Source organism: Triticum urartu, chromosome 1A (assembly GCF_056163025.1).
Source record: "Triticum urartu cultivar PI428250 chromosome 1A, HENAU_Tu73, whole genome shotgun sequence".
NCBI classification, from domain to species: domain Eukaryota; kingdom Viridiplantae; phylum Streptophyta; class Magnoliopsida; order Poales; family Poaceae; genus Triticum; species Triticum urartu.
Genome location: NC_141873.1, coordinates 530300197 through 530372285, shown reverse-complemented (window position 1 = coordinate 530372285; position 72089 = coordinate 530300197). Strand labels below are relative to the sequence as shown.

Genomic DNA, 72089 nt, shown 5'->3' with positions numbered 1-72089 from the left:
TGCCATTAGTTTTCAAATTTGAAAACACTTTTTTAGTTTTTTTGTTTTCTTTGTTGCTTTATTTATTTTATTTTGTGATTAACTTTACTATAAAAATAGTTTTTTCCTGTTTTTTTGATTTGTTTTTTGCATTATTTATTTTCTTTTGTTTTTTGCTTTAATTTTTAATTCTGTTTGCTTTTAGGTTAGCAAAATTATAAACTTTCTGTTAGTGCCATTAGTTTTAGAAAAATTATAAACTTTGTGTTAGTGCCATTAGTTTTCAAATTTGAATAGTTAAAATTTGAATTCTTTGAAAATTGTTTGAATCACAAGTTTGTGATTAACTTACTAAAAATGAGAATAGATACGCTTATAGAGAAAATTCAACCTAAATTCCTAGTAAATTTCTATGAATTTCAGAGAAATTCACTATGAATTTAGGTTAAACTTTTCTCTATTAGGGCATCTATTTTCACTTCGAGAGGAGCTCAACAAGGCAGAGAGGGAAGGGCTTATAAACCGGTGTGAGCCCCCTTCGGTTGGCGAGGCGGGACTAAACTCTGCCCGCAACGAGGACCAACCCTTTAGTCCCGGTTTGTGGCACAAACCGGGACTAATGGTCATGGGCCAGGGGCGAGGAGCAAAATTAGAAACTTTCTGTTAGTGCCATTAGTTTTAGAAAGTTGAAAGTTGAAAGTTGGCATGGGCCAGGGACTAATGGTCATGGTATTACGAGGGTCGAACCATAAGACATGAAAGCATTTCAAATGAACTCTGAAAAAATTGAAAGTTGGGATGGTATCATATATAATTTCACCCACATAGCATGTGCATGTATAAAACGGACAATGGTAGCATGTTCGTGTGTTACAAAGTTGGCATGGTATCATCATAATAGTTGCGGGAGAAAGTCTTCACTTTTTCTTCGCTTGTGTCATTTGCTTATTGTGCCGTAACCATGGATAATCTTCATTGTTTATCAGGATGCTTGGGTCAGCCTTGACATTGAAGGGAGGAATTTCATGAAACTTTTCATAATCTTCAGACATGTCTGTCTTGCCGTCCACTCCCAGGATGTCCCTTTTTCCTGAAAGAACTATGTGGCGCTTTGGCTCATCGTATGATGTATTCGCTTCCTTATCTTTTCTTTTTCTCGGTTTGGTAGACATGTCCTTCACATAGATAACCTGTGCCACATCATTGGCTAGGACGAACGGTTCGTCAGTGTACCCAAGATTTTTCAGATCCAGTGTTGTCATTCCGTACTGTGGGTCTACCTGTACCCCGCCGCCTAACAGATTAACCCATTTGCACTTAAACAAAGGGACCTTAAAATCAGGTCCGTAGTCAAGTTCCCATATGTCCACTATGTAACCATAATATGTGTCCTTTCCGCTCTCGGTTGCTGCATCAAAGCGGACACCGTTGTTTTGGTTGGTGCTCTTTTGATCTTGGGCGATCGTGTAAAATGTATTCCCATTTATCTCGTATCCTTTGTAAGTCAATACAGTCAAAGATGGTCCCCTGGACAACAAGTACAACTCATCACAAACAGTGTTGTCACCTCTGAGACATGTTTCCAACCAACTGCTGAAAGTCCTGATGTGTTCACATGTAATCCAGTCGTCGCACTACTCGGGGTGGTTGGAGCGCAGACTGTTCTTGTGTTCATCGACATACGGGGTCACCAAGGTAGAGTTCTGTAGAACTGTGTAGTTTGCTTGAGACCAAGAATATCCGTCCCTGCATATTATTGAGTCTCTTCCAAGAGTGCCTTTTCCAGTCAGTCTCCCCTCATACCGCGATTTAGGGAGACCTATCTTCTTAAGGCCAGGAATGAAGTCAACACAAAACCCGATAACATCCTCTGTTTGATGGCCCATGGAGATGCTTCCTTCTGGCCTAGCGCGGTTACGGACATATTTCTTTAGGACTCCCATGAACCTCTCAAAGGGGAACATATTGTGTAGAAATACGGGCCCCAGGATGACAATCTCGTCGACTAGATGAACTAGGACGTGCGTCATGATATTGAAGAAGGATGGTGGGAACACCAGCTCGAAACTGACAAGACATTGCACCACATCACTCCTTAGCCTTGGTACGATTTCTGGATCGATCACCTTCTGAGAGATTGCATTGAGGAATGCACATAGCTCCACAATGGCTAATCGGACGTTTTCCGGTAGAAGCCCCCTCAATGCAACCGGAAGCAGTTGCGTCATAATCACGTGGCAGTCATGAGACTTTAGGTTCTGAAACTTTTTCTCTGGCATATTTATTATCCCTTTATATTCGACGAGAAGCCAGTCGTGACCTTCATACTGAGCAGGCATTCAAAGAAGATTTCTTTCTCTTCTTTGGTAAGAGCGTAGCTGGCAGGACCTTTATACTGCTTCGGAGGCATGCCGTCTTTTTCGTGCAAACGTTGCAGGTCCTCCCGTGCCTCAGGTGTATCTTTTGTCTTCCCATACACGCCCAAGAAGCCTAGCAGGTTCACGCAAAGGTTCTTCGTCATGTGCATCACGTCGATTGAGGAGCGGACCTCTAGGTCTTTCCAGTAGGGTAGGTCCCAAAATATAGATTTCTTCTTCCACATGGGTGCGTGTCCCTCAGCGTCATTCGGAATAGCTAGTCCACCGGGACCCTTTCCAAAGATTACGTAGTGTAAATCATTGTCCATAGCAAGCACGTGATCACCGGTGCGCATGGCGGGCTTCTTCTGGTGATCTGCCTCACCTTTGAAATGCTTGCCTTTCTTTCGACATTGATGGTTGGTTGGAAGAAATCGACGATGGCCCAGGTACACATTCTTCCTGCATTTGTCCAGGTATATACTTTCAGTGTCATCTAAACAGTGCATGCATGCGTGGTATCCTTTGTTTGTCTGTCCTGAAAGGTTACTGAGAGCGGGCCAATCGTTGATGGTCACGAACAGCAATGCCTTAAGGTTAAATTCCTCCTATCTGTGCTCATCCCACGTACGTACACCGTTTCCATTCCACAGCTGTAAAAGTTCTTCAACTAATGGCCTTAGGTACACATCAATTTCGTTGCCGGGTTGCTTAGGGCCTTGGATGAGAACTGGCATCATAATGAACTTCCGCTTCATGCACATCCAAGGAGGAAGGTTATACATACATAGAGTCACGGGCCAGGTGCTGTGATTGCTGCTCTGCTCCCCGAAAGGATTAATGCCATCCGCGCTTAAAGCAAACCATACATTCCTTGGGTCCTTTGCAAACTCATCCCAGTGCTTTCTCTCGATTTTTCTCCACTGCGACCCGTCAGCGGGTGCTCTCAACTTCCCATCTTTCTTTCGGTTCTCACCATGCCATCGCATCAACTTGGCATGCTCTTCAACTGTGGTATTATAGGAGCATACCACATCACCTTTGCAGGTACCCTCTTCCTGAGGGGCTCGCCATCAACATCACCAGGGTCATCTCGTCTGATCTTATACAGCAATGCACCGCATACCGGGCATGCGTTCAGATCCTTGTATGCACCGCGGTAGAGGATGCAGTCATTAGGGCATGCATGTATCTTCTCCACCTCCAATCCTAGAGGGCATACGACCTTCTTTGCTGCATATGTACTGTCGGGCAATTCGTTATCCTTTGGAAGCTTCTTCTTCAATATTTTCAGTAGCTTCTCAAATCCTTTGTTAGCCACAGCATTCTCTGCCTTCCACTGCAGCAATTCCAGTACGGTACCGAGCTTTGTGTTGCCATCTTCGCAATTGGGGTACAAGCGTTTTTTGTGATCCTCTAACATGCGATCGAACTTTAGCTTCTCCTTTTGACTTTCACATTGTGTCCTTGCATCGACAATGACCCGGTGGAGATCATCATCATCGGGCACATCGTCTGGTTCCTCTTGATCTTCAGCAGCTTCACCCATTGCAGCATCATTGGGCACATCGTCTGGTTCCTCTTGATCTTCACTAGCTCCCCCCGTTGCAGCATCACCGTATTCAGGGGGCACATAGTTGTCATCGTACTCTTCTTCTTCGCCGTCTTCCATCATAACCCCTATTTCTCCATGCCTCGTCCAAACATTATAGTGTGGCATGAAACCCTTGTAAAGCAGGTGGGAGTGAAGGATTTTCCGGTTAGAGTAAGACCTCGTATTCCCACATTGAGTGCATGGACAACACATAAAACCATTCTGCTTGTTTGCCTCAGCCGCATTGAGAAACTCATGCATGCCCTTAATGTACTCGCGGGTGTGTCTGTCACCGTACATCCATTGCTGGTTCATCTGCGTGCATTATATATAATTAAGTGTCCAAATTAATAGAAGTTCATCATCACATTAAAACCAAAGTGCATACATAGTTCTCATCTAACAAAATATAGCTCTCCAGAGCATCTAATTAATTAAACCATACATTGAAACTATGTAAAACATTTCAATGCGAAAACAAATGCGATCATAATCGCAACCAAGGTAACAATTGATCCAACGGCATAATGATACCAAGCCTCGGTATGAATGGCATATTTTCTAATCTTTCTAATCTTCAAGCGCATTGCATCCATCTTGATCTTGTGATCATCGACGACATCCGCAACATGCAACTCCAATATCATCTTCTCCTCCTCAATTTTTTTTATTTTTTCCTTCAACAAATTGTTTTCTTCTTCAACTAAATTTAACCTCTAGACAATAGGGTCGGTTGGCATTTCCAATTCACATACATCCTACACAAATAAAATCTATGTCACGTTGGTCGGTATAATTTTCATAAACAATAAATGAACCAATAGTTATAAAGATAATATATATACCACATCCGAATCATAGACAGGACAAGGGCCGACAGGGGTGGATACCAAAACCATCGCACTATATAAGATGCAATAATAAAAGTAAGAAAATAATACAAGTATCTATGTAAACATACAAGTAAGAATATTTTTCCTTTCAGAAAGAAGATAAGAACAAGAGGCTCACCACGGTGGTGCCGGCGATGAGCTCGGCGCGGGTGATCGACGGCGGTGAAGACGGGGACGGGGCGTGACGGACCGCTAAACCTAGACAAATATTATGGAAAATGGAGCTTGGAGGTCGAGCTTGGAGAGGAGAAAGCTTAAGTAGTGTGGCTCGGGCATTCCATCGAACACCCTGTGTGCATAGGAGGTGAGCTAGAGCACCACCAAGCCCTCTCCCCCTCGGCCAGAGAAAAACAGAGCACTGGGGTGCTCTGCTCGCGAGCGAGGGGTATATATAGGCACCTCATTGGTCCCGGTTGGTGACATGAGCCGGGACTAAAGTGGAGCCTTTGGTCCCGGTTCAAGCCACCAACCGGGACCAATGGTGGTGGGCCAGGAGCGAGGCCCATTGGTCCCGGTTCATCCCACCAACCGGGACCAAAAGGTCCAGATGAACCGGGACCAATGGCCCACGTGGCCCGGCCGGCCCCCTGGGCTCACGAACCAGGACCAATGCCCATATTGGTCCCGGTTCTGGACTGAATCGGGACTAATGGGCTGACCCGGCCTGGACCAAAGCCCTGTTTTCTACTAGTGAAGGGCAACCACGTGGCACGAGCAAGCTCCGGGGGCGCGTACGACATTAACACCAACCGGTATTAAAAGGTTGGGGGTTTATGATTTCTTTTTCATTTAATTTTGTGTTTTCCATTTAATTCTTTTTTGTTTGCTGGTATTTTACGATACAGCATATTGTACATGTTATGCATATATATAAATAGAATTTCGAATAGAACCGATTATATATATATATATCATCGAATGTCTCACAACCACCATTAATTCACACATACACACATGTATATATATACAATTAGCTATCTATACATAATTTCTCCTAATTGGTGCCTTCGGAGCCAGTGGCATTAGCCTAATTGGTGCCTTCGGAGCATGATGACAATTGGAAGTGGTTCATGTGGGCAGTAGCGGGTAATAGTATTCTCCGTTCGTATCTATGACCTGGTCGAGCAAAAATCCCGTTATTTCCTCTTGAATTGCTTGTATGCGCTCCGTTGGTAGGATCTTGTCCCGCACCTCTCTGAACTGTTAAGAAGGAGATCAATATGCATGTGCATTAGTTGTGTGACTAGATATCGATAATGGTGTAAAATTTGTGAATAGTGTTCTGACAAACGTACCCAGTTCTGTCTTTGAGATCTGCTCCTTTTGGATGCCATCAAACGAATGTTCTCGCAAACGTAGTATCCACATAGATTATTCCCCGACGCCTGCTTCAGAGCCTTTACGAGAATGGAATTTGATCAGATAATAATTAATCAAGCATGATAATTAAAGAGATGGCAGCTAGCTAGCTAGTAATACTTAATTACTTACCTTGGGTCGATACCATTTCAGGTTTCGTTTCCATTGGTCTGGAGTGACGCTGATGAACTTTGCCCAAGCCCTGGCCGCCGACAAAGAAAATGAATAAATGGGTTATTAAATAGTTGTTATCAGGAAATGACGAACTAATTAAATAGGCCGAGATATAGTTAATAATGATTGAAATTACCTGTTTACTATCCCCTTCACGATGGTGTAGTCACTTTGTTTCTTAAGTAGTGAGTCCAGTACTTCAACTATTCCTTCATCAACTTTAATGATTAACAAGATCCAGTGAAAACTGCATGCTGATACGTCTCCGTCGTATCTACTTTTCCAAACACTTTTGCCCTTGTTTTGGACTCTATCTTGTATGATTTGAATGGAACTAACCCGGACTGACGCTGTTTTCAGCAGAATTACCATGATGTTGTTTTATGTGCAGAAAAAAATATTCTCAGAATGACCTGAAACTCCACGGGAGGTCTTAGAAAAAAAAATCCTCGCCAAATATGAAGACCAGGGGGGCCACACCCTTCTCACGAGGGTGGGGGGCGCTCCCCCCCCCAGGGCGCGCCCCCCCTGAAGGAAATATGCCCTAGAGGCAATAATAAAGTTATTATTTATTTCCTTATTTCATGATAAAGGTTTATTATTCATGCTAGAATTGTATTAACCGGAAACATAATACATGTGTGAATACATAGACAAACAGAGTGTCACTAGTATGCCTCTACTTGACTAGCTCGTTAATCAAAGATGGTTATGTTTTTTAACCATAGACAAAGAGTTGTTATTTGATTAACAGGATCACATCATTAGGAGAATGATGTGATTGACTTGACCCATTCCGTTAGCTTAGCACTCGATCGTTTAGTATGTTGCTATTGCTTTCTTCATGACTTATACATGTTCCTATGACTATGAGATTATGCAACTCCCGTTTACCGGAGGAACACTTTGTGTGCTACCAAACGTCACAACGTAACTAGGTGATTATAAAGGAGCTCTACAGGTGTCTCCAAAGGTACATGTTGGGTTGGCGTATTTCGAGATTAGGATTTGTCACTCCGATTGTCGGAGAGGTATCTCTGGGCCCTCTCGGTAATGCACATCACCTATGCCTTGCAAGCATTGCAACTAATGAGTTAGTTGCGAGATGATGTATTACGGAACAAGTAAAGAGACTTGCCGGTAACGAGATTGAACTAGGTATTGAGATACTGACGATCGAATCTCGGGCAAGTAACATACCGATGACAAAGGGAACAACGTATGTTGTTATGCGGTCTGACCGATAAAGATCTTCATAGAATATGTAGGAGCCAATATGAGCATCCAGGTTCCGCTATTGGTTATTGACCGGAGACGTGTCTCGGTCATGTCTACATTGTTCTCGAACCCGTAGGGTCCGCATGCTTAAGGTTTCGATGACAGTTATATTATGAGTTTATGAGTTTTGATGTACCGAAGGAGTTCGGAGTCCCGGATGAGATCGGGGACATGACGAGGAGTCTCGAAATTGTCGAGGCGTAAAGATTGATATATTGGACGACTATATTCGGACATCGGAAAGGTTCTGAGTGATTCGGGTATTTTCGGAGGTACCGGGGAGTTACGGGAATACGAGGAAGAAGCAATGGGCCTTAATGGGCCTTAGTGGGAAGGATCAGGAGGTGGCGCGCGCCCCTCCCAAGCCCAGTCCGAATTGGACAAGGGATTTGGGGCGCGGCCCCTCTCTCCCTTCCTTCCCCTCTTTCCCCCTTTCCCCCCTTCTCCTAGTTGGACTAGGAAAGGTGGAAACCTACTCCAACTAGGAGTAGGAATCCTACTCCTCCTTGGCGCGCCCACAAGGGCCGGCCGGCCTCCCCCTTGCTCCTTTATATACGGGGGCAGGGGCACCCCATAGACACAAGTTGATCCACGTGATCATATTCTTAGCCGTGTGCGGTGCCCCCTTCCACCATAATCCTCGATAATATTGTAGCGGTGCTTAGGCGAAGCCCTGCGACGGTAGAACATCAAGATCGTCACCACGCCGTCGTGCTGACGGAACTCTTCCCCGACACTTTGCTGGATCGGAGTCCGGGGATCGTCATCGAGCTGAACGTGTGCTAAAACTCGGAGGTGCCGTAGTTTCGGTGCTTGATCGGTCGGGCCGTGAAGACGTACGACTACATCAACCGCATTGTGCTAACGCTTCCGCTGTCGGTCTACAAGGGTACGTAGATCACACTCTCCCCTCTCGTTGCTATGCATCACCATGATCTTGTGTGTGGGTAGGAAATTTTTTTAAATTACTACGTTCCCCAACAGTGACATCCGAGCCTAGGTTTTATGTGTTGATGTTATATGCACGAGTAGAACACAAGTGAGTTGTGGGCGATATAAGTCATACTGCTTACCAGCATGTCATACTTTGGTTCGGCGGTATTGTTGGATGAAGCAGCCCGGACCGACATTACGCGTACGCTTACGCGAGACCGGTTCTCCCGACGTGCTTTGCACAAAGGTGGCTAGCGGGTGACAGTTTCTCCAACTTTAGTTGAACCGAGTGTGGCTACGCCCGGTCCTTGCGAAGGTTAAAACAGCACCAACTTGACAAACTATCGTTGTGGTTTTGATGCGTAGGTAAGATTGGTTCTTGCTTAAACCCGTAGCAGCCACGTAAAACTTGCAACAACAAAGTAGAGGACGTCTAACTTGTTTTTGCAGGGTATGTTGTGATGTGATATGGTCAAGACATGATGCTAAATTTTATTGTATGAGATGATCATGTTTTGTAACCGAGTTATCGGCAACTGGCAGGAGCCATATGGTTGTCGCTTTATTGTATGCAATGCAATCGCGTTGTAATGCTTTACTTTATCACTAAGCGGTAGCGATAGTCGTGGAAGCATAAGATTGGCGAGACGACAACGATGCTACGATGGTGATCAAGGTGTCGGGCCGGTGACGATGGTGATCACGACGGTGCTTCGAAGATGGAGATCACAAGCACAAGATGATGATGGCCATATCATATCACTTATATTGATTGCATGTGATGTTTATCTTTTATGCATCTTATCTTGCTTTGATTGACGGTAGCATTATAAGATGATCTCTCACTAATTATCAAGAAGTGTTCTCCCTGAGTATGCACCGTTGCGAAAGTTCTTCATGCTGAGACACCACGTGATGATCGGGTGTGATAGGCTCTACGTTCAAATACAACGGGTGCAAAACAGTTGCACACGCGGAATACTCAGGTTATACTTGATGAGCCAAGCATATACAGATATGGCCTCGGAACACAGAGACCGAAAGGTCGAGCATGAATCATATAGTAGATATGATCAACATAGTGATGTTCACCAATGAAACTACTCCATCTCACGTGATGATCGGACATGGTTTAGTTGATTTGGATCACGTGATCACTTAGAGGATTAGAGGGATGTCTATCTAAGTGGGAGTTCTTAAGTAATATGATTAATTGAACTTAAATTTATCATGAACTTAGTCCTGGTAGTATTTTGCAAATCATGTTGTAGATCAATAGCTCGCATTGTTGCTTCCCTGTGTTTATTTTGATATGTTCCTAGAGAAAATTGTGTTGAAAGATGTTAGTAGCAATGATGCGGATTGGATCCGTGATCTGAGGTTTATCCTCATTGCTGCACAGAAGAATTATGTCCTTGATGCACCGCTAGGTGACAGACCTATTGCAGGAGTAGATGCAGACGTTATGAACGTTTGGCTAGCTCAATATGATGACTACTTAATAGTTTAGTGCACCATGCTTAACGGCTTAGAATCGGGACTTCAAAAGACGTTTTGAACGTCATGGACCATATGAGATGTTCTAGGAGTTGAAGTTAATATTTCAAGCAAATACCCGAGTTGAGAGATATGAAGTCTCCAACAAGTTCTATAGCCAAAAGATGGAGGAGAATCGCTCAACTAGTGAGCATGTGCTCAGATTGTCTGGGTACTACAATCGCTTGAATCAAGTGGGAGTTAATCTTCCAGATAAGATAGTGATTGACAGAATTCTCTAGTCACCATCACCAAGTTAGTAGAACTTCGTGATGAACTATAGTATGCAAGGGATGACGAAAACGACTCCCGAGCTTTTCATGATGATGAAATCGATGAAGGTAGAAATCAAGAAAGAGCATCAAGTGTTGATGGTAGACAAGACCACTAGTTTTAATAAAAGGGCAAAGGGAAGAAGGGGAACTTCAAGAAGAACGGCAAGCAAGTTGCTGCTCCAGTGAAGAAGCCCAAGTCTGGTCCTAAGCCTGAGACTAAGTGCTTCTACTGCAAAGGGACTGGTCACTGGAAGCGGAACTGCCCCAAGTATTTGGCGGATAAGAAGGATGGCAAAGTGAACAAAGGTATATTTGATATACAGATTATTAATGTGTATTTTACTAGTGTTCGTAGCAACCCGTCGGTATTTGATACTGGTTCAGTTGCTAAGAGTAGTAACTCGAAACGGGAGTTGCAGAATGAACAGAAACTAGTTAAGGGTGAAGTGACGATGTGTGTTGGAAGTAGTTCCAAGATTGATATGATCATCATCGCACACTCCCTATACTTTCGGGATTAGTGTTGAACCTAAATAAGTGTTATTTGGTGTTTGCGTTGAGCATGAATATGATTTGATCATGTTTATTGCAATACGGTTATTCATTTAAGATAGAGAATAATTGTTGTTCTGTTTACATGAATAAAACCTTATATGGTTACACACCCAATGAAAATGGTTCATTGGATCTCGATCGTAGTGATACACATATTCATAATATTGAAGACAAAAGATGCAAAGTTAATAATGATAGTGCAACTTATTTGTGACACTTCCGTTTAGGTCATATTGGTGTAAAGCGCATGAAGAAACTCCATGCTGATGGGATTTTGGAATCACTTGATTATGAATCACTTGATGCTTGCGAACCATGCCTTATGGGCAAGATGACTAAGACTCCGTTCTCCGGAACAATGGAGCGAGCAACTGACTTATTGGAAATAATACATACTGATGTATGTGATCCGATGAGTGTTGAGACTCGCGGCAGGTATCATTATTTTCTGACCTTCACAGATGATTTGAGTAGATATGGGTATATCTACTTGATGAAACACAAGTCTGAAACATTTGAAAAGTTCAAAGAATTTCAGAGTGGAGTGGAGAATCATCGTAACAAAAATAAAAAGTTTCTACGATATGATCGCAGAAGTAATATATTTGAGTTACGAGTTTGGCCTTCAGTTAAAAACAATGTGAAATAGTTTCACTACTCACGCCACCTGGAACACCACAGCATAATGATGTGTCCGAATGTCATAACCGTACTTTATTAGATATGGTGCGAACTATAATGTCTCTTACCAATCTACCACTATCGTTTTGAGATTATGCATTAGAGGCAGCTGCATTCACGTTAAATAGGGCACCATCTAAATCCGTTGAGATGACACCGTATGAACTATGGTTTGACAAGAAACCTAAGCTGTCGTTCCTTAAAGTTTGAGGTTGCGATGCTTATGTGAAAAAAACTTCAACCTGATAAGCTCGAACCCAAATCGGAGAAATGTGTCTTCATAGGATATCTAAAGGAAACTATTGGATACACCTTCTATCACAGATCCGAAGGCAAGACTTTTGTTGCTAAATTTGGAAACTTTCTAGAGAAGGAGTTTCTCTCGAAAGAAGTGAGTGGGAGGAAAGTAGAACTTGACGAGGTAACTGTACCTTCTCCCTTATTGGAAAGTTGTTCATCACAGAAATCTGTTCTTGTGACTACTACACCAATTAGTGAGGAAGCTAATGATGATGATCATGTAACTTCAGATCAAGTTACTGCCGAATCTCATAGGTAAACCAGAGTGAGATCCGCACCAGAGTGGTACGGTAATCCTGTTCTGGAAGTCATGTTACTAGACCATGACGAACTTGCGAACTATGAGGAATCGATGATGAGCCCAGATTTCGCGAAATGGTTTGAGGCCATGAAATCTGAGATATGATCCATGTATGAGAACATGTATGAGAACAAAGTATGGACTTTGATGGATTTGCCCAATGATCGGCAAGCCATAGAAAATAAATGGATCTTCAAGAGGAAGACGGACGCTGATAGTAGTATTACTATCTACAAAGCTAGACTTGTCGAAAAAGGTTTTGACAAAGTTCAAGGTGTTGACTACGATGAAATTTTCTCACTCGTAGCGATGCTTAAGTCTGTCCAAATCATGTTAGCAATTGCCGCATTTTTATGAAATCTGGAAAATGGATAAACAAAACTACATTCCTTGATGGATTTAAAGAATAGATGTATATGATGCAATCAGAAGGTTTTGTCAATCCTAAAGGTGCTAACAAAATATGCAAGCTCCAGCGATCCATCTATGGACTGGTGCAAGCATCTCGGAGTTGTAATATACGTTTTGATAAGTTGATCAAAGCATATAGTTTTATACAGACTTGCGGTGAAGCCTGTATTTACAAGAAAGTGAGTGGGAGCACTACAGCATTTCTGATAAGTATATGTGAATGACATATTGTTGATCGGAAATAATGTAGAATTATTCTGCAAAGCATAAAGGAGTGTTTTGAAAGAAGTTTTTCAAAGAAAGACCTCGGTGAAGCTGCTTACATATTGAGCATCAAGATCAATAGAGATAGATCAAGACGCTTGATAAGTTTTTTCAATGAGTACATACCTTGACAAGATTTTGAAGTAGTTCAAAATGGAACAGTCAAAGAAAGAATTCTTGCCTGTGTTACAAGGTGTGAAGTTAAGACTCAAAGCCCGACCATGGCAGAAAATAGAATGATAATGAAAATCATTCCCTATGCCTTGGCCATAGGTTCTATAAAGTATGCCATGATGTGTACCAGACCTATTGTATACCTTACACTAATTTTGGCAAGGGAGTACAATAGTGATCTAGGAGTAGATCACTGGACAACGGTCAAAATTATCCTTGGTGGAATAAGGATATGTTTCTCGATTATGGAGGTGACAAAAGGTTCGTCGTAAAAGGGTTACGTCGATACAAGTTTTGGCACTGATCCGGATGACTCTTAATCTTCATCTGGATACATATTGAAAGTGGGAGCAATTAGCTAAAGTAGCTCCGTGCAGAGCATTGTAGACATAGAAAATTGCAAAATACTTACGGATCTGAATATGGCAGACCCGTTGACTAAACTTCTCTCACAGGCAAAACATGATCACACCTTAGTACTCTTTGGATGTTAATCACATAGCAATGTGAACTAGATTACTGACTCTAGTAAACCCTTTGGGAGTTGGTCACATATCGATGTGAACTATGGGTGTTAACCACATAAAGATGTGAACTATTGATGTTAGATCACATGGCGATGTGAACTAGATTATTGACTCTAGTGCAAGTGGGAGACTGAAGGAAATATGCCCTAGAGGCAATAATAAAGTTATTATTTATTTCCTTATTTCATGATAAAGGTTTATTATTCATGCTAGAATTGTATTAACTGGAAACATAATACATGTGTGAATACATAGACAAACAGAGTGTCACTAGTATGCCTCTACTTGACTAGCTCGTTAATCAAAGATGGTTATGTTTCCTAACCATAGACAAAGAGTTGTTATTTGATTAACGGGATCACATCATTAGGAGAATGATGTGATTGACTTGACCCATTCTGTTAGCTTAGCACTCGATCGTTTACTATGTTGCTATTGCTTTCTTCATGACTTATACATGTTCCTATGACTATGAGATTATGCAACTCCCGTTTACCGGAGGAACACTTTGTGTGCTACCAAACGTCACAACGTAACTGGGTGATTATAAAGGAGCTCTACAGGTGTCTCCAAAGGTACATGTTGGGTTGGCGTATTTCGAGATTAGGATTTGTCACTCCGATTGTCGGAGAGGTATCTCTGGGCCCTCTCGGTAATGCACATCACCTATGCCTTGCAAGCATTGCAACTAATGAGTTAGTTGCGAGACGATGTATTACGGAACGAGTAAAGAGACTTGCCGGTAACGAGATTGAACTAGGTATTGAGATACCGACGATCGAATCTCGGGCAAGTAACATACCGATGACAAAGGGAACAACGTATGTTGTTATGCGGTCTGACCGATAAAGATCTTCGTAGAATATGTAGGAGCCAATATGAGCATCCAGGTTCCGCTATTGGTTATTGACCGGAGACGTGTCTCGGTCATGTCTACATTGTTCTCGAACCCGTAGGGTCCGCACGCTTAAGGTTTCGATGACAGTTATATTATGAGTTTATGAGTTTTGATGTACCGAAGGAGTTCGGAGTCCCGGATGAGATCAGGGACATGACGAGGAGTCTCGAAATGATCGAGACGTAAAGATCGATATATTGGACGACTATATTCGGACATCGGAAAGGTTCCGAGTGATTTGGGTATTTTCGGAGGTACCGGGGAGTTACGGGAATACGAGGAAGAAGCAATGGGCCTTAATGGGCCTTAGTGGGAAGGACCAGGAGGTGGCGCGCGCCCCTCCCAAGCCCAGTCCGAATTGGACAAGGGATTTGGGGTGCGGCCCATCTCTCCCTTCCTTCCCCTCTTCCCCCCTTTCCCCCCTTCTCCTAGTTGGACTAGGAAAGGTGGAAACCTACTCCAACTAGGAGTAGGAATCCTACTCCTCCTTGGCGCGCCCACAAGGGCCGGCCGGCCTCCCCCTTTCTCCTTTATATACGGGGGCAGGGGGCACCCCATAGACACAAGTTGATCCACGTGATCATATTCTTAGCCGTGTGCGGTGCCCCCTTCCACCATAATCCTCGATAATATTGTAGCTGTGCTTAGGCGAAGCCCTGCGACGGTAGAACATCAAGATCGTCACCACGCCGTCGTGCTGACGGAACTCTTCCCCGACACTTTGCTGGTTCGGAGTCCGGGGATCGTCATCGAGCTGAACGAGTGCTAAAACTTGGAGGTGCCATAGTTTCGGTGCTTGATCGGTCGGGCCGTGAAGACGTACGACTACATCAACCGCGTTGTGCTAACGCTTCCGCTGTCGGTCTACAAGGGTACGTAGATCACACTCTACCCTCTTGTTGCTATGCATCACCATGATCTTGTGTGTGCGTAGGAAATTTTTTGAAATTACTACGTTCCCCAACACCCCCTACCTCATGGGCCCCCTGGAGACCCTCCAACGCCAACTCCAACTCTATATATTTGCTTTCGAAGAGAAAAAAATCAGAAAGAAGAAATCATTGCGTTTTACGATACGGAGCCGCCGCCAAGCCCTAAAACCTCTCGGGAGGGCTGATCTTGAGTCCGTTTGGGGATCCGGAGAGGGGGATTCGTCGCCGTCGTCATCATCAACCATCCTCCATCACCAATTTCATGATGCTCACCGCCGTGCGTGAGTAATTCCATCGTAGGCTTGCTGGACGGTGATGGGTTGGATGAGATTTACCATGTAATCGAGTTAGTTTTGTTAGGATTTGATCCCTAGTATCCACTATGTTCTGAGATTGATGTTGCTATGACTTTTCTATGCTTAATGCTTGTCACTAGGGCCCGAGTGCCATGATTTCAGATCTGAACCTATTATGTTTTCATGAATATATGTGAGTTCTTGATCCTATCTCGCAAGTCTATAGTCACCTACTATGTGTTATGATCCGGCAACCCCGAAGTGACAATAATCGGGACCACTCTCGATGATGACCATAGTTTGAGGAGTTCATGTATTCACTATGTGCTAATGCTTTGTTCCGGTTCTCTATTAAAAGGAGGCCTTAATAGCCCTTAGTTTCCAATAGGACCCCGCTGCCACGGGAGGGTAGGACAAAAGATGTCATGCAAGTTCTTTTTCATAAGCACGTATGACTATATACGGAATACATGCCTACATTACATTGACGAATTGGAGCTAGTTCTGTGTCACCCTATGTTATGACTGTTACATGGTGAACCGCATCCGGCATAATTATCCATCACTGATCCGGTGCCTACGAGTTTTCCATATACTGGTTTACGTTTATTTAATTTTTCGTTGCTACTGTTACAATCACTACAAAATACCAAAAACATTACTTTTTCTGTCTTTACTTTTGTTACCGCTACCACCACTATCATATTATTTTGCTACTAAACACTTTGTTGCAGATACTATGTTTCCAGGTGTGGTTGAATTGACAACTCAGCTGCTAATACTTGAGAATATTCTTTGGCTCCCCTTGTGTCAAATCAATAACTTTGGGTTGAATACTCTACCCTCGAAAGCTGTTGTGATCCCCTATACTTGTGGGTTATCACATGCACACACGTTTTCATGTCTTAATTAAGCGGGCATATATATGTAAGTAAAAACATGTAGCTAGCTAGTAAGCAAAAACAGAATTTGTAGTACAAGGAAGTGTGACTCACAGGAAGTTGTAAGGAAGTAGTATATCTTCATTGTATTTGAGGCACTTAAAGAACTCTAGCATGCTTTCCTCTACACTTGCTCGATAATATGTATCTAATTTCCATGTGTATCCATTAATGGTATTTGGGCCAATGAACCCAATGCCATAGCGTGCACCTTTTTTCATTTCATACATCTTCATCCTGCATAATACCACAGAAAAGAATATAGTGAGGATAATTACAGGTAATGATTGATCAAAATGATCACTACAGCTAGCTTGAGACTTAAGTTACAGAAAGAAATCACTTACAGACAATAGCAACTGACGATAGATTTGTCGAGTGCGTCTTGATTGTATAACAGAAATAGTTCTGAATACTCAACGGACTCTCAATTGGAAATCTTGGTAATGTTCATGTACCATTGATGCAATTCATACATTCTCGTTGGGAGCTTCTTGACCTCGTATGGCTCGACCAAAGGTTGGCCCCGGACATATTTCTGTTTTATTTCCTCCTCTCTAAGCGGAGACATGGGCTCAATATCGAGGAGTTGTCCAACAGTGATCATGAGCCTTTCAGCCTGCTCAATATGCTCCTCGGTTATTACCACATCGCCCAGCACGAGAATGTTAACGGTTTGCCCACAATAATATTGGGCGCGCATACTCTTATGTGTTGTTGGCACAACAAGCGGGGGGATTGATTGCGCCGCTTGTTCTCCCAGCTGGGGAACGGTTTTACCGCTCCTTTTGCCAGCTGATTTGCTCGAGCTCGAGCTCGCCTCATTCTGTAGACGTGATCGATTTAACTTCCTGAGGTGGCGCTCATAGTCTGTGTCAATAGGCTTGGGACCTGGTGCTCTAGCCATACGAATGAAGTGGTCAATCTTTTCCTCAGGCACTTTCTCCCTTGGCGGCGGTGGCGGTTTCGGTGCAAAATGAGCTTCCACATGGGCCTTCACTATGGCTGTGTTTTCCTCCTCGGACATGTTGTAAGGCCTCTGCGGAAGAGGCGCGAGGCTTGGACCATATTGAAATCGCTTGCCTCCACCTGTACCTCCCGTACTACCTCGACTTGTACTGCTACGCACCATAGCTACGGCAGCTCTCTTCCGTGATTGCTGAGGCGACGGAGATGGCTGACGTGGCTGAGTTGGAGGAGGAGTGGCCTGAAGCCATGCCGGACTTGGAGGAGGAGTGGCCTGACGCTTTGCCGGACTTGGAGGAGGAGGAGTGGCCTGACGCGTTGGTGGACTTAGAGGAGCGGGAGTCTGCTGACTCGGTGGCGGACTTCGATGAGGAGTCGCCTGACGCGGTGTCGGTGGCCTTCGAAAGATAATGCAATCCTTTCTCCATAGGATGATACGATGGTTGGCCTCTCCCAGTGTGTGCTCCTCGTCACCTCCAGGAATGTCAAGCTCTAGCCCCGAATATTGGTCCACCACCTCATCAACCAAGACACGAGCATAGCCCGCTGGAATCGGGTTGCAATGGGAGGTTGCCTCGGGGGGATTTGTAAAAGCAACGGCGTCCGCCACCTTCATGGATATGTTTTCATTTTGAAGTGTAGCTCGCAGTTAGTGTTCTTCATGATGTCATCCATGGGGTAGCTATAAAGCAATGCGTCGCCCGGGGAAGAACCCACGCTGCTTCTCGGCATGGATGGGACGGTGCTATCCAATGTTGGATCATCCGCTAGCTGCTGAGACCCCCTTTGATGGCTAAGTGAGTCGATCTGGTCCTGCTGCCGCTAGAATTTGACTGCCAAGTCTGCGTGCGCTGATTCTAGGCCTTGAAGGCGTTCATAGTCCTGCTTCCTCTGCTCCTCCTCCATCTTCCTCTTCTTCTCCTCCGCAATCTCCCTTCTCGCACGTTTTCTGTAGTCGGCGTTCCAGTCCGAAAACCCCTCATACCACGGAATAATGCCCTTGCCTCGTGTTCTTCCCGGGTGTTCAGGATTTCCCAGGGCACGCGTAAGCTCGTCGTTCTCTCTGTTGGGCTCGAACACCCCCGATCGAGCCTCTTCTATTGCAACAAGTATCTTATCTTCGGCTCCGTTCAGACATGCCTTCTTCAAAACTAAGCCTGTCTTTGGGTCCAACTCCTCCCCATGCGCATAAAACCAAGTCCTGCACCTGGGGGGCCAGCTCAATGTAACTGGAGTGACACCTGCATCCTCCATCTCTTTCTCAGACTTATCCCACTTAGGCATTGCCACCGCGTAGCCCCCTGTCCCCAGCTTATGGAACTTATCCTTTTTGCGGCATTGGCCTTATTTATTCTCGACTGTTCCTTAGATAATTCCGATTCCTTGAATTTCACGAAATCGTCCCAATGAGCACTTTGCTTCTCTAGTGTTCCCTTGAATACTAGAGTCTTCTTTCCTCCCTTGACGTACTGGTCCCATACACGATTCTTGTGGTTGTTGAATGCAACCGCCATCTTCCTAAGAGCAGCGTCCTTGACTTTCTCCACATCTGCATCTGTGAAATGATCTGGTAGGGTGAAGTGTTCCATGAGAGTTTCCCAAAGCAGAAGTTTTTGTCTATCGTCGACAAAAGTAAGATCTGGACGTGGCTTTGCTGGCTCTCTCCATTCTTGAAGGGAGATCGGGAGTTGGTCCTTCACAAGAACTCCGCACTGACGAATGAACTTGTCCGCAATCTTCTTAGGTGCTAATGGTTTGCCATTAGGTTTGATGGCCTCGATATTGTACTTTACGCCCTTCTTAAACTTTTTGTTCGGGCCTCGTACTGTCCTGCTGCCTGAAGATTTGCTCGATCCGGATGGCTGAAAGAAGAAATATCGATTCGTTAATATATATCTTCAAGTCGTTTAAAACATGTGATGATCAGCAGATGCCTGCTTATATAAATATACCTCGTCGGTCTTTGTTGTTTCAAGATCAACATTTTCTTCGTCATGTTCATAGTTCATGACTTCATCAATTCGGTCGTCGCGATCGAATATCATATCACCCTCCCCGGTGTGGTTTAGATATTCGGAGCCGTCATAATCTTCTTCATTCTGATCATCATCTGGCCCGCGAGGATTGCGTATGATATTGAACAGGGTCTCTTCTCCCTCTCTCCCGGTATTGTCTACCATAGCTTTTATTTAACTAATCCAAAAGAAATATATTCAAATTACAATGCATGGATGCAATCAATTAATCAGGAAAAACTGAATCAATCATAGTACATAATAAGCATCATCAAATATAATCTCGAATACGTCGTCTCGAATAATAGATATAATCTCGAATACATCGTCTCGAATAATATATATATATATATATATATATATATATATATATATATATATAATCTCGAATATTATATATCGAATACATCACTAGCTAGCTAGCTAGCTAATAAAGATCGAATACTAGAGAGTAATCTAGGCCACTCGCGGTTCCTGAGGCGCGGGCGGTGGACAACCAAAGTGAAGGAACCATCACTGGATCATAGCTCGGGTGATCTCCCGAAAGAACCTGCCAGGTATTGGAGAACCTGGCGTCCATAGCAGCCATGCAGCGATGGACGTGCTCGTCCTCCTCCCTGACACGACGACGTACCACCTCCGGCGGGGCCGGCTCCCTCCGCACCGAAAGTGGCCCACGCGAACGCCACCAAAGGAGATCAGGGTCGATGACGGGACCCGGGGCCGGGTTCCTCACCAAGCGCCGCGTCCCTGAAGGTAGCACCTCTCAGTGCCAGCCCGGCGGAGCCCAGTCCCAGACATGGGTCCTCTAAAGCAGGACGTAGTTGCGAACTGGTCGACGGCGAGGATGCGGGCCGGGCATCGTCGACAACAAATACTATATGCCGCAAAAGTAAAGTAATATTTTTTAAATGATGGATTGTGATTTTATATATGCAAATTCTAAATTTTATAACTAAAACTAACATTTCTAATATTTCTATAACTAAAACTAACATTTCTAATATTTCTATAACTAAAAAAACATTTCTATATAACTAACATTTCTATATAACTAACATTTTTAATACAACTAACATTTCTATATAACTAATATTTCTAATATTTCTATTTAACTAACATTTCTATATAACTAACATTTCTAATATTTCTATAACTAAAAAACATTTCTATATAACTAACATTTCTAAAACTAAAAAACAGAAAAATTGCTAACATTTCTATAACAATGTGTGTGTGTGTGGACATGGCGGCCGGGGCAGGAGCTCACCGGCGAGGCGCGGCGACGGGGGGCGGCGACGGGGACGGAGACGGGCGGTGACGACGGGGATGGGGACGGGGCGGCGACGACGGGGACGGGGACGGGTCGGGCGGGGACGACGGGAGGACGGGGCGGGGCGCGGCGACGGGGACGGGTCGGACGGGGACGATGGGAGGACGGGGCGCGTCGCGGCGACGGGGATGGGGACGGGTCGGGCGGCGACGAGGGGCGGCGGCGACGGGGCAGAGGAAAAAGAAGTAGAGAGAGAGATGAGAAACTGAATTTTTTTGAAGTGTTTTCATATATAGAACCCACCTTTAGCACCGGTTGGAGCCACCAACCGGTACTAAAGGTCTGTTTTGGCCAGGCGAAGCGGCGGGAACCACACCCCCTTTAGTACCGGGTCGTGGCGCCAACCGGTACTAAAGGCCCCCCCTTTAGTATCGGTTGGAGCCACAACCCGGTACTAAAGGGTGTGCGCTGCCAGGCGAGGGGCGCAGAAGTTTAGTCCCACCTCGCTAGCCGAGGGGCACTCGCACCTGCTTATAAGCCCCGCCACCGCCGCTGTCTCGAGCTCCTCTCTAAAGCATTCCTTCTGGCCTACCTCTGCTGCGATGCCTTGTTGGGTCTACTGGGCTAGCGGGCCTGCATCCTGGCCCAACTAGAATTTGGGTTTCTAGTCGTATGCAGGCCACTGTGGCCCAGTAGGTGGGCTTTGTTCATTTAGTTTTTTTTGCTTTATTTATTTTGTTTTATTTATTTTTAGTTGTTTTTTGCTGTATTTTGAGTTTCTTTGTGAATATTTTTGCTTTAGGTACAAAAAATTACAAACTTTCTGTTAGTGCCGATAGTTTTCAAATTTAAATAGTTTAAATTTTGAATTATTTGAATTTTGTGTGAATCACTAGTTTGTGAATAACTTAACTTTGAAAATAGATTTTTCAATAATTCTTTTTTCTTATGTTCAATATTAGTGTGTTTTATCATTATATTCAATTTGGTAATGCTTAGGTTATTTGAAAAATGAAATGCCTTTGTAACGGATGAGTTTTCGTCCGAAACCCTAATACTTCGAAAGAGATTGTCAATTTTGTACACGAAGTGCATCCAGTTTTTGCGGTAACCCTATCTACTTTTTTGCACATGCTATGTGGGTGAAATTATGATACCATGCCAACTTTCAACCTTTTTTGAGTTCATTTGAAATGTTTTTCAATTTCAGGGTCATTTAACTGAAAAAAATCAGTAAATGCATGAAAGAATTTGTTTGCACATAAAATTTCTTCGCGTTTCAAATGCCAAAACACATAACTACCATAACTATTACAGAGATTCCCTCCTGGGTGTGAAACACAGAAGAAAGTGATGATAGTGAAGCCGATCACATCCCAGATCTTTGGGTGTGAAACTTTTTCTTCGCGTGTGTCCCTTTGCGCCGCAGCCATGGAAAATCTTCATCATTTAACTGGATGCTCGGGTCAATATTCACTGTGAATGGAGCAATTTCATTAAACTTTTCATAATATTCTGACATGTCTGTCTTGTCATCCACTCCCATGATGTTTCTCTTTCCAGAAAAAACTATGTGGCGCTTTGGCTCATCGTATGATGCATTCGCTTCCTTATATTTTCTTTTTCTCGGTTTGGTAGACATATCCTTCACATAGAAAACCTGTGCCACATCATTAGCTAGGACGAATGGTTCATCTGCATACGCAAGATTGTTGAGATCCACTGTTGTCATTCCATACTACGGGTTTTCCGTTACCCCGCCTCGTGTCATATTGACCCATTTGCACCAAAACAAAGGGACCTTCAAACCACGTCCATAGTCAAGTTCCCATATCTCCTCTATGTAACCATAATATGTTTCCTTTCCCGTCTTGGTTGTTGCATCAAAGCGACACCACTGTTTTGGTTGGTGCTCTTCTTATCTTGGGCGATCGTGTAAAATGTATTACCATTTATCTCGTACCCTTTGAAAGTCATTATATTCGAAGATGGTAACTGGGAGAACAAGTACAGGTCATCTTCAATAGAGGCGTCATGCATGGTACGTGTCTGCAAGCAGCCGACGAAACTCCTGGTTTGTTCACATGTAATCCAGTCATCAGACCGCTCCGGGTGTTTGGAGCGTAGAAAATTCGTGTGTTCGTCCATATACGGAGCCACCAAGGCGGAATTTTATAGAACTGTGTAGTGTGCTTCAGTTAAAGAATGTCCGTCCATACATATTATTTGATCCCCTCCTAGCGTGCCTTTTCCATCCAGTCTGCCCTTATGCTGCGATTCAGGAACACCAATCGGCTTAAGGTCAGGAATAAAGTCAATACAAAACTCAATGACCTCCTCATTTTCATGGCCCTTGGAGATGCTTCCTTCTGTCCTAGCACGGTTATGAACATATTTCTTTAAGACTCCCATGACCTCTCAAAGGGGAATATATTGTGTAGAAATACAGGACCCAAAACGTTAATCTCTTCGCATAGGTGAACTAGGACGTGCGTCATGATGTTGAAGAAGGATGGTGGGAACACCAACTCGAAACTGACAAGACATTGCACCAAATCATTCTCTAACCTTGGTATGATTTCTGGATCGATTACCTTCTGAGAGATTGCATTGAGGAATGCACATAGCTTCACAATGGCTAATCGAACGTTTTCCGGTAGAAGCCCCCTCAATGCAACCGGAAGCAGTTGCGTCATAATCACGTGGCAGTCATGAGACTTTAGGTTCTGGAACTTTTTCTCTGCCATGTTTATTATTCCCTTTATATTCGACGAGAAGCCAGACGGTACCTTAATACTGAGCAGGCATTCAAAAAAGATTTCCTTCTCTTCTTTGGTAAGAGCGTAGCTGGCATGACCCTGATGTATGCCGTCTTTTCCGTGCATACGTTGTTGGTCCTCCCGTGCCTCAGGTGTATCTTTTATCTTTCCATACATGCCCAAGAAGCCAAGCAGGGTCACGCAAAGATTCTTCGTCACGTGCATCACGTCGATTGCGGAGCGGACCTCTAGGTCTTTCCAATAGGGCAGGTCCCAAAATATAGATTTCTTCTTCCACATGGGTGCGCGTCCGTCAACGTCATTCGGAACAGGTTGTCCACCAGGACCCTTTCCAAAGACTACCTTCAAATCCTTGACCATATCATGTACATCAGCACCAGTATGGTGGCGAGGCTTCGTCCGGTGATCCGCCCCACCTTTGAAATGCTTGCCTTTCTTTCTTACGGCATGCCTGCTCGGAAGAAATCGATGATGTCGCAGGTACACATTCTTCTTACAATTAGCCAAACATATACTGTCGGTATCGTCCAAACAGTGCGTGCATGCGCGGTATCCCTTGTTTGTCTGTCCTGAAAGGTTACTGAGAGCAGGCCAATCATTGATGGTCACGAACAGCAACGCCTTTAGGTCAAATTCTTCCCCCATGTGCTCATCCCACGCACGTACACCTGTTCCATCCCACAGCTGTAAGAGTTCTTCAACTAATGGCCTTATGTACACATCAATATAGTTGCCGGGTTTCTTAGGGCCTTGGATGAGCACTGGCATCATAATGAAATTCCGCTTCATGCACAACCAAGGAGGAAGGTTATACAAACATAGAGTCACAGGCCAGGTGCTATGGTTGCTGCTCTGCTCCCCAAAAGGATTAATGCCATCTGCGCTTAGACCAAACCATACGTTCCTTGCGTCTGCGAACTCCTTCCCGTACTTTCTCTCAATTTTTCTCCACTACGACCCGTCAGCGGGTACTCTCAACTTTCCGTCTTTCTTACGGTCTTCTCTGTGTCATCGCATCGCCTTGGCATGCTCTTTGTTTTGGAACAAACGTTTCAACCGTGGTATTATAGGAGCATACCACATCACCTTGGCAGGAATCTTCTTCCTGGGCCGCTCGCCCTCGACATCACCAGGGTCATCGCGGCTGATCTTATAGCGCAATGCACCGCATACCGGGCAAGCGTTTAAATCCTCATACTCACCGCGGTAGAGGATGCAATCATTAGGGCATGCATGTATCTTCTGCACCTCTAACCCTAGAGGGCAGAGATCCTTCTTTGCTTCGTACGTACTCTCGGGCAATTTGTTGTCCTTTGGAAGCATATTCTTTATCATTACCAGCAACTTTCCAAATCCCTTGTCATATACACCATTCTTTGCCTTCCATTGCAGCAATTCCAGTGTGGTGCCCAGCTTTTTTTGTCACCTACGCAATTCGGGTACAACAATTTTGTGTGATCCTCTAACATGCACTGCAACTTCTTCTTCTCCAAATCACTTGCACAGTTTCTCTTTGCATCGGCAATGGCCCGACCTAGATCATCAACGGGCTCATCTGATGCCTCTTCTTCAGCTTCTTCCCGCATTACCGGCTCAGCTTCTTCCCCCATTGTTGTATCATCGTATTCAGGGAACCCATGGCCAGGATAGCTGTCATCGTCCTCTTCTTCTTCATTGTCTTCCATCATAACCCCTCTTTCTCCGTGCTTGGTCCAAACATTATAGTGGGGCACGAAACCGGACTTAAACATGTGGATGTAAATGGTTCTTGACTTAGAGTAATTTAGATCATTATTACAGCCAGCACATGGAAAAGGCATAAAACCATCCGCCCGCTTGTTTGCCTCAACCGCAAGCAGAAAAGTTTGCACGCCATTAATGAACTCGGGAGAGCATTGGCCATCGTACATCCATTGTCGGCTCATCTTCATTACACAACACCAAAAAAGACCAAATTAATACAAGTTCATACAACACTTAAATGCAACAAACAAATAACTCTCTAACTAAAGACTTTAAATGCAACAACAAATGCGATCAAGATCGCAACTAAGGTAACAATTGATCCAACAGCATAATGATACCAAGCCTCACTATGAACGGCATATTTTCTAATCTTTCTAATCTTCAAGCGCATTTTCTCCATCTTAATCTTGTGATCATCGATGACATCGGCAACATGCAACTCCAATTCCATCTTCTTCCCCTCAATTATTTTCAATTTTTTCTTCAAATCCTCGTTTTCTCTTTCAACTAAACTTAACCTCTCGACAATAGGGTCGGTTGGAATTTCCGGTTCAACTACCTCCTACATACAAATATCTATGTCAACTTGATGGGCATAATTTGTCATAAACACGAAATGCAACAAATAGTTTTAAAAGAGAATATACCACATCCGAATCTTAACCCGGACGAGGGCCGACGGGGACGGATATGAAAACCATGGCACTATGTATAACAAACAACGTATGGGTAAGATAATTATACGAGTAACTATATATCCAAATCACACAAACATCAATTTTTTATATAAAACATTCATGAACAAGGTGCCGGCGACGGGACGGTGCGGGCGATCGACGATGGTTACGACGGCGATTTAGAAGGTACTAAGTAAACCACACCTACATATGTAAACTAAGTGTTATTTTTTACCTCAAATTGCATATAAATCAAATAGTAGCACATATATATAATTCCTCCCAAATTACTAAACTCAAAAATCAATCACTATATGAAGCATTGCAAGAGCTAATCTAGCAATGAGAGATGAAAGGACAAAGTTGCTAACCTTTGTGATCGTTTGAATGGATGGGGGCCTTCAAATCTTGACAAATTTTGGGCAAAATGTGTGATGAGCTTGAGAGGAAGAGGGAAAGAACAGAGAGGAGAGGAGAAAGGGGAAGAACAGAGCGAGCTCGAGTGGACGAAGGGTGTATGTACGACGACCTTTAGTACCAGTTCGTGATACGACCCGGTACTAAAAGTGTTGGAGGGGCCCCGGACTGACAACATCCTGCCACCACTCACTTTAGTACCGGTTCGTGGCACGAACCGGTGCTAAAGGTTCGCCATGAACCGGTACTAATGATGTCCGCCCGCCTAGTCGTTGGAACCGGCACTAATGTACACATTAGTGCCGGCTCAAATTCAAACCGTCACTAATGTGCTTCACATTTGACCCTTTTTCTACTAGTGCCACACGTAGCACGCCTCATCTACCGGCTGCTTTTTTGGGCACTACTAGGCGCCGGCGCACCGGCCCAACTTTGGGCCGGTCGTACCAGCATCGTCCGATAAAATAACGTGTAGCCGTACGATTCCCTCATCTTCTTTCGTCAGGCTTCTTCTTTTACAAAAAAAATTCCATCGCGCCTCCATGGATGAGCTATGCGCCCGGCCTTGAAGCACCGCCCGACGCACTCGCCTGTTGCTGCCCTCCCCGCCGGTCGCCGGTCGCCGTCGTCATTGCTGGCCACCGGTCGCCGTGTTGCTGCCAGTCGTCGTCATGGTGGAAGCAAAAAATATAGCTGGATCCAACAAAAACAGAACATGGTGGAAGCAAAAATTGGAGCTGTTTTCAGTTGAAAAAAGATGGTGGTAGCAGAACAAATTGCTAGATTCAGCTTCCAGTGATAATAGCGCTCGGGTGGCTAATTGTAGCATCTCTGCGTCTCCCGCCTGCCGGGGTCAGAGTGCCAAGCAGCAAAAATTGGAAGCAGCAAAAATCTTCTCCGCGGGTCAAAGTCCAGTGGTCAGTTGAAGCAAAATCAGAAACGCTTCCGGCACAAACAAACTTAGCTCCCAGCAAAAAATGACATGAGCATTTAAGAGCTCTGCAATCGTTGAAGCAAAAAAATATCTCGGTTCCAGCAAAAAATACATCGGTTCCAGCAAAAACATAATTGGTTCGGCAAAACGAGAACACATCCACAAAAAATGGCCTCCCCTCTTGCAGCTCCCCTAGTAGTCGGTCGCAGCTCCGACATGCACGCTTGCAGCTCCCGACATCGAACGGCGTTTGATGCAACACTCTTCACCGCTGGATGTAGCTTCCTCCGACGAGGCATCGACCTTGTAGCATGTACAACAGCTGGTTGTAGCAAATCAGGGCACCGGTTCCAGCAAAAAGCAAAGATGTTCATAATAATCGAATGGGGATGGTAGCAAAAAATGAAAAGGGTTGTAGCAAAATAAAAAGGTGGATCCAGCAAAAAAATACCCGGTTCCAGCAAATCCCCTCGGTTCCAGCACGAACTAGCCGCCCCCGTGGCCGGTTGCAGCTTGGCCATGGTGACTGGCGCACCCTGGCTGCGGCAGCCATGGAGAGGGCGCACATCCAGCTGCTGGCGGAGGTGGACAAGGAGACGAGTGCGCCCGTGGCTGTGAGCGGCCATGGAGAGGGGGTGCATCTCGCGCCGTCGATCCACACTAGGCGCATTGAGTCGCCGGCGGCCATGGCGACGAGCTCGCCACATCGGCGGCGACCACCAGAAACGAGTAGTTGGAGAGATAAAGAAGATAAGATGAACGAGAGAAGGCAACCACAGCGAGATCTTATCTGTTCCCCACCGTCGCGCGTGTGTGCGTGGGGCCCATGGCACGTGGGCCAGCAAGGTGGGCCAGCAAGGACGCGTGGAGAAGCCTTGCACGGGCTGCGTCGTGCGTGGTTTGTTCGATTGGGTTTAATCGAACAGTCAGCGTGAGTCCGGCGCAATCTTCCGCCGGCGTGCCGATCACCAACGTTTCCCTGCTTTTTTCATCGTTTCGTCTATTTGTTTCTCCGACTCCAATCTCGCACTCCGACACGGGTTGAGGACGCACCACTGCACTGGCGCCCTAAACTCGCCTCTCTCTTTTGTTCATAGTGACACGGTGCACGCGCAGACGCGGGGGACAGGATCTGCGCCAAGAGGCGGGAAGTTGTGCGCGTCTGACTCTGGTTCGTGCTCACGCGAGGGAAGCATCGAGTATATTGGAGGTAGTCAGGGAGGACAGATGGCACCCATGTTAGCGTTCGCTAGGCCAGGGCGCTGCAATGGATGGTGGAAACAGCACTGAGGGCATGTACAATGGTTGATAAGATAGTCTTATCTTAAGTTTTACATGTAATTTAGAGATGACAGAAAATAAAATGTCTACAATGAGTCATCTCTTAGTCTTATCTTCAATAACCAGCTATTCCTAGAAAGTGATGAGAGATATTATGCTAAAAGATCATCTCTTGTCTTCTCTTAAACAAGAGAAGACAAGCATTTTTTCTTATGAGTTCTCTTTTTTCCACCTCATCATTTATCCTAGACGACACTCCTAAAATAGCATCATTGTGCATGCCCCGAACGGATGGATGGAAATGTTTCGTGTGCTTTTTGAGGCTGCCCCTTGGTTTGGGACTTTGTGGCCTAGGCTCTTTTTGCAGCGAGCTATGTGGGTTTTTTTTGCGAACAGGCAAAAGGCTTGCGTGTCGATGTTATTAAGATAGGGGTAAACAGACGAAATACAGAGTAGCCACAAACAGCGGCAACGAGTGCCATGAGCGTCGATCATGCCCGGACACACATGATGAGACGCAAGAAACATGACAGCGCCCGGACGACACACGCAAAGCTAACTATCGCGGGATGCGAGTCAGCCCTGAAGCCCTGGAGAGCATCCACAGCTCCGCCTCGGCGGCAGCTTGCCGCCAGGGTTTCCTAACAACTACTCTCTTCGCTTCATAATACTTGACTTTCATTTGTCCAAAAATAAATATATCAAATATACTAAAATATGTCTAGATATATCTATATTTTGATAAATGAAAGTCTATGTATTGCGGAACGGAGAGAGTACAGCAGAACTCCTTCCACAACAGCCACACGGTGAGAAACACAATGGAGTCCAAGGCTTTCCGCGCCAAAGGCGGCACCAGCACGCGAGTAGACGGCGACCAGTCAACAAGGGTGGTTCGGGACTCGGGGCGAAATTGGCGAGGCCGCAGCGGGAGAGAGTGGTGCGCCAAATCTCGCGGGCAAAGACGCACTGGACGGCGATATGATCCGCAGTCTCATCGTCCTGGTCGCAAAGTGGGCAGGCCACGTGGGATTCCATCCCATGGCGCAGGATCCATCGGCAGTCCAGATGCGTCACTGCATGGCAAGCTAAACGTGCACCTTGCACTTCGCCGGAGCCCAGGTGCGCCGGATGATTTGCCCGCAGGGGAAGCGCTCCAAGCCAGCGAAGAACAGATGGGATTCTTTTTTCTTTTCTTTTTTTGCGGGGGAAGAACAGATGGGATTCTGCGTGGGCTTGCGGGCAAAGAAAGATGTACGCATGTACAGGCGTACGATCCACGCACATCCACTCCGATGGCTAGACCGTTCCTTTTTCTCTTCCAAGGAATGCAAATACAAGCTTCATGTTGTGGTCAACGTGCTTGACATGCATGATAAGCCACCACCGCTCTGTACCATTTGGAAGTTGTCCGCGGTGACTGTCTTCAGTGCCGGTCCCCGAGTTTCGAAGGCCCCAGGGCGAATTCAATGAATGGGCCCAACGGCGGCAATGGAGGAATTTTCTAATTTCATATATTGATAGATAAATTCTTGCAAAGCTATAGTAAAGAATGATATTTTTTCCTGGTGTAACATAGGATGAAGTGTCTTAGTTCAAGTCTAAATCAAATTTCATAGAACTTACATACATATATTGGAAAAAAGAACTGACATGCTAACTAACCTCCAATTCTACAATAATCATGAGATCCAATCAACTTATTTGTTCGTTTCCTCTTTCTTCTTTTTATCAGAACCACGTAAAATATTATTTGGGCAACATGTCTGCAAGAAAAAGAGCAAAGTCAGCTAAACGTTGCAGTAAAATTACTGAAATCCCATGCTCTTTAGCTATCGAAATCTAATCTTCAAGGACACCTTGAGTCGAGGGCCAAGTTGGCAAGACTAATGACCAAACTCTACTATTGTAAGAAGAAGAACATAAATTTATCAAAGTGTAAGATTGAGGGCTAAGAGAAATTCGTTAGAGATTTATCTCTGCTATTCCTTGCGAATGCCCTAGTATCCGGCAGCCGCTACCGTAGAGAATCAGTCGCTCGATCGACCAATATATGTGAGCGTACGACAGCATACCCTTTTTTCTGAGGGGTTACAATTTATTTATTTTTGAGAGGGCGCTGGCGTGCAAATAGGAGGAGGCAAAGAGCCGCTCGCCCTGTGCAGCCGTGCTCAATTCTAGCCAGTAGTCGTGCGTTTAGGCATCTTAGCAGTTGGGCTTTTGTTAGATGATGGGCCTCCCCTGCGTATAGGTTTTTTCTTCCATAGGCTGCAGCACTAAGGTCAGGGCCCCTAGTTTGGCTGGGCCCCGGGCCGTCGCCCCTGCTGCCCTGGCCCAGGGCCGGCCCTGACTGTCTTGAACAATGGATCGACCACACCACCTCTCTTCTCCCGAGCTGCTACACACGAGACACGAGAACCAATCACCTCACACTCCTTTTCCATCCTAGACGAGTACATATTCTCTGGTTCGTTCCACGATATGACGTGAGAGTATAGTGTGGCCATGTAGGGGAAAGCTGGAGTAAGAGAGCACGTCTGTCATTGGGGGAACGAGACAGGGGGAAATTAGCCGACGTGATAAGGTAGGAGGGAGATGCATGGTGACCGTGTAATTGTTGTATCTCATGGCCTGGTCGGTCGGCGATAGTTCCTGTTGCCTCATATGACTACACTAAATCCATATCGTAGATGCTAAACAAATAATACACAGAGTAGGAATGAATAATTCCAACACAAAGATGTAATATGAAGAATAAGCTATTCATGTTTGGATTAAATGAGCCTTCCTCCTTATATAAGACTTGGGTATATCGCAGAGGCAGTGACATGAAGTCATTGGTTTTTGTCAGGTCAATTGCTATGAATTCCTTGGTTCTCAACTTTGTCCTCGGGTAGGTAAGAGCCTACGAGATCTTTAAACACACGATAATTTTCTGTGGATGTTTCTCTTTGGATTTTCCAGCGAGAACTAGAACCTTAAGCAAACAATGAATTTCTGAACTTGTTTGTCCTTAGTTGGTTAGTCTGTTAGGGGTGCGAGGGTTTAAAAATAGTTAATTTTGAGTTTTTTTATGTATCAATCTATATACTCTATGCAAAGAAGATGCAGCTAGCCAAAATTAAAGGGCTAACATCATGTCATCGACGAGAAAAATTGAAGTTAAGTAGAACCAACTTTATCCGTTTGTCACCATCTTCGAACTTAAAGTGGACAAATGGACAATGCTTGCGACATGTTAACATCATGTTGTTTTAAGAGGGACATTGTGATAGAAACATGTGCTTTTACAGAAAGAGCGGATTTTATTAGTTTAAAATAAAGTATCAAAAGGATACAAACACAATGAAAACACACCCGGCTAGTTAAGATGTACAGAGTCGACATCAATACACACAAAAACACGCCGGCACCTAGCAAAGTCATATAAGACCAAAGCTATACATAGGCAAGGAAAAAAGGAAAAGGCCCCAAAACGATCATATTTGTGATCGGCAAACTATAACAATGACCATATCTGCACCAATCATCTCATGACACCACATGAACGACGAAATTCTTCAACAACAACGACTTCAGGAAGGAAGCGACCCTCACTCGCCACCGTCACCAGATCCAACCATCCAGGCCGAATCTAGGTTGAATATCAGTCCGAGCATATCTGAGCATTGTCTTCAACAAGGTAATATCGCAAATAAACGTTGTCATTGCCATGTATGACTAACTCAGGCCAGACCTCAGTTTTCACCCCAGAGCCCGAGACAAGGTGCGCGTATGACCACCATCAAAGTTGCACATGTGTTGTCGCCACCACTTGTTCACGAAGCAGCTACCTGTGATGTGTGATCGCTGCCGCTACACTACATCAAGCCTTCCAAAGTTTGCATCTCACAGTGGGAGTCAACCATCGGGTCTGGAGAGATGAACCCTCTCTGAAGACCTTCCAATGACCCCCGCCGTCAAGGAGCCACATGAGATCACTGTATCACAATACGAAACCTGCGCTCCCCAGTCCACCGGGTCTTGATTACCACCACCAAGCCATCCTGATCTGAAGCAAGGCAACCACGCCGGGTCGACCATGGATGACGCCGAAGTTGCGACTGCCCGGCCTCAGATTCGACCGTCACGCCATCTGCATGGTTGTAGACAGTCGCCACCACCTAGATTCTCATGCACCCACAACATTGTGCCACCTCTGCCAACCGGTTAGGCAAGGCACGCCTGCACGCTGCGCCCGAGCACCCATGCTACACCACAGACGAGGTGGCAGACCACCGGGACCGGACACGCCGGATCTAGCAGCTGCAAAACCAGTCCCCCACCGCCATCAGGGAGCCTCCGCCAAACACAGGGCAACCACATAACGCCAACAAGGTCCCCTGCCTCAGTTGTCGGCCACAGTGGCTTCGCCCTGCGGCGTCCTCTGGCGACGACGGAGAGGGGATGGAGGACTTAGGTTATGGTGCTAGGTTTAGAGGTGTAGTTGCCCGCATGGGAGTGACACAGGGCGTTTCCTTTTTCGTCATTACGTGTGCTATGTTTGTAACATTATTCACATGATATTACACTATCCCTGGTTCTCTCAATTCATATGAAAATCTTATGTATTAATCATTTTTAAGCACACTCTGTATTAACCATGTGCCCTATGAAATCCTCACCTTGCTTTTTCTAGAAACACCAGTAACTTTATTCATACTCATAACAATTATAGCTACACTGATTTGGACCTAAGATCCAACAAAATACAAAGTAACTCATATGACTAAGAATTATAATGAAATTTCTTGAAAACACCTTCTTCGAGGTATCAATCTCTGCTCGAAGAAATACTCCAAAGACTTCAGTAAAGTGGCTGCAATTGGACTAGAGCAACGATGTTGTCACTCTTTCACCCGCACGAATATTACCAATGATGGTTTTTGAAAGCGCCTTGAGTTGCCCATCCAGAAAGATGAGAAGTCTTGATCGATGAACGTACTTGGGCCGGGGATGATCCCTAGAAGTGCAGGCCATCGAATCACTATATCTTCACCATGGTATCGATGAAAGATATCACCTCCACAAAAGAATCATGCCAACAACAAAAAACTTGACACAACAACATAAACTAATCAGATTCGAATAATCGGATCTGCGAGGACGGAAAACTCTCTAATCTCATGACACCGCCAAAAGGACAAGGGGAAATTTATTCTCACAAAACTATCATGATCACTAGCCATTGACGAAAAATATAGAGGTCTTGAAGATCTAAGTTTCCCCACCTCTCAGCGCCAAGATGGCAGCCGGAGACGAGGGGACCTAAATTTCTCACCTTGGTATGTAGGAAACCTCTGCCCTGAAGGGTTCCAACCATGGGCCGCCCAAGTAAGAGTATTTTTTTGCCTCCTCGGATGCACCTATCCCAGTTTGTCTATGTTGGCCTCATATTAAGCAAGATTGTTTTTGTTCTGTATTTTTCTTTTAGGGTATTCTTTCCTTTCCTCTTCACTTGTTTCTTCATCTTTTGGAGTTTTCCATTCGTTTTTCTCTCCTTGTTTCTTTTTTGTTTGTGTATTTTATTTTTTATTTTCTATTAGTTGGGTTTCTTTTTATTTATTTTCCTTTTCCACTTTCTTTCCTTTTTCATATTTTGGGGGAAACTATGTGGACACCTCTAAAATGAATGAACAATTTTTAAGAAATAGAGTAGAGAAGCAGACACTCACGATCATGTACAAACTCACCCCTATGAGCGGACACATACAAACACCCTATCCCATGAGGACCTTCAAGAGACTAAGACGACGAACATTGAGATTGTAAAAATATCCATAGGTGCCTCGCTATCGACACAAACGTCGCCAAAGCGTTAAACCTGAGGTTTGATCCCTCGTGGGTTGAGGTTACCACTGCAATCCTAAATGTTGTTGCTTCTCAAAATGACATGAATATTTATTCTAACAAAAAAATAACTTTCCTCAAATGTAATGAATTTTCTAAGTTATATGATCTTTTTTGTTGTATGTACTGTCAACAATTTTTAAATATGAGGAAAAAATCATTTACGTGGTTATTTTCTAAAATTCAAGAAGTTCTTAATATGTATGATTCCTTCTCCATACGTAGTGATTTTTTTATAATAGGCGACAAACATTACTTTTAACATATGGTCATTAATTCAAGGTACATGAACATCTTTATGTTCATATATAAACTCTCATTATTATTAATATCTCCAATTCTTGAAGAATGCGGAGGAAAAGAGGGAGGCTCGCCGTTGCCGGCAGCGGGCCAGGCGGGCGAGGAAGACAGGGCTTATTACATATTCTCATTTGTGGTGGTGGGGAAGAAAATCCCGCCTGGCCTTTTCATCGAAATCACTAATTAAGGGGTACTCGTTGCAAAGAGCACTCCACTTTTGACAAATGGCGCACATGCAGCGTGCCACTTGTCGCAACCTGGGAGTTTTCCCTTTTTTTATAGATCCGTTTATTCAAAATGTTTTATCTCTTAAACCGTGCGTCCAAATCTCGAACTGTTTTCACCATTGAATTCCTCGCGTCGAGATCTTCAAAACTAGATCCCATGTTGATAGGTTTTGACGATTTTTTTTTTACAAAAAATCAGATGAAAAAAGCCGGGCGAAAAAACCGGACCGAAAGCATGGTTTTTTTCCTTTCCGAAAGAGCCACATCCGTGCCTCTCGCGAAATCACAACCGTACCTCTCGTGGAAGCAAAACCGTGACTCTCGTGGAAGTAAAAAAAACAGAAAACATGTTTTTTTTCCGTTTCCGAGAGGCACGGCCGTGACTCTCGCAAAAGCACAACCGTGTCTCTCGCGAAAGCAAAACCGTGACTCTCGCGAAAGAAAAAAAACCAGAAAACACATATTTTTTTCCTTTCCGAGAGGCACGGTCGTGACTTTCGCGGAAGCAAAACCGTGACTCTCCCGGAAAAAAAAAAACAAAAAACACGTTTTGTTTTTCCCTTTCCGAGAGGCACGGCCGTGACTCTCGCGAAAGTACAACCGTGCCTCTCGCGGAAGCAAAACCGTGACTCTCCCGAAAGAAAAAAAAAGAAAAAACGCGTTTTTTTTCGTTTCCGAAAGGCACGGCCGTGACTCTTGCTAAAGCACAACCGTGCCTCTCGCGGAAAAAAAACCGTAACTTTCGCGAAAGGAAAAAAAGAAAACGAGTTTTTTTGCGCAAAAATTTTTTAATCGAAAAGCTAAGAAAGACTGGGAGAAAACCAAAACGTCGAAAAAATTCAGAAAAAACCGTTTAAAAAGCCGAAAACACGTGCGGAAAAATAAAAAAACAAAATCCGAAGGGAGCGTCCAGAGCGCGACACGTGGCAAATGGCTGAAAGCGCGCCAACTGGCGCTGATCGTTGCGAGGCTCCCGAAGGAGCGCTCGTTAACTAGTTGCTCTCGCTTACGGGAGAGAGTTATCATCCGACTTGATTTAAACGTTTTCCGAAAAAGAAAGAGGGGAACCGATAAGGCTTTCGGGCCATCTTTTCCCATTCGGCTACGCCCATCTCACCAACAAATCCATCCCAGCCCGGAGCCCATTTACGAGTGTCCGACCCAGCCACGACACCTCCACGCGATTTCACCCGACGGCCCTAGCCAGGCTCCTAAACCTCCCCCGCTCTTCTCCCCCAGCCGCTTCGCCGCCGCCCGCCGCCCACCGCCCGCGATGGAGGCCCTCCACGAGGAGACGCCCTTCGACCTCTCCTTCCACCCCTCCGCGCCCCTCGTCGCCACCTCCCTCATCACCGGCGAGCTCCACATGTGCGCGCCGCCTCCAGCGCCCTCAGTAATTTCTCGCTCCCCTTCCGAGGATGTAACCGGTTTCTAATTCTCGCTGCCCCTCGCAGGTTCCGCTACGCCGACGGTTTGCCGCTGGAGAGGTACTCACGGTGCCCCCTGCTCCTCGTGCTCGGTTAATTTTGTACTATGTTGCTAGATGCTGTTGTTTCACAGTACCACTACTATCACTGCTTCCGGTCTGTGATTGCTAGTTGCTGTTCTTGCTTACTTACGTTTGGAGCCGTAGAGGTTTCATTTGTTGTATGCTGAGTGCACGAGGTGGAAAGGTTCATGTGGTTAATGCAGAGTTCGTGTAGGATTTAATTCTATTTTTGTGGGTTTTCGTGTAATAAATTCTCTGCCTGGTTTTGCAATCCATGATAGTATGTTTAGCAAAGCTTGATTTGTGGGTCGCCGTGTGGGCATTTTGGTTGGATGGGTGTATGTGAGCTCACAATTTAAGTGCCTCACTGACTCTGTGAATAATGGTGTATACACTTCTGTTTGATGGGTATGCTTTCTGTTTGATGCTGGAGCTGTCTTTGTGTTATTACAATTATTATGTACTCTGTAGTTTTCATATCGACAGAGATTGATGAAAGCGTCCTCTTGCTATGTTTTTAAGGTTGTTCGTGGCAAAACCTCACAAGGACTCTTGTAGGGCTGTTCGTTTTGTGGACTCAGGAACTGGTAATGACTCCCTTATTAATGCCAGTACCTCCCAGCTTGCCAATCAACTGCCCTACATTTTATCTGTGATTTTGATATTTCACCAGCTGTTTTTATTTTCGTAAGCATGGTGCTAAAACATTAGTCGCTTTATGCTGGCATTGGCAGTCACAACCCATATTTGAGGGTAAAACACATCCGATCATCTTGTGAGATACTCTAACCAGGTCCTGTTGGTTCATGTTGTGGCTTGTTGCAGCGATTCTGACAGGATCTGCTGATATGTCGATTGTCGCTTCTGATGTGGAAACAGGCAAAGTCATTGCCCGTTTGGATAATGCACATGAGTAAGTTTTTGTCAGTTATCAGTGCTGCTATTAATTTTATTGTGGAACTAAATATCTATGTTTCCTCATTTCATATTCTTGTTGATATTTTCAGTGACGCCATAAACCGCCTTGTGTGTCTTACTGAAACTACAGTTGCTTCAGGCGATGATGACGGTTACATTAAGGTATTTAATATTGTATCGGTTTGACTGCCTCCAGCTGTATTGCTTTCAAACGTAGGCCAGTTTCACCGTTGATTATTACTACCTGTACATTTATGGGAGTACATAATATAATTACACCCCATCTTATTTATCCATGCAGACCTGTTCTAAGTACCTAATCGCCTATGCTTGGTTGATAATAATCATAATAGCTATCATTATTTAATGACCACTTGCATATGTTTTGGACTGGCACAGCTACACTTACAAGCCGACACTTGATAGTTTTTCCATGTTTCTAGCTCTTATCTTTTTCAATAGTAGTAACACAATCTCTTTGATACTGTCAGTTTAAAATACTTCTTCAATTTTAGGTGTGGGATACTCGGCAACGATCTTGCTGCAACACTTTTCACCGCCATGAAGATTACATATCAGATATGACCTATGTAGCTGGCTCAAATCAAATATTGGCTACAAGGTACTTAATTTGCATTCCTGCAAATTTTATTGCTGTACCAGTGTTATATAGTTGAGCATTATTTCATAGGAATGAGTGGCCTATTTGTATGCAAGCACAAACTTAGTGTTTCCATGGCAACAGGGTCTACCAATCTCTCTTTCTCATAGACCATTCGGCATCATGGAGAGGCCGCAGCCATTTCACTTCTTAGTTTACATCACTGATGCAGAACAACACTGTTATTTAGTACATGAATGATGATATATGTATGAGGCCAATGTTTTGTGAATCCTTGAAGTTCCATTTTTTGGGCAGTTCTACCTGTTCAAAGTTTTGGATAGTTTTTTTTTGCCTTGGCATTATGGTAATCAATGTTAAATTTTATCTTGTTATTTGCAGTGGTGATGGAACTTTATCTGTGAACAATCTCCGGGGTAACAGAGTGAGTTGCCTTTCCAATACATCAAATCTCATCCCTGTGTATTATATAAACCCTTACTCTATGTTTGCTTTTAAGAACTTCCACACTATGAGTACCTTTAATCTTAATAACCATGGTCATGCCTAATCTGCTAATAGGTAAAGTCACAATCTGAATTTTCAGAAGATGAACTCCTATCTGTGGTGGTAATGAAGGTAATTGCCTTTGTTTAACAACTTTCACTTACTCACAGTTTCACACCCTTCATCCATAATTTCATGGTTACTGAACAAAACTTTATTCTTTGCAATTGTCAGAATGGCCAAAAAGTTGTTTGCGGAACTCCAAGTGGAGCTCTATTGTTGTATTCGTGGGGACATTTTAAGGACTGCAGGTAAATGTGTTTTCATGACTGCACCAGGAGCAGAAATATAATGCATCCTTTGATTTACGTCATATACTGTAATTTATTTATCGAGTGGTTGCTATTGTAAAATGTAAAGAAAGATGTACCCAATAGCTATCCACCTACCATGGATTATATTCCGAAGGGCACCCATGAAAACACACCTTATTTTCTCTAGTTCTCTGTTTTCATTTTAAATGCTAGCCATACAACTGCTGTTATCCTTTTTAGTTGTATATAGCTGTATCCTCTGTAATGTACATTAGTAAACATTATGTTTGTTAGTGATATTTCTCTTTTCTCATGGTTAAACAATAACATTAGCCATTTTTGGTAGATATCAGGCTTTAGTCAGTATTATCTCACATGTAATCAATTCCTACAATGTTATTGGCTGTTAAGGCTCATGTTGCTTTATTATCACCGATAAGGCCTGAGAAGAATCTTCACATGTGATAAGCAGAGTAATTTGAACATGTTACAGCTTAAACCAGTTTGCCTCTTTCAATTTCTGTGATGGTAGACCAAGTAAGTCTGCAAGTGATTTTGTCTGTAGTTGTGTACTAACATATACTTTTGTGGCTAGTGACCGTTTTCTGGGGCACGCACAGTCTGTTGATAACTTGCTGAAGGTTAGAATTAATGCCTTTTTTTTATTTCTGCCTTCTTTTCCTCTGTCTAATCATCATTTAATATAGTATATTTGGTGTTTTAGCTGGATGAAGAAACTCTGATATCTGCTGCAGCAGACGGTGTGATCAGGTTTGAAATTTACCATGGTGCCTTTATGACCTACTTCTGTCGCCTGTTTAGTAGTCCTCTTTGTTATTTTATCATGCCCTCCATATTCTCGTCGCATTCAGGTTAGTGGGTATCTTACCGAATCAGATAATACAGCCGCTAGCTGAGCATTCAGAATTTCCAATCGAGGCGCTTGGTACGTTCACTCCGTCATTTCTCGGTAAAAGTTACTCCAAGGAGTGCCAAGTTCTCAACTAGTATCTCTGTTCCGCAGGTTTCTCGCACGATAGGAAGTACCTAGGCAGCATTTCACATGACAAAATGATAAAGGTGACGACCCCTCTCCCCCTCAGCCCTTCCCCGCTATCCATGTAGTACTAGCAGTGATCTAACCAGGTGCCCTGTTTTATGCAGCTCTGGGACATGGAGGAACTCCTGGGCGGTCCACAGTTAAATCACCAGAACGACATGCCCGAAGCCAACGCAGCCGTCCATGACGACGAGTTGCCTGAAGCCAACGCGGCCATCCACCACGACGAATTGCCTGAAGCCAACGCCGCCGCTGGTCAGCACGACGAGTTGCCTGCAGCCAATGCTGCCGCTGTCAACCACAACCAGCCGACTGAAGCTGACAGCGACGACGACGGGATGGACGTGGACATGGAGCCAAGCTCTTCCAACGGTAAGACCTATGCCTGCCCTGCATCGAAGCAATCGACGCGCCGTTGCTATTTAGGGTCTCTGATAATGGTTGCCCTTGCTTGTGCCGTCGTGTTGGACAGTGTCGAGGAGCAAGAAGAAAGGCAAGGGCAAGAGGCTGGACGGGTTCGCGCCGGACTTCTTTGCAGATCTGTAGCCTGCCCAGGCGAGGACAAGAGGCCGCCCTTGAGATCTTAACTTGTGCCAGCGAGCAGTTTTGATGTTGTCTCAGTATATCGGGTTGTAGGAGGAATGTTTTAGTTTATTTATAGGCGTGAGGTGTGTGAACTTGGCTATCATAGTAACGTGTATTTGCGGCTGCAGATGGCCCCCTGAAGTGAAGCATACGTGTAGTAGTATCTTTTATTGTCGCAACAAGTTGTGTCCTGCCTTGTTCTCTGAATGTTTTATCATTTCGCGTGCGTGCGGCCGTATCTTATTCTGTCTTGTTTTGTCTCGGGTTCTCAGGCAAGAGCGAACGAGGAAACCAGCTTGCACGCGTAGCTTTCGCGAAGTCACGGCGTGGCTAGCATAAGCGGCAAAGATAGTCTACGGTATGTGCGTAGCCGGCCGCAGGTAGGCCTGTCCCGTTTTAAAGAAAGAGCTATGTACTTTTGCGTGCACTCACGCGTCAGTCGGTTTCATTCGAGCCCATGCCGCACTGTTCCCCCCGTGCCGCCCCACCAACGAACAGTGACGACCCGACGTGCCGGTGCCGGTGTGGGTGCAACGGCGACCGTGGTCAAATTTGGTGTTCTGACCCCGTTGTCAAACTTTAGCAGAATCTGACCCTGGTTGCAAAAAAAATAAATCAGGATTTGATCATTTTCTCTGCCGCCATCTGACCCAGCGATAAGGTATCACATCCTACCGTCACACCCCCAGGCAGTAGGGTAATGGTCGTTAACGCCAGCTAACGTGGCAAAGGGGCCTACCGCCAAGGACCCAGGCGGTATGGTGATCGAGCTTACCACCAAGCATCCCGGCAGTAGGTCTGTGTAGTGGATAAGGTGTTGAGGTGAATGGGTAGGCTCCACTATCCACCCATTCACCCCCAATCTCCTTCCCCTCAAAGCTCCCCCCCTCCCCCCCCCCCCCTCTTTTCCCCACCAAAGCACCCACTAAATCCCTCTCCATTGATAGAGATTTGTCCGGTGGATTTGGAGCATTTGCATCACCCAAGCTACCTCTCACACCCCCCTTCTTTTGGTTGGTTGGAATCACCTATTTTTAGTTGCATTGCTCGCACGATTGCAAACCCCTAGTTCTTGCTCTTGTTGTGGTGAAATCAATGAATATGACGCATTTAGGGTTATGTTTGTGCTTTGACTATGTATTGTGTGCCTACCATTGTTGGGGTTAGCAAGATCTTGTGCTAGGGTTAGTTGTTATGTTAGGGAAGGGTTAGGGTTAAGGCTATGGATTTAATTTAACCATGTTTATCTTGTTATTTGAATGCAATGCATACAAGTTTGTTTCCATTATATGCATAGTGTGGGTAATTCATCCATATGAATTGTTCGGCCCATGGATGACTTGATTTCTTTCCATTGTTCTTAGATGGATAGACTCGTTAATGTGCATTACTTGGACAAGGCGGCATTTCTGAATGAAATGACGATGAAGGGGAAGAGCCCTTGGTTTTTGACACAAGCCCAAGCTATGAGGATGTTGTAGTGAAAGTGAGAAGCATCTTACATTGGATTAACCCATTTGATGAGGCGGAGCTTGGAGTGGGAGTAAAGTCACTATTAAAGAGTATGCCCATCACCTCCGATTTTGCATTGGAATGTGTACAAGAATAAAATTGAGTGATCACAAGACAAGTCACTTGAATTATTTGCCACTAAGTTTGAAGTTCCTCGCCTACAACTCAACTTGAACCATAATGTGTCCTCCCCAATACATGATGGTAGTGTCGAGGTGTATGTCCACAAATCTTCTAGCCAACCACCAAGTAGCCAACCAAATGAAGACGACATCAATGATAGAGCCATAATAGTTTGAGGTGATCCTATTGCTCGTGTTGATGATGATGCTATTCCTTATGTTGATGAAGATGGTATTGCTAGTGTTGATGATCATGCTATTGCTCAAGATGATGCTTACGCAGAAGAAGAAGAGATTCATTACCATCCCATTAGTGACTTGATGTCATTGTGTACCAACAAGACATGGACCGTAACCTCCCTTATAGCCGTATGTGTAGGTATGACCCGGATGACGAGGGTCCGGAGGAAGAGTTGGACGAGGATGGGTTCACGGCGCAAGAAAATCAAATCTTCAAGATGGTGAATGGTAAGGAAAGAGGACCCTAATTGTTTAGTGATCTTAGTCTTGCGACAAGGCCGTTGTTGATGGTGGCATGAGATTGAGGTTCGTTGAACCATCACCTTGCCGGAAGGTCGGTGATCCAAGGCCCAAGGATGAGGACGAGAATGCTCATTTGAAAAAATGCATCAAGTTTGGGTGCTTGCAAAAGTTCAAGATATGGTTGAGTGACAACGCCATTAGGAATCATCGGCCGTATGTTGTTGGTCAATCCAACCAAAATATGTGCTACACCATCAAATGTGACAGAGAAGGTTGCCCGTGGAAGGTCCATGAAAGAAAAATTCATGAAACCGGACAATGGTCCCATCCTACAATTCGATGGGTAGCTATAACGGTCATCAAAGGCAAAACCTTAACCCTAATCATTACACTAACCCCAACCCTAACACCCAAGACCTAACAAAATCACTAACCCTAGGACTAGATTGAGCTACTACCAACAATGCTAGGCACACAATACATAGTGTAAACACAACACGTAACCCTAAATGCATCACATAAATTTATTTCACCACGACACAATCATGAACTAGGGTTTGAAAACAATGTGAGCAATCCAACCTAAAAACATGATTCCAACCAATTAAAATGAGAAGTGAGAGAGGTACCTTGCAAATGAGAGAGATTTGGGAGGCCCTTGAGTGAGGAAGAGAGGGGGAAAGGGCTTGAGCTCAGACGAGTGAAGGAGAATGGGGAGTGGATGGTTGGGTGGGAGAGCACATCCCCCACCCCCACCACCTTATCCACGACAGGACCCTACCGTCGGGGACCTGGGCGATAGGAAGATGTACCCTATCGTTGGAGACTACGGTGGTAGGTCCTTTGCCACGTAAGTGGACAGTAACGGCCGTCGGTGCATGTCGTTACACCTATTGCCGGGGGGCTGGCGGCAGCAAAAAAGTCAGATCCCGCTAAAGTTTACAAAAAGGTGAAAACACCCAAATCGGCCGCGGCCCGTCCAGGTGAAAAGCTCACCCACGGAGAGGAGTCCGCGTCACAAACGCCCACGAGGTGAACGCGAGCGAGCTCCCCACCCTCCGTCTCGGTCTCGCTCTCGCTCAACCGATTTGCCGCACCGAACGTGCACGCCTCCGGCGCACGCGAATCTCCGCGCGCCACGAGCCCGTGGACAGTGGGCCCCACGCGCCCTAGACGTGAATCCCCCAGCCTCCGCTTCCCCTCCCCCCTCCTCCTCCCCGTCCACCCCGTGACAGGCGCATCTGCGATCCCCCGATTCGATCCTCCCGGCCGCGCCCCGCCGCACCCCACCCGTCGCCGCACCGCCGCCTGCGCCCTTGGGCGAGAGCTCCATCACGCAGCCGCCCGCCCGCCCCCGTCAGGTCAGCCCCCGCCGCATCCCCTCTCTACCCCTTCTTCTGCCCTCCCCTACGGCGGCCGCCGCCGAATCCAGCCGTCCGTCTGGGGCAAACCGGGCCCGTCAACCCCCGCCCCGCCCCGCGCCTGGCCAGCAGCTCGCCGATCCAAGCTGCTTCATTCGTGCCGCCGCGCTTCCCCCTCCCCCCAGATCCGGTTGCCCGCGCCCTCCCTTGTGTGCGTGCGCGTGCGCCCGCGCCGCAATCTCGCTAGTCCAATCGCGCCGGATTGTTTTTCGTCGGGGAAATGACGCGAGGAACCGGCAAGCGACCCGAGCGAGCTCCCACTTCTCGTTTCCGCGCGGAATCCACAGATCGAGCGTAGCTTCCGTCTCTGTCGCACCAAGTGTAGCGACCACGCATGTCTAGATCCGACCGTAGCTTTGCCACCCCTGAGCTGATGATAATACTGTAGCTTTTAATTCCTCTTTTGCTTTGCCACTGAATCGCTTGGCTGTGATCTAGGTCGACGATGGATGCAGCAGGCAGAGATGCCAACCCCCTGGCCGGCTACCGGATCGGCAAAACCCTTGGCATCGGGTCCTTTGGTAAGGTGAAGATTGCCGAGCATATAATTACGGGCCACAAGGTCGCAATCAAGATCCTCAATCGCCGTAAGATCAAGAGCATGGAGATGGAAGAGAAAGGTCTGCGATCGCTCACTCTGTTCAGAAAGCTTGTTTCTGTTTCTGAAGTTCGTAGAGTGCATGTAGATTTGCGCCCATTGAGAAAAGCACAGCCCAGGTCCATTTGCATGTTTCTGCTCTAACGTGGAAAGTAGAAACTGTTAAACACTTCATCCTTATTTCTGTTATTAGCCTGTGATGCTTTAGCAATCAACTTGCAAGTTTTCTACTGTCTGTTGTGGATATCTAGTATAAGTATGATAATTGTCCATCCATAGTTTCTTGAATTTGTTATGTTAAAAGTTCCTTTCTGTCACTTTGCTGATCAACATATACTCTTACTATTCCCACTTTGTTGTTTCGTACTTTGTCAAATCTCAGTTTTTATTTTGCTAATTTACAGCAAAAAGAGAAATCGATATACTAAGATTATTTATGCATCCTCACATGATACGGTATTATGAGGTCATAGATACCCCAGCGGATATTTATGTTGCTATGGAGGGGTGGATTAACGAGCTGCTTGGCTTGTTTAGCTCGTGAGTGTTCGTGAGCGCTCATTAACAGACTACGATGTGTTACGACCTACATGTTGAGAGTGAGGGTGTGATTTTTATGAAGGAATATGGTGACTACAGGAGGAGGTGCCCTAGCTTGCTGTCTCCTATGGGCTATGTTAGGTTGATTTGATTGAATAGATGGATTGAGGTCTCGCAAAATTTTATCACCTAAGAAAATAATATGTGTTGTGTTGAGGTCTCGTGAAACTTGTTAAGTTTAACGAGCTGAAATCAACAATTGGCTCTGTTCATTAAGAAGTGAGCTACGAGCTTAACGAGCTGAGCTAGCGATCGCTCATTAGGCTCTCGAGCTACGAGCTAGTGATGGACTCCGTATGTTAAATCTGGAGAGTTGGTTGATTACATTGTTCGATTTGCATGTTTCTAGTGTAAGGTAGAAAAAACAACCTCTCAAACTATTCATCCTTATTTGTGTTAGAAGCGTATGATGCTTTAGTAATCAACTTGCAAATTTCTGTTGGCTGATGCATTTAGTATAAATATCACAATTGGCCATCAATAGCTTGTTGATTTTTTTTACATTAAAAGTCGCTGTTTGTTACTTTGCTGATTTACATATACTTGTACTCTTGCCACTTTTGTTGTTTTGCACTTTGCTCAATTCTCAGTTTCTTTTTGTGCTAATTTACAGTGAAAAGAGAAATCAAGATACTGAGGTTATTTATGCATCCTCATATCATACGGCTTTATGAGGTCATAGATACCCCAGCGGATATTTATGTTGTTATGGAGTATGTTAAATCTGGAGAGTTATTTGATTACATTGTTGAGAAGGGAAGATTACAAGAGGAAGAAGCTCGTCGCTTTTTCCAGCAAGTACGTTTCTTCCACTTCCCAGAGTTCATTGCAAAGATTGGGTCAAGCCCTTTATTGATTTGTTCTATAGTTATAAATTCAGTATGTTACCATAAGCTAATATAAAGTACACCTCATGTTTGTTAACCGTATTTGTCACTGTGGATACTTTGTTTTTGTCTGCTTCTATCATAATATCATTATATGTATAAACATTATTCACTGCTTATGGTAGGCTATTTATTTGTTTCACCTTTCATACAGATTATATCTGGTGTGGAATATTGCCATAGAAATATGGTAGTTCACCGTGATCTGAAGCCAGAGAACCTTCTGTTGGATTCGAAATGTAATGTTAAGATTGCAGATTTTGGCTTAAGTAATGTTATGCGTGACGGCCACTTTCTGAAGACTAGTTGTGGTAGCCCAAATTATGCAGCGCCCGAGGTATATCTCGAGAATAGCTTGTTTTACACTTTCACAGGGTTAATAAATGTTGATATTGTGATAATGTGTCACAATTCTGATACTGGACAATGTTTTCTCCATTTACTTAGGTGATATCAGGTAAACTGTACGCTGGACCTGAAGTTGATGTTTGGAGCTGTGGTGTTATTCTGTATGCCCTTCTTTGTGGCACTCTTCCATTTGATGATGAGAACATACCAAACCTTTTTAAGAAAATAAAGGTTGGCAACTATCTTCTCCAGTTTACTGAAAATGTGCTATACCATTCATCTAGATATCCAGTGAATAAGTTATCTGTTTTGTCATTATAGGGTGGAATATACACCCTTCCTAGTCACTTGTCTCCTTTAGCAAGAGATTTGATCCCAAGAATGCTGGTTGTTGATCCTATGAAGAGGATTACCATACGCGAAATCCGTGAACATTCATGGTTCAAAGCTAGACTTCCACGCTATTTGGCTGTGCCTCCTCCAGACACTGCACAACAAGTCAAAAAGGTATGCTGATGATGCTGTGTATCAACATGAATATTTGGATATTTAAGATTTTTGCAACCTTTGCTCTTATTTGGCATTCTATAACAGCAGTGAATATATTTATTTTTCTTTATCTTTGTGTATTCATCTATGTACAAAATGGGAGTCCTTTCTGCATTATTACACTTTCTTTATTCATGTTCAGGAGTAATTTTGACTTCACTATGGATTTTGTAGCTTGATGATGAGACTCTGAATGATGTTATCAAAATGGGATTTGACAAGAATCAGCTCACTGAATCTCTTCAAAAGAGATTGCAAAATGAGGTATTTGCGTTACTCTGTTCTTTTTGGTTGTTCTTAATGGAACAATTACTAAATTCTACGTGTGCAGGCGACAGTTGCATATTATTTACTCTTGGACAATAAGCTTCGTACAACCAGTGGCTACCTTGGAGCTGAGTATCAAGAGTCAATGGTTTGTTGGGAGTTTTTCTCTCATTCGTATAGCTTGTGCGGTAGATTGCAAATGCTCTTGTACTCGTACTGCTACTGATTGGCTGTGCTTTCTGTGATCTGCAGGACTCATCTTTCTCCCAAGTTTCACCTGAAACACCAAGTTCAGCATCTGAAGCTCGGCAGTATGGTTCTCCAGGGTTTGGCTTGAGGCATCATTTTGCAGCTGAGAGGAAATGGGCTCTTGGTCTTCAGGTAATTTTGGTTTGAAATTCATCTTGCTATAACTGAAGCCGAAATCCTTAGATTCCCCTACTTTATGATATTTGACAGTCTCGAGCGCATCCACGAGAAATCATAACTGAAGTGCTTAAAGCTCTGCAAGAGCTAAATGTTTGCTGGAAGAAGATTGGGCACTATAACATGAAGTGCAGGTGGAGTCCTGGCTTTGTTGAGACTATGATGCATAACAACAATGGCTTCGGTGTGGAGTCTGCTATAATTGAAGCTGATGGCCTCAGTGACAAATCGACCCACATCGTGAAGTTTGAAATTCAGGTACCCTCGTAATCTTAACCATCTGCTGTCAGTTTATGAGCTGGTCCTGATTTGCAAATTTGCCATGTGGTTACGTGAACAATCTAATGCATAAGCCTCAACGTTGACATGTTTTTCTACTCTTTGTGTGATGGCTAAGCAGTGAAATTAGTTTTGTTTCTCCCTCCGATCCATATAATCGTGAACTGTTACTCCCTCTGTAAACAATTAGAACTTTAGTGATTAACGTCTTATATTTGTTTACAGATGTAGTATCATATTCACGCATGTTCATAATCAACCTTCTTTTCGTCCATATCACACTTCTTTTTGCTTGCATAAAGTTAATTCTCCGAGGATGTGCTTGGTGCTGATACACTTATGCTCTTTGCAGCTCTACAAAACAAGGGATGAGAAGTATCTTCTCGACTTGCAAAGGGTCAGTGGGCCACAGCTCCTCTTTCTGGACCTGTGTTCTGCCTTCCTAACCCAGCTGAGAGTCCTTTGATTCTGAAGATGGTGACTTCCCAACTGCAAAGCCCCACAGCTTCCTGCGACGTGCGAAGTTACAGTCAAGGTGTACATAACTATCATAATCCTCCAGTAGAATCTACTCCTGGGGTATGTAGACGCTAGAGAACCACGTGGTTTTATTCTGATGGTTCAGGACTTATTTACTAAACCAGAGGTGGCGGGCTAGAGGCATCCCTGTTCCGTCGTCCACCTGTCACCAATGGTGCTATATGACGCTTGTAGCCCTATATTTAGCCGAACATTTTTGGCTTGTTGTTCTTTACTAGTATAATGCCGGCCTGAGAATGACCCATGCTGTTATGATGAAAAATTTGTGCTGTTGACATGAACTGTTCACCTTGATCTGCACTAGCCATCTTAGCTTCAGTGAGTGTCACCGTTTTATGTTTTAAGGTGGTAATTTTATAACAGTTTAATCAAGGCAATCTGTAGGTCTAAATGGTAAACTGACTACTTGAGTTAGAAGTCAGAAAAGGAGGCTGCCCTTCTAGAATACCGTGACCACATGTAAGAAAAGCTGAGTTGCGTCTTTCAACGCATGATTTTTTTTCTTCCAAAGCATATGTTTTGGCAGCCGCAATACAAGTTTGTTAATTAGATTGCTCGGGTAACCAGACAGCCGCACAACGTCAGGGAGATTATTTTAGCAGGAACAAAGCATACACACGACAAGTCAGGGCACTGTACTACAAAATTGCATCTTGGCGACTAATAATTTACAAATGTGCACAGTGTGTGACGAGGAGCTATATACCGTACAATATATCTGAAAGGAGATGCTTGTAGAGTATGAGGGCATGCGAGACGGGCTAAACTATAATTTAAGGATGGGCCATACATGAGCGGAAATGGTAGGCCAGCCATCAGGTCTTCTGTGCAGAAGCGAGGTGCCCCATCTGCTCGGTGATCTGGTCGACATTGTTACGGTGACCGAACCAGTAGCAGTCTAGGCCCATCTTCACACCGTCCTTGGATTCATGGCTATCCTCGACGGCTAGCGGCTTCGGCGTGTCTGTCAGAAACCGCTCCCAGAACAGATCGTTCGCCACGGCCTGTTCATGTGGAGTCTCGGCCTCGGCGTTCGTCTCGTCCTGCGAAGTGTCTGTGGTGCTGGCCTCGGAGCTCATGTCGACTTCGGCCGTTGTATTGCGCTTGTCTTCTTGAATTTCTGGGAATAGTAGCATTGGACTCTGGACAGCATAACCCGGAGGCTCTGCTAGCTCCGGTGAAGTTGGCTGAAGATCTACTCCGGTCTCCACTGGTGCTTCCTGCAGACCTGCATGAGCCGGATCATCAGTGCTGGGTGCAGCAGAAGCAGAAGCAGTAGCAGCGCTGAACATGTCTTCAGAGGGCGCATAGTTGCCCGCCCTCTGGACGAGCTTCTCCATGGAGACCAGGGCCAGCTCCATCTTCTCAAAAGGCTCGGCGTTCACCATGACCATGCCCGGCGTCTCACCACCAGTCGCCCGCAGATGCGGCACCCGCTGCTCCTCGGCCGCCGCGGCGGGCTCCTCGGCGAAGAAACCGATCGTCGGGACCCTCCTCTTCTTGCTGAAATGGTCTGTCGGCTCCAGTTCCAGCATGGTCTGCTGCCCTGGATGAACGTCGCCCCGTCTCCTCTGCTGGATGTCACGCACGGAGGCCACGACGTCCGCCTGCCGCTGCTCCATCGCCAGCAGCCGCTCCTCCAGCGACTGCATCAGCCAGCTGAGACCGCACTGCTGCTGCGCCTGCCTCTGGAGCTCTGCCACGAGCACGCTGTTCTCGTGCTTGAGCCTGCTGATCTCCTCCTCGTACTCGCGCCTCTCCGACTCCGCCAGCGGCCCGTTCACCTGGTTCTGCGGCGAGTGGCTGTGCACCGGCTTGCGCCGGTGGATGTTCTTCAGGAGGTGCATGTGCCCCCTGATGAAGTCGTCGTTCGCGAACTCCCATCGCTCCGGGTCGATCTTCCGGAAACCCTGAGACGATCAAACAAATGAAATCAACAATCAGTACGTCACAAGAAAATTATCAAGATATACTCCCTTCATTTCTAAATATAAGTCTTTTTAGAGGTTTCAATACGGACTACATACGAAGCAAAATGAACGAATCTATACTCTAAAATATGTCTTTATACATCCGTAATCATGTAGTGAAAACGTCATGGATGAACGGAAGCAAACCGTATGCAACGATTGGACTTTGGAAACGGAAAAAGAGGTTGAAGCGATGGAGTGGATCAACTCACGTAGGTGTTGAGCTGCCGGATGAAGCTAGAGAAGTTGTTGTGCTTGAAGTACTTGGGCAGCAGGTCCCGGGAGAAGTCGGGCGGGTTCCACACCACGAAGCTGGCGCCGCCGGGGCCCCACGACACCACGCGGCTGGTCGCCGGGTCCTCCACCATCTCGTAGGTCTTGATCAGGAACGGCGCCGGCGAGAGCGAGGCGCCCTGCGGCTGCGACTGCGAGCCCCCCTCCATGTCCATGTCCATGTCCATGTCCGTCGATCGGCCCAGCTCGGCGAGAAAGTCTTCAACTGGATTGGATTCGATTCGATTCGGTGCCGCTCTTTGTTCACATGAATCAAACTGCACGCGGTGGAAAATTCTCGGTCACCAAGTGGGCAAAGACTGCGACTTGTCGTCGATCTAATCGACTTGTTCTGCAAGCACGGGCGGAAGCAAAAGAGTCCGTTAAGCAAGCGTAGCCGTACAAGCGAAGGGTGCAAGCTGAACTGCAGTAACAGTCAATAATTTGGCAACTTTGCCGGCGTCCGGCGAGAAACAGGGGACAAGAGAAACGGGGGAGAACTCCGGCGCACCTGCGGCGAAGACACCGGCGAGGTCCTTCCCTTCCGGCCGGCCGACGGGAGAAATGTTTAGGAGGCGGGATTCCGGAGAACAACGTAGTGGAGGTGGCGGATCCGGAGGTAGAAGAGAGGGAGGGATCGGGGTGGAAAAGGCGGGCGGCGCCACCGGTGCAGGTGGCACGCGGGCGGCCTTTTATAGGGCGGCCGTCGTCGCGCGACGTGGACGTGTGGTTGCGCTCAGCTTACGGGCTGGTCGTTGCATGTGACGTTTGACTGAGCAGCGCATGGCGCAGCCGTCGTGGCGTGTCCCGCTTCTAGACGCGGACCGGCAGCCGGTCGTCGGAGTCAGCGGACCAGCTAGCTAGCGCGCACACGATTCCACTCGTCCGGCGAGCGGCGACCGGAATAGATCACGGTTGATTGATCATTTGGACACAGTGGGCAAGCTTTTTGAACCGGGCATTAACCCCTTTCCATTGCGATGAACGGAAATACAACAGTTCCAGAAACAAGTTCAAGGAGGAGGGAAAGGAGAAAAGCGAGTTCACGCACTGTCAGAAAATTCACCACATTTGACCGACATTATGATGAATGCCATGAGACGAAAACCTGAGCAGCACAAATATTAAAAGGTCTAACTATCTATTACAGAACCGCCACTCGGGGCCAAACTGATTCCAACAAGTCCAAAAGACATCCTACTGAACCGGCAAGACCATAGAACTCCAAGCTTCGAAACGCAGCACCAGAAGCGTTACTCTCCGGTGATCGGTTGCCTGGCAGCATCACATAACTTCATCATATGCATGGTACCCATCCTGATCTGCTCTGCGCCTGCGCGTAGCTTCTTAGTGTCCTCCCCCCGAGTTTCAGGTGGATGGGGCCCGTTTCTCTCCTTTTAGTGACAGCCATGTAAAACCCCGTTGATGTATCTAAACCTGGTAATAGTTTCAAAATCAATATGAAGCCAACCCAAACCATACGACTCTATCTCTTCCATCCAAACCAATCCAATCCAAAATTTCACCATCATTATCCAGACCAAACCAAACTATGTACGTTTTCTAACCAGACCCATCCAAACTATATTTCGTTTTTGGACTGAATCTACGGTCTGAAACCGTGGACACAAGAAGCGGGCGTGCTCGCCTACCCATGCTCGTGAGGATCGACGTGCTTGCCCACCCATCCGAGGGAGAGGATGCGAGGAGCCAAGGCGTGAGCACGCTGACGTGCACTCGTAAGCTTTTGTTGACATGGACGTACACGGGCGAGTGTCCGGCGAGCGTGCGTAGTCCGCAGCCGGAGCCGGCGGGGAGCAGCGCGTCGATGAGGTCCGCCGGGATGCCACGGCCGGCCACATGCATGACGCGGCCGCGGGCATGTCGGACACGCAGGTGACATTGAAGGGAGAGTCCGGGTCGGTGGCGTCGAAACCAGCCACGTCGACGACATCTTCAGACCTTACTCCATCGGGATCACGGACAGACCACTCATGCTCAATGCCTCCATGCACGCCATTGATGGATGGACTGAATTGAGTTAAGTACGTGCGTGTGTATTATGTGAAGCGAACTGGAAGATGGCCGTCTTGTACTATTTAGTCGAGAAACTGAATTCTGTTCACAGATTGAAACGGTTTGAGACCAAATCATCTGTATCCAGACCAAACCAGTCCAATCCAGTAGTTGACATAATCCAAACTACACCAGATTGTTTTAGATTCTCAGCCCATTTAAACCAACCAAACACAATCTAATAGAGAAACCAAACTGAAATTAAAGTTTCAGTCCAAATTATTCTCAGGGTTAGATGTATCATTACTGGGCAAGCTAGTGTCGTTTTCGCAGATGCTATGGAGAGAAGGATGGCTGGAATCCACTTCGTGTGTGGTTAGATTTTAGTCGACTACTCCCTCTGTCCGGGTTTATTAGGCTTAAAGACAACTTCTTTTAGATCAAGACACATAATAATTTGCTCACATTAATTCTTCCATTTCACTCCCAATGCACTCTCTCACATGCATGCAGCCAATGAAAAAACACACATGAAGTGTATTAACTTTTCAGCCATGGCACCAACAACAATAGCTTTCAATACAACCAATGAAATGGTTGCATGCATGCACCTTTCCAACGTGGGGCCTTATAAAAGGGGACATGCTTGTGATGCTGAGAGACCTAATAAACCCGGACGGAGGGAGTAAGATTTAATGTAGTCTCACTCAAATAACACAACATATAAAAGAAGAAATAATTTTTTTGAAAGAAAATGTTACACATATCTTCATGTCAGATCTCATGAATATAGCATCGACTAAGACTTCGATAAGTCTTAGCCCAACTCCCGCGCACGACCCCAAACGAACGTTCGTTTTACCCGGATTCTGTCCGTTTGGGTATGTCAATGGGGTTGTGTCCGGGAAGTTTCTGAGATACGGTGGCCGTGCGTCCAACGCACGGACGCATCCCGGCTGCATCCTGTCCACGTACACTTTTCTTTGCAAGTCCATAACTTTTTTTCATCATTGATTTTTGGTACATGGGAATACATCACCAAATTTTGACTAGAAAAGTAAGACCAAAATAAACAAGAACTACAAGAATACATTTTAGAAGATATCCAACTTCCATAACTGCTCCGGTAAGTTGGATTAGTGCCTTCTTGATGCATTCATTGTTGATCGATGGAGGAGTCTCGATCTTGCGTGCTTCTTTCTTCTTCGAGTCTAAGGAAATAGACATTGCTTCCTTGCATCTAGTCTCATATCTAACCTCTATTCTAGCAACAAGTGCACTAGTCTAATCTCTGGCCTCTATGCTAGCTAAAAATGCACGAACATCTACTAAATTGCGCTCTATCAATACATCAATGTACTCTTCTTCTCAAAACCAAAACTTGCATCTATTCTACACAATAAAATTTTAAGTTAGCACAACTAGTCAAATTCGAGAGCACAATCGAAGCTAAAAAAGTAGCACATACTCCACCGTTTAAGTACTTGATGAACACCCATGCGGGATGTTCCGGCGTTGTAGACACGACCTTCTTGATGCAGCCGTCGCACTTAATGAGTGGCAACGGTGCGCTGACGAGTTTTTGGGCTAGCACCGAGTCTGACCGACCACCATTCATGTATCTACCGGCGGAGCACCGACGGTGTAGATCCGAGCGGCTAGAAAAAGGCGTCCCTGTGCCACCGATGAGCGGGCCAGAGGAGGACACGCGCACACGGCCCGCCCGTCCGCGCGCTGTTCGTTTCACTCCAAAAAGCGGCCCAAACTTGAACCGGGGATGGGTCAAAAATGGACAGAAAACGGATAAAAGTCCGTTTGCACCCTCGCGCTGGGCTGTCTAGTTTGTCTGTTTTACTCTAAACAGACGTACCCTAACAGGATGGAGTTGCGCGCTGAAGTTGGCCTTAGTCGACTGAGAATTAGCCATCCCGATCCACATCGAGCAGGCCAGCTAGCTGGACACACGGGAATCCTATCCTAGGGTCCATCGCGTGAGCTGTCCAAAATGAAGCAGACGGCTCTGGAAATACTCCAGTCTGCATGCATGGCCTCGCTTCCACGAAACTATACTCGTTATTCGTACAGGAAGAAGAACACGTAGAAACAAAACAAGTGGAAATTCCAAGCCAGCCTCGTCAACGGGTCTCCTCCGCGGTAGCCGTGTGGACAGGATCTATCGGCGATCGTTAACGTGCGAGAATTATCACCGGCGTGCATGCACCCGCGCGTGGAAAAAATCTATCTGGGCGATCCACCAACGGCGATGTTTTCTTCAGAGCCTTTCCCTGCCGCAGGTGGCGAGCGTGCTCCGCGATCCATGCATACTGTTCTCTGTCCGTCCCCGGGAATCAATCACTTCAACTGTCTGTCTCGCGCGTCAGCTGCGCCGTCAGGGAAATGGACGTGGAACGAAGCAGCAGAGTCCTTGCGTGCTCTCTCCATTCCCACGTACTCCCTCCGTTTCATATTACTTGTCGCTGATTTAGTACAACTATACTAAATTTTTAAAATGTAGATTCATTCATTTTACTTTGTATGTAGTTTATATTAAAATCTCTAAAGATATTTATATTTAGGAATAGAGGGAGTAGGGTGCATGGACTTGATTAGCTGGGTGGTCATTTTCTTGGCGATTTCACTCCATATCTGCACGGGAAACTCTTGCTTTCAGATCAGCATCTAGAAACTATGGAATTCACTGTGGACTTATATTTAGACTATAGCAAAGATCTTGTTCCATGAAACAGATGAAAACGGAAGAAAATTTTCTCATTATATTTTCCTATCGAAGGTTAAAATGCTTTCCAGAACTATATTTTTCTTGTAGCCGGTGTTTAGGAACAACACTCTGGCAAAAGACAACCTGATTAGGAGAGGCCGGATTGGAGCGCGCCCATTTTCTGTGGCGGACGTGGAACGAAGCAGCAGAGTCCTTGCGTTTGCGTGTGCATCTAGGTACGTAGTACTGCGTGCATGGACTTGATTAGCTTATGGGTGGTACTGGTAGTGCACGGGAAACTCTTGTTTTCAGATCATCCTCTCAGAGCAACTTCAATAGGGCGATCCATTTCGTCCGCCCACATCCGTTTGAGTTGGCGCCGACAAAAGTGGCGGCCCAACGCGTGTGTCCGCCTGACGTCCGCGCCGACCCATTTTTGGCCCAAAATTGCGTCTGGAATGCGTCGGCGCGGACGCGAAGCGCGTCTCCTCGCCGTCCGCCGCGTTTCTACCTGATGGTCACCCAACTGTCACCAGTCGTCTTATTTATGACGACCACCGACAGCGGGCCCACACGTCAGTCAGTGCGCGCGTCCTTTTTTAACCACGCGTGCGGCGGGGTCGGCCTCATTCACTTCTCCCGTCCACATCTGGCCCCCACTACTCCCTTTGCTTCCTCGCCAGCGACCGCAAACCCTAGCGCGCGCCATGGGCCTCTTCGGCAGCAGCAATGGCAAGGGCAAAAGCACCCCCGACGCCTCATCATCCCGTGCTCCCCCTCCCCCTCCACCGCCGGCGCGTTTCCGCCCTGAACGCCGGCGCCTGCACATCCCGGTGCACCAAGCGCGGTGGCACTGGGAGTACAGGCAGCCCCTACCCTACCCCGACGTGACGCTGCCGTACCGTTGGCATTTGGATCCAAACCGGATCCCGGTGCCGGCGGTTCCGCGGACCCAGCGGGCGCACGACGACGAGGTGTGCCGGCGCTGCGCGCTTCTCACGCCTGAGCAGCGTCGGCTGCCCGAGTTGTTGGGTAACGTAGCAATAATTCAAAAAATTTCTACGTGACACCAAGATCAATCTATGGAGTCATCTAGCAACGAGGGAGGAGTGGATCTACATACCCTTGTAGATCGCGCGCGGAAGCGTTCAAGAGAACGGGGTTGATGGAGTCGTACTCGTCGTGATCCAAATCACCGATGATCCTAGCGCCAAACGGACGGCACCTCCGCGTTCAACACACGTACGGAGCAGCGACGTCTCCTCCTTCTTGATCCAGCAAGGGGGAAGGAGAGGTTGATGAAGATCCAACAACACGACGGCGTGGTGGTGGAAGTAGCGGGATTCCAACAGGGCTTCGCCAAGCACTGCGGGAGGAGGGAGATGTGTCATGGGAGGGAGAGGGAGGCGCCAGGGCTCAGGTATGGTTGCCCTCCCTTCCCCCCACTATATATAGGGCCAAGGGAGAGGGGGAGGGCGCAGCTTTGCCCCTTCCTCCAAGGAAAGGGTGCGGCCAGGGGGGGGGGAGGAGTCCATCCTCCCCAAGGCACCTCGGAGGTGCCTTCCCCCTTTAGGACTCTTCCCTTTTCCTCTTCTCTTGGCACATGGGCCTCTTGGGGCTGGTGCCCTTGGCCCATATAGGCCAAGGCGCACCCCCTACAGCCCATGTAGCCCCCCGGGGCAGGTGGCCCCACCCGGTGGACCCCCGGGACCCTTCCGGTGGTCCCGGTACAATACCGGTGACCCCGAAACTTGTCCCGATGGCCGAAATAGCACTTCCTATATATAATTCTTTACCCCCGGACCATTCGGGAACTCCTCGTGACGTTCGGGATCTCATCCGGGACTCCGAACAACTTTCGGGTTACCGCATACTAATATCTCTATAACCCTAGCGTCACCGAACCTTAAGTGTGTAGACCCTACGGGTTCGGGAGACATGCAGACATGACCGAGATGACTCTCCGATCAATAACCAACAGCGGGATCTGGATACCCATGTTGGCTCCCACATGTTCCACGATGATCTCATCGGATGAACCACGATGTCAAGGACTTAATCAATCCCGTATACAATTCCCTTTGTCTAGCGGTACGATACTTGCCCGAGATTCGATCGTCGGTATCCCGATACCTTGTTCAATCTCGTTACCGGCAAGTCTCTTTACTCATTCCGTAACACATCATCCCGTGATCAACTCCTTGATCACATTGTGCACATTATGATGATGTCCTACCGAGTGGGCCCAGAGATACCTCTCCGTCACACGGAGTGACAAATCCCAGTCTCGATTCGTGCCAACCCAACAGACACTTTCGGAGATACCCGTAGTGTACCTTTATAGCCACCCAGTTATGTTGTGACGTTTGGCACACCCAAAGCACTCCTACGGTATCCGGGAGTTGCACAATCTCATGGTCTAAGGAAATGATACTTGACATTAGAAAAGCTTTAGCATACGAACTACACGATCTTTGAGCTAAGCTTAGGATTGGGTCTTGTCCATCACATCATTCTCCTAATGATGTGATCCCGTCATCAATGACATCCAATGTCCATGGTCAGGAAACCGTAACCATCTATTGATCAACGAGCTAGTCAAATAGAGGCTTACTAGGGACATGGTGTTGTCTATGTATCCACACATGTATCTGAGTTTTCTATCAATACAATTATAGCATGGATAATAAACGATTATCATGAACAAGGAAATATAATAATAACTAATTTATTATTGCCTCTAGGGCATATTTCCAACACGAGTACGCCGCCGACTCTCCTAACTGGGAGGCTTGGTTCTCCCTCGAATACGAGGAGCAATGGTGCTCGGGTGTCGACGCCGTCCCGCCGCCGTTCCCACCGCCGCCCCCGGAGGTAGAGCCGGAGGACATGGAGGCGGAGGCGGAGTACCAAGCCGCCCTTGAGGAGGCCCTGCAGCACGCGCTGGAGGCTAGCCGCATCGAGGAGGACGCACACTGGGATGGGCTGGAGCAAGCCCTTGCCTTGTCGGCGGCGGGGGACTCCGTCCACACCCCGCTCTTCGTGTCGCCGCCTCCACCGTCGCCGCATGTACAGCTCAAGCCGGAGCCGGAGCCGTCGCGTAAGCGCTCCTCGCCTCCACCCACTTGGCCGGAGGAGGCCTACTCGTGGACGGGCCAGTACCGCGAGTGGGTGAGCGCGCCTCCCGTCCACTTCGCCGCGATGCCGGAGGAGGAGGCGGCCCACCTCGAGCGATGGAAGGAGCACTGGCTCCGCCAGGAGCAGGCCGACTGCGAGGAGCAGATGCGCTACGAGGCCGTGCTCCAACGCGATGCGGAGGGGTTCCGGCTCGAGGAGGAGGAGGAGGTGCTCGCGCGGCTTGCCGCAATGCCGCCGCCCCAGCAGACGCCGGAGGAGGTTGCCCTGGCAGCGTACCAGGCAGCGTTCAGGTGGGCTGGCCCTGCTCCGGTCTTCATCGACCTCACCGACGACGGCGGCATCAAGGGCAAGGGCAAGGGCAAGGCCGATGACGTCTAGGGCAGCATGCGGGGCGGCAGCAGGCGGGCGCAGACTTTTTTTAATGTTTATTAAATTTAGGTGGACTTTGGCCGGCGTTTGACCGGCACTTTATGTTTAATTATGTTTATTTATGTTTATTTCGTGCAACTTGTTTTTTCTCACGCCGGCACATTTGGGTCGGCCTACCCATTGGGCGTTCAAGCCGACCCATTGCCTGGCCGATTCAAATGGACAAAAAGCGGACAAAGCGCACGTCCGTTTGGGTCGCCCCGTTGGAGTTGCTCTCAGTGCGCGAGTCAGATCATCCTTTCAGTATTGGTAGAAACACTTAGATGGGAATTCTAGAAACACTTAGATGGGGAATTCTAGAAACACGGGTGGTACTGGTAGTGCACGGAAAAACAATGTACTTTTGCAGAAAAATAAGAAAATTCTAGAAACACTTAGATGGGGAATTAAGATGTTCGAGCAGATTGCAAATGAGTTCTTTAGAGTCGTGCATGGCTGGCGGGTGGGAGTGCGATGAACCTTCTTTTTCTACACTCTGTCTACTACAATGCCTCCTCTGAAGTCTTCTTTTGTTGCTTCTGCATAATGCGTGCGAATGTAATATATATCCTACCTAAGAATGTTGTTTGATAGGTGCTTCACATGAATTGTTGTATGTTCCCTTGCCTACGCGTTCCAGCTCTTTGTTTCGAGGGTTTGACTTGTGGATGCCCAAAACTATGAGTTGGTTCTTGTTTAGTTCATCTACTTATCTCTTTAGCTTTATTTTGGTTAGTAGTTAGATTTTTCAATTAAATGCCTAGTATCTAAAAATATCTCGTGCAAAGCAGGCACCAATAAGCTTGGCACCAATATGTATCCTGATCACATTGATGTTGGGTTATCTTTATAATTGGCGGTCTACTAGCTCCCTATCCAGTTCATTTACATGATTATCCCTTGCATTGTGAGGAGGTATACATACATGTATGTAGATTATCACAAACATCAAATGTGCTCTCTAACTGCCCTAAGCAATTCAATCTACTTTAGGTTGGTTCTCTGTCAAAAAAATGTCAACTTCAGTTGGGTTAGGTAGCTAGTTTTGAGATCAACGAGATGTTAGAGCCTGCCCATAAAAATAGAGGCGATAGAGAAGTGGTGGCCATCCGCACCAAATTAACGCCCCTCCTTGTACAAATCATACGAACCTCACATATGTGTCGTAGGAAATGAGTGGAGTGACAATCTTTCCTATTACTTATACTACTTATAAAGGTTCGAGTTGATGGTGAGTTCACATGTGAGACCAACAACTGAATAAACAAATGAACTTCTTTCCACATGTGGATTGGCAACCTTCCAAAAGACTTCAGTAAACAAATGTACCTTCACTCTCATGCCAGATCTAACACAAATGCACTGCTAACAATACACTCTTGTAAAACACTGAAGTACCAAATGCAGAAATGTAACTCCACTCGCAATTGTGCTCATGGTTTTTAGTTTTTCTCCCCAACGAGTTCTTCTAATTTGATATTATATTGTAAGAGAACGAACAAATTGCAACTACAACTCGACAATATAACAAACCTAGCCGGTCCATGGTCTTGTGCAATCAACTTAGTCATGCCTATTCTACTATGCAACAGCGGAGCTATGTGCATTGTTGGGGGGGGGGGGGGGGGGCTCCCCCCTGATTAGAGAAAACACTGAAGATTTTTTTCTAGGGGCTAGATTGAAGAAAAAAAATGTCATTAGCCCCCCAAACAATCATATTTTCTGCTCTGCCCCCCTGCCGTTTTCTGCTAGCTCCGCCACTGCTCCTATGTTTAAAAATTTGAAATGGTGTCTCACTTTAAATGTTGTAAAGAACTATACTATGGCCACTTAATACTCTCCGACTTCCGCAGCATGATTTTTCATTGTATTTTCGCTCTCTTCATAGTTGTGAACCGTCCAATAACCGCAAAACACCGAAGTATTTTGATGATCTCCTGAGTCGCCATGGCTCAGTAGCAACACATGGGCAACGTTCTAGTTTTCTAACACTTACAGTGCATTGAACTTCTTAAAGATTTCATGTGCACTAGAAGTCGTATTGCATGTTGCAGGTTGGGACTTTACCGAAGTGCACCACGTCCACCGAAACCACTACCGACATGTGCAACACACTCGATCTATCTGGTGTACTCTTCAACTATTTTACTACATCAGGTGGGATCACGGGGGTAGTTGAGGATATTGAGATGTGATGCTGTCACACTTCGTTTGGTTGTAACTACTAACTAGGAGCAAAACACAGATGCAATATGTGAATAAAAAAATCTCGCACTGAACACGACATGCTTGACGCGGGTATCTAGATCTCATCAGGTCATGCGTGTTGACCACCGAGTACATGTGTTATTTGTAAGTACTTGTACTATGTTCAATTTGATTGGTATAGAGATGGCAGCACTATTGCATGACTTGAGTGGTTGAATATAGGTGTTAATTTGGCTCACCAACTCAATGGCGTACTATAGTTTGATTGGCACAACAACTTTATATAATATAAAGCTCCTAGCCAGTGCTCGATTCATAGGCCAAAGAGAAGAGGATCCATGCACCAAAGATGAGCTGAGCTGCTAAGGGCAGGATAAGTGCAAAATGTAGTCATGGGAGTGGGATGTGTCGGTGAAATGTCGGCCACGAAGAATATCAGTGCAACTTGAAATCATGAATGAAACCGGCTGAATGAAACTTCTCGGATGAGAAAGAGGATCCGTGTTGTGCACAACACACATTGAGCATGCTCTACAATGCATCCTTCGTTTGCTTCGTTTCTTTCATTGCAATATAGCTGGGGCTCTCGGTCTCCTCATCTCACTAGTCACTACCCTTTCATCAGAACCACTTGCGTTCGTTCCATTGCGACGGTGGAGCCGTGGGGGTACTACCTTAAAGCATGTGAGTGTGATCCCTCTATATAGATGACTCGATCCTTGTACCGATTGTAGGAATAGCCAACAGAGCACAAGAATTTGCTCCGCCAAAACGTCTTAACAAACCAAATGGACTTGGGAAGGAATATATTGTCCCTTATGAAAAGGGACCAAGGCAAGTTAATTGGTCCTCTGAATCTGTCCGGCCGGAATAAATCACGGGTCACGGCTACTTCCATGGACACAGTGGGCAAGTACGTCGTTTCCTCGGATGCTCTGAAGAGAATGGCGGTAGGAATCCACATCAAAGAGGACTAGCTAGACAGACGGGAATCCTATACGGTCCATCACGTGGACAGTTCAAGATGAAGCAGACGGCTCTGAACAGTCTGAATGGGCTCGATCATCTCCGATTGCATGGAAAGGAACCATCGTTCTCTTCTACAGGAAGACGAAGAGGGAGAATCCATCCATCCAAGCTAGTCAACCAGTCTCCGCAGTGCGCATGTGAACACGAACGATCGGCTATCGCCTACCGGCGTACCGCTCGGTGCGAGAATTTTCACCGCAAGTGAATCATTTTCGTTTTCACCGGGATGCATGCACGCTTGCATGGAAAAAAAAAATCACCGAGGCATGCCATCACGACAACGATGCCTAGAGGAACCTTCCATGCCGTGCGCGCAGGTAGGGAGCGTTCTGTGTCCCCATGCCATGAACCAGTGCAACTCTAGTTCCCACGCGTCCGGATAGAAATGGACATGGAAGCAGTGCCCCTACACGTATGTTCTAGAGAGCGAGCTAGCATGGACTAAGTCCATTGTACTTGATTAGGTCCAGTCCCGTTGGTGATTTATCCATAGAAGAAGAAAAAAACTCTTTGTTTCTTTCGAATCAAAGGCTGATCGATTACATTGACGATAGTTACAGGGCGCTTATATACCTCCTGGAGAGACACGGCGATCCAGAGGAGACATTAGTTCCAGGGAGATGCGTCGGTTGCCAGGGACACATGCGTCCGTGCGGTTTAAGAGCTGCCAGGGACACAAGCGTCCGTGCGGTGCAAGTGCTTGCCCGATGGGCAAGGGAGATTTCCCTTAATTACAAAATTAATTTTAGCACTCCCCTAATCTACGCTTGACCATACAGGACCATCTTCACGATTGTTCGGGAAGCTCTATCATCTTAAAAGATTCTCCTCCAAAAGTTCTTCATAAAAACCTTAATGAGATCTTGAAACATATACTCACAAAAAGTATAGCGTAATGTGATGTTTGAACAAGGATATCTCAAGAGGAGACCCCCCTGATGCTTGCAAGTCCCAAAGTCGTCGCATACTAATTTCATGAACATATTTCTGGAATGTAGAATTTGGTAGAGACTTGGTAAATAAATCAGCAAGATTTTCACATGATTTAATTTGCAAGATGTTTATTTCCCTGCTTTGTTGAAGATCATGGGGGAAAAACTACTTAGGAGAAATATACTTAGTGATATTACTCTTGATGTATCCTGTTTGCATCTGTGCAACACAGGCCGCATTATCTTCATAGATAATGGTTGGTGATTCTACCGAACCAATTCCACATGACTATTGTATGTGGTTCATCATTTTGCGAAGTCATACACATTCACATGTTGCTTCAAATAATGAAATTATTTTAGAATGATTGGTAGATGTTCCATGATATAGCAGTGCCACCATGTAGGAACACGAAGCCGGTCTGTGATCTGGCATTATGGGGATCATACAAATAGCCGTCATCTACATATCCAATCATATCAGAGTCCTGATTTTTCTGAAACTGGAAAAATAGGCCAAGATCCTTTGTGCCTTGGAGATATTGAAAGACATTCTTCACTCCAGACCAATGACGTTTGGTAGGAGCTGCGCTATGTCTAGCAAGTAGATTCACTGCAAATGCAATATCAGGTCTTATGCAATTTGCAAGATACATAAGCGCTCCAACGACACTGAGGTATGGAACTTTAGGTCCCAACACCTCTTCTCCATCACCCCTTGGTCTGAACGGATCTTTCTCTATGTCTAGAGATCGAACCACCATAGAAGTTATAGATGGATAGGATTTGTCCATATTGAACTTCTCTAATATTTTTTGGATATAGGCAAATTGGTGTACCATGATTCCCGAGGGAAGGTGCTGAAGTTGAATACCTAAGCAAAATTTGATTTTACCCAAATCCTTCATCTCAAATTCCATCTTTAGGTGATTGCATGCTTCATCAATGTCTGGTGTGCTGTCGATAATGTTGAGATCATCAACGTACACATAAATGATGCAAAATCCTATAGAGGACTTCTTGATGAAGATACATGGGCAATCAACATTATTGGGGTAACCTTTCTGAAGAAGGAACTCACTAAGTCGGTTGTACCACATCCGTCCCGACTGCCTTAAGCCATATAGTGACTTATTTAGCTTTACACAATACATGTTGCGTTTTGCACTTTTATTCGGGACATCGATTCCGTTAGGAACCTTCATATACCACATCCGTCACGACATTTTGTTAAGCGAGGCAATTTCTGCTTGGATTGCATCCTTCCATTTAGGCTAGTCGGGGTGCTTTTCGCACTCTACGACAGACCTTGTATCATGATCAGTGAGAAGGGTATCTGCAATCTTTTCAGCAAAATATATGTCGACAGTCATAGTCTTACGGTCAAACGATTCTCCAGAATCAATATAGTTGATGGAAATTTCCTACACCCCTAGCGACTCTTCGTGATTTCCCAATACGATTGCGTCTGGGTGTTCCGATGTCCTAGTCAGTTTGTGCATACTGGACCTGGGTTCTGGAGGTTGCCCTTCCACTGGGTGTATACTACCCATCCGTTGTCTATCAACGTTGAGTTGACCTATATTTACTGACTCTGAGGTTTTTGTCCTCGGTTTCCTTTGCTGCTTGCTAGAAGCATGCTCCAGGTCAAAGGCCGTACTACCCACCGTTTTTAGGAATAGGGAGTTGAGTGGGTTTTATTGGTACCTCCACCCTTTCTAGTGCGTTTCTGGTCGGATTTAAGGATTTTGTAACACCTTTTAGATCAGTAAATGAATCTGGCAGATTATTTGCAAGATGTTGCAAATTAATGATCTTTCGAACTTGAAGTTCGGTCTCTTGGGTACGTGCATCAGAGGATAAAATGGCATGAGCATTCCAATCAATTTTCGGGCATTCTTTCTGGTACTTGAAATCTCTCCCTAATGTCGGAAAATGTTCCTCATTAAATATGCAATCAGCGTGAAGGGCTGTGAATAGATCCCGAGTTAGGTTCCAGGTACTTGATAATCGACGGCGATTTATACCCCACATAGATCCCCAACTTCCTGCGTGGGCCCATAGATGTCCGCTGTGGTGGTGAGATTGGGATGTATGCAGCACATCCAAACTTACGCAGATGGAAAATGCTAGGAGGATTTCCACGTACCAATTCCAGAGGAGAAGAACTGTGATATGCAGTTGGCCTCAATTGTATCAAGTCAGCAGCGTGTAAAACAGCGTGACCCCAACAAGAGGTTGGCAAGTTGCAATTCGTCAACAAAGGTCTTGCAATGAGTTTAATGCTCTTAATCAATGATTCAACCAAACCATTTTGTGTATGGACATATGGAACAGAGTGCTGAACTTCAATCCCCAAAGCCATGCAATAGTCATTGAAAGCACGTGAGGAGAATTCTGCAGCATTGTCCATTTGAATTGACTTAATTCGACTTTCTGGGTAATGGGCTTGCAACTTAATGACTTGCCTCATTATCTTGGCAAATGCATGGTTTCATGTGGATAGAAGACACACATGTGACCATCATGTAGATGCGTCAATGAGAACCATGAAATACCCGAAAGACCCGGATAATGGTTGAATGGGACCACAAATGCCTCCTTGAATACGTTCAAGGAACTGAAGTGGTTTGGCTTGTATTTTGAGGTGCGAGGGCCTCAAAATTAGATTTCCTGTGGCACAAGATGTGCACACAAAATCTGAAGATTGAGGAACTTTTTAATTAAGCAAATTATGACCAATGGAATTGCTAGTAATTTTTCTCATCATCCCGCGGATGGCCTAGGCGATCATGCCAGGTTTGGAATGCGTCAACATTCTGAAAAATTACTTTGTATGCAACATGTTCCACGTTTGATTTATGTATAGTACAAACCAGACAATGGAGAAGGAATTTTCTCGTGTACCTTTTTGCCATATCCGTGATCTTTAGTAAAGAGTAGATACTCCTCTTTGTTGTCTTCATGGGTTTCAATGTGAAAACCATTTTTTACGGATATCTCGACAACTGATCAGGGTACGTGAGGAATTGGGATACAATAAATCATCCTTAATTGTCACTTGTGTACCACTTGGAAGGGTGAATATGGCACATCCAGTACCAACAATCACTGTATTGCGTCCAACGATAGTTAGAATATCTCCATTCATCTTTTTCAGAGTTTGGAAATATTTCATCTCCCTCAGTATGGAGTTTGTGGTACCACTGCCCACAAGACATAATTCCTCTTCCATCGGATTGTCCCCATAGAAAACTATATAAAACAAAAGAATTTTTAATAAGAAAACCTCTTGTTAATACATATAATACAATCTTATTATATCAAATATGCTGATACAATACAATATAAAGACAACAACAAACTTATGTTCTTATTACAATCATCACAAATGAACATAATTAAGTAGATCACTAAGGAGATTGATGGACTAGTCGAAGTCGCCAAACATGTTGTTTGCGGTGTACTCAATCAACATGTTCTCCCTTTCAGCAGGATCCTCAGGCAGATAAGGAATCATGGCGTTGCTCGGTCTAGGAGGAACATCGTGCGAACCACCGGCTCCTTGTGCGCTATGTGGATGAAGGTTGAAGTTGGCTTCAAACCTTTTCTCTTGAGGTGCTTTGCGTCCCTGAGATTGTTGGTATATCATAACCGGATTCTTGGGCATTGTGCACTTTTCAGTAGAATGCGTGTAGCATCCACACTTGTTGCAAAGCTTAGATTTATCAAACCTGGGTTTTGAAGTACCTTTTTCCTTGCCTGGGTTTCTGGATCTCCTGTTCCCATTGCGCTTTCGCTTACGCTCGAAATTGGATTGTTTACCTCAAAAGGTACCATTAAACTTTTGTCTATTTGCAACATTCAGATGGACTTCAGGTAAAGGTTGTGCCCCAACTGGCACTGAGAGCCATTCTTAGCGAGTAGCTCATCATGCTTTTCTGCCTGAAGTAACATGTGAATAAGCTCGAAATAGACAGTGTAGTTACGAGCACAGCATTACTGTTGGAGGATCCTATCCGAAGGGAGCATAGTAGACAGAGTCTTCTCTATCTTCTTCCCCTCAGTAGGTTCCTTCTCATAAAAACGCAGTTTGGAACATATCTTATGAACAACATGATTGTACTCACTGATGGATTTGAAATCCTGAAGACGGAGATGAGTCCAATCATGGAGTGCTTCTGGCAGGACTACTGCCTTCTGCTGTTCATACCTCGTTTTGAGAGCTAGAAACAGAATACCAGGAGATTCCTCTTGTAAATACTCAGACTTGAGATCTAGATGAATATGATGCCGTATGATGAATAAAGCAGTATAGTTCTGCTGTTCTGTCAGCGGCGTGGCTCCAGACGGAAGAGGAGTCTCAGGGGGCTGAATTGCACGCACAATCCCACGAGACGGAAGACCGATCTTGATGTCCATAGCTCATGTAGGATAGTTGTGGCCATTGAGGGCAAGCTCCTCAAACTCTTTGGCGGTCATTTTTGCCGGCAAGTCTCGATCTCTTTCTCTTCTCTATTCTTTGCTCTCTGGTAGAGTTCTAGCGGGCTGATAACCTGTTTCGAACCAAAGACTGATCGATTACATTGACGATGGTTACAGGGCGTTTATATACCTCCCAGGAGAGACACGACGATCCAGAGGAGGCGTCGGTTGCCAGGGACACGCGTCCGTGCGGTTCAAGCGCTGCCAGGGACACAGGCGTCCGTGCGGTGCAAGTGCTTGTCCGATGGGCAATGGGAGATTTCCATTAGTTACAAAATTAATTTTAACAAACCAGTCTCCACGGTGCGCATGTGAACACGAACGATCGGCTATCACCTACCGGCGTACCGCTTGGTGCGAGAATTTTCACCGCAAGTGAATCATTTTCGTTTTCACCGGGATGCATGCACGCTTGCTGCTTGCATGGAAAAAAAATTCACCGAGACATGCCATGACGACAGCGATGCCCAGCGGAACCCTCCATGCCGCGCGCGCAGGTAGGGAGCGTTCTGTGTCCCCATGCCATGAACCAGTGCAACTCTAGTTCCTACGCGTTCGGATAGAAATTGACGTGGAAGCAGTGCGCCTACACGTATGTTCTAGAGAGCGAGCTAGCATGGACTAAGTCCATCGGACTTGATTAGGTCCAGTTCCGTTGGTGTTTTATCCACAGAAGAAGAAATAACTCTTTGTTTCTGTACTGTCGTGCACGCGTGCATGCTCCTCGTCATGTGTACACACCTTTGATCGGGAATCTAAAAGTGTGGAATTTGTTGTAGCTTCATCGAAATAGAGCAGGTGACGTGATCCCCTTGTCGGCAGTGTATATATATCAACTCTGCCCTCGCGTGATCACCTATATGTGTCGTCATTGCTAATGTCAAAGCGTGGAGCTTTCGCTCGACAGCTCACCGTATCACCATTGGGCACCCAAAACGATCACAGTGAGAGCCGACCTCCAAATCCGGATTTGGGCAATAGAAAGTGCAACCAAACCATCCTCCGCCACACACCTCACAGTTCAGACGACCAAGAAGCGTAGCCACCACTGCCGCCATGTAGCCTACCGGAAAGCCATCATACGGGCCACCATCCGGGGCCTCCACTCTAGCGTCCATGTCCCAAGTCACGGCCAACCGTCAACATCACAACACACAGACCACAATGGAAAGGACAGATGACACATCCTTCTGCTCCTAGCCCGGCATCAGCCATCGGGTCTGTTCGATCGCCCCCACAGTAGAAAGCGTCCACACCTGTATCCCCAACCAGTCCTGGTGGACCAGGAGGCACGACCTGGTAACTATCGATGGCCACCGCCGAGGAAGCTCAAATACTGGTCCCTGACCTTGGCCGAGACGAGCTCGGATGTCGCCACACCCATGGCCACCGACGCCACTCCGACCAATGGCAAAGCAGCAACAAGGGCGTCAACTCGGACCGACGACACAACAGAGAAGCAAGACAAACGGGCACAAATGCGAAGGCAAGCACCACCGCGGACTAGGTCAACCCTCTGACCCGTGTGTCGCCGACCGCCATCCTCCACCACACTCCAGATCTTCACTGCCCGTCGGAATCAGCCCGCACCGAACCACCCTCGACCGCCGCCGCTGCGGATCGAGCCATCGCCAACCAAGGCAACATCCCAGCCCATCGCCGCAAGGGAAGCCCCGAGCCGCGCCGCCGTGCTGGGCGCGCATTGGCCCGTCGGCACCATGCACAAACCACCCCAAGTACCAGGCCCTGCGCCGTCCGCTGGCCCTCGCACCAGATTTGGCAGGGATGAGGCCAACCCGCACCCTCCCGAGCAGGAACCATGCATCCACCACACCATGCAAGAGCACCAAGGCGCCCCCACCACCCCAAGTGCTCGTCGTCATGCCACCGAGCTCCGCACCAGCTCGACGCCTTCGTTGGCAAGGCTATCCCACACCAACCAAAAACTCAGGCAGAGAGGAAGAAGTGGCCCTACCGCCGCCTACGCCGGCCGGGCTTCGTCCGGCGGCGGCGCCAAGTGGCAGCGGGGAGGAGCGGTAGGAGGGAGAGGGTGGGACCAGTGGGTTAGGGTTTCCCAATCCACTCGTGGGTGCGGCGCGGCGTGGCAGAGAGAGCCTGGCGAGAACTGCTCAAGTGTTCGTCTCTACCTCATTAATTCCTCCAACCACAGGCCCAACTGACTTGGAGGCAACACGGACGAAGAGCTATGTATCTTCACACTAGATGCACCGTTCAAGCCGCGGTGTCCTTGCAGACTGGTCAGGCTGAGTTTTGTGTCTCTACCGCCGATAAGATTTGACATGTGTTGCATGATTTTCACATTGAAACACACATCCCGTGGGCGTAGTTGATTAGTCCAGCTTGAAGGAGTGCGAAGTTCCCGTGGACGGCATTGGAGGACTTCAATTATTTCAAATGATATTTCCATTTATTAAAAAATTGAAAAAGATCTGTGAAAACTCATATATATATTATGATTTGTTCAAAAATATATTTTACCTACTGATCTATAAAATTTCGTTCAAAAATATTATGATTTGCAAGCTGCACAAAATAATTCGGGCGCAATAACAAAAAAAAGTCACATCTTCATGTACGTACTTGTTTATTTTACCTACGGAACATATACAAATATATTATAATGAACATTTCCCTGAATGTGTTATATATATTTTCATGTGCGAAGTTGGGGTTCGCCGTGGTCATGGCCGCCCTGGCCTCCTCCCTCGCGCGCTTGCCGTATATCTGGCCCTCTGCCAGCTGGTGCTGCTCCTAGCTGAACATATTGTATCGCTGTTCCTCCCATGCCAGCTGAAACACCGACAAAGGTGCCGACGTAGGCTGCACCTCCGTCATGGAGGCGTTGTAGTGTGCCTGCGCCTACTCCATGGTGAAGTCGGCGTGCACAGGTGGCGCCGGAGCCGGGGCTGTGTCGTCGGAGCCCGTCTCCATCCTCGTGTCGTCCTCGTCGTCGGAGGCCTCGGGCGAGCTGGCCGGTAGGCCGGCCTCGATCCACCTGGCATGGCGGCTGTGCCAGACGGTGGCAAGTGCGACCATCACGTGCTTTATCTTTGTGGAAAGACTCTCCCACAGAGCTTCGCCGCCTGCAGTCATGGCAGTGCAAGGGAGGAGGATGGGGAGCGGCTTGTGTTGTGGAGTGGAGTTAGCCGGATGTGGCTGCCTTTAAATCGTGGATTCCGGTGAGGCCAGGTGTCCGAGTGCGTCAATGCGTGGCCACGACCAGAGCCGGTTTCTCGGCCGGCGAACCTACTTAATGGAGGCATACGGACGGACGGGGCATTGAACGGGTGTGGTAGATATCCGTCTGTCCCGTCCAGTCACGCGTCTCCGGGATTGTACAGGCGCGGACACCGGAGACGCGTCATGTACGGCGCCCTCAGCCAGCGCACCGCTTTAATGGCGGAGGCAGTGAGAGGTCGCGTCCGTCCTGAGCCATCTTCAATGTGGAGCGACGCGCTCTACAACGATATGAATGCGGCCAGCTAACCATGGGTGGGAACGCGCGCGGGCGAGGGAGGAGGGCGGGTTGGGTGGGCCCGGACGGTCAGAAGCAGGCTTGGGAGCGGCCCGGGCTCCCGCAAAGCCCTCCACGTTTGTCTCCGATTTGCACGAGAAAGTACGTCTGAACCGCGTCACGAACCGATACATGACCGCATCCAATGGTATATGTTTGAGGAACATAGCTTGCATTTTCTTGGTTAAATCAGTGATCAAAGTTAGACTCAAAATATTGGTTCGAAGACAACACTAGTGCATTGATTTAGCATTTCTTATATAAGGAACTTTTATTATGACAAAGCAGCAATGCCAAAACGGATGGTTCCCATACCTTCTCATGACATGTTAATTCTTTTCCTACCATGTCGATTGAAATTTGACATATGTGAATTGTTACTTGACCATGGAGGCTTTATTTTTGCATGGTTCATGTGGTGTTCTGCCCCAAACAAGAAAGGTTACACCTTTAGGAAACAAAGAATCTCCCATGAAATTTCATTTGAGAGTTGTAATATTGTCGTAGCCGTACAAGAAAGTAATACCATTACTCGTGAACATTTATTTAGTTAGTTTTAGCTGAATGGGTAAATTAAGAATATAGTTTGCACTAACTAATTGAATACAAGTGTGAATATTGGATGGCTGACTCATGTTCAAACCAAGACACAAGTAACACTCGTTTGATCCACTTGGTGAGCTGCCCCACGAGAAACAAGAGTTGAG

General features: G+C 46.1%; 3 protein-coding genes across 3 annotated transcripts; 2 read left to right on the top strand and 1 right to left on the bottom strand.

Moving 5' to 3' along the window:
• Positions 1-36341: 36341 nt before the first annotated feature.
• On the top strand, positions 36342-40880 carry WDR55 (transducin family protein / WD-40 repeat family protein). Its single transcript, XM_048695473.2, has 15 exons — positions 36342-36531; positions 36618-36650; positions 37175-37239; positions 37478-37565; positions 37660-37732; positions 38086-38192; positions 38574-38616; positions 38754-38810; positions 38913-38989; positions 39588-39633; positions 39717-39763; positions 39865-39938; positions 40017-40072; positions 40157-40424; positions 40525-40880. The coding sequence occupies exons 1-15, from the start codon at positions 36437-36439 to the stop codon at positions 40596-40598; spliced, it is 1203 nt and encodes a 400-aa protein (XP_048551430.1). The 5' UTR covers positions 36342-36436; the 3' UTR covers positions 40599-40880.
• Positions 40881-43956: 3076 nt separating this feature from the next.
• LOC147992268 (serine/threonine protein kinase OSK1) lies at positions 43957-48944 on the top strand. The gene is made up of 11 exons (XM_087528891.1): positions 43957-44115; positions 44614-44795; positions 45987-46171; positions 46415-46597; positions 46708-46839; positions 46930-47115; positions 47332-47421; positions 47489-47572; positions 47677-47805; positions 47884-48108; positions 48482-48944. The coding sequence occupies exons 2-11, from the start codon at positions 44621-44623 to the stop codon at positions 48593-48595; spliced, it is 1503 nt and encodes a 500-aa protein (XP_087385017.1). The 5' UTR covers positions 43957-44115; positions 44614-44620; the 3' UTR covers positions 48596-48944.
• Positions 48945-49294: 350 nt separating this feature from the next.
• On the bottom strand, positions 49295-51595 carry LOC147992267 (heat stress transcription factor A-4d-like). The gene is made up of 3 exons (XM_087528889.1): positions 51424-51595; positions 50852-51264; positions 49295-50579 (listed from the first exon to the last, which is right to left on the bottom strand). The coding sequence occupies exons 2-3, from the start codon at positions 51098-51100 to the stop codon at positions 49485-49487; spliced, it is 1344 nt and encodes a 447-aa protein (XP_087385015.1). The 5' UTR covers positions 51101-51264; positions 51424-51595; the 3' UTR covers positions 49295-49484.
• Between the last annotated feature and the right edge of the window lie 20494 nt (positions 51596-72089).

Bases quoted from the DNA above. Each gene is read 5' to 3' on its own strand.
- WDR55 (XM_048695473.2), top strand. From the start codon at position 36,437: ATGGAGGCCCTCCACGAGGAGACGCCCTTCGACCTCTCCTTCCACCCC. The intron at 37,566-37,659 runs GTAAGTTTTTGT...TGATATTTTCAG, and splicing joins CGTTTGGATAATGCACATGA to TGACGCCATAAACCGCCTTG. The intron at 37,733-38,085 runs GTATTTAATATT...CTTCAATTTTAG, and splicing joins ATGATGACGGTTACATTAAG to GTGTGGGATACTCGGCAACG.
- LOC147992268 (XM_087528891.1), top strand. From the start codon at position 44,621: ATGGATGCAGCAGGCAGAGATGCCAACCCCCTGGCCGGCTACCGGATC. The intron at 44,796-45,986 runs GTCTGCGATCGC...GCTAATTTACAG, and splicing joins CATGGAGATGGAAGAGAAAG to TGAAAAGAGAAATCAAGATA. The intron at 47,422-47,488 runs GTATTTGCGTTA...CTACGTGTGCAG, and splicing joins AAAAGAGATTGCAAAATGAG to GCGACAGTTGCATATTATTT.
- LOC147992267 (XM_087528889.1), bottom strand. From the start codon at position 51,100: ATGGACATGGACATGGACATGGAGGGGGGCTCGCAGTCGCAGCCGCAG. The intron at 50,580-50,851 runs GTGAGTTGATCC...TGATCGTCTCAG, and splicing joins TCCGGCAGCTCAACACCTAC to GGTTTCCGGAAGATCGACCC.